The 60948-nt window shown below is 42.9% G+C and overlaps 1 protein-coding gene across 1 annotated transcript; it reads left to right on the plus strand.

Annotated features, from left to right (window-relative positions):
- The first annotated feature begins 3964 nt into the window (after positions 1–3964).
- FAM149A (family with sequence similarity 149 member A) lies at positions 3965–60402 on the plus strand. The gene is given in 15 exon segments (XM_058720003.1): positions 3965–5047; positions 38871–38981; positions 39238–39376; positions 42275–42417; positions 44001–44126; positions 45832–46002; positions 47100–47290; positions 48089–48240; positions 52159–52262; positions 52746–52955; positions 56003–56123; positions 57369–57497; positions 57831–57909; positions 60012–60154; positions 60157–60402. Coding segments are annotated over 15 exon segments (2595 nt in total). The 5' UTR covers positions 3965–4397; the 3' UTR covers positions 60283–60402.
- The last annotated feature ends 546 nt before the right edge of the window (positions 60403–60948 follow it).

Below are 60948 nucleotides of genomic sequence, written 5' to 3' on the forward strand. Positions count from 1 at the left end.
GAGCCGAAATCAAGAGCTTAAACGACTGAGCCACCCAGGTGCCCCATGGCAGTTTAAAATCTTAAACAGATTAATTACTCAATGTTATTTGCTTTAACTTTCAGGTTTCCAAAACATAACATTTCTTCATAGCAACACGGTCATAACTTCCTAATGTTTTTTTTCAGTGATGCAGACGGGCATTGTTACACACACCAGAAAACCACTGCGTCTAATTCTTAATTAGCCAATATAATCAGAAGAGTTTTAGCACGTAGAACACTGCTTTCACATAAAGTCTGCCTAAAAATCACCACTGCCACAGTTAGAAGCAATAATTTACTGCATTTCTTTTCATTACTGCACTTGAGCTCCATCCGGTGGTTCCTCACCTGGGGCTCATGTTATGAGAATGGTAATTAACAGAGAAGCCTAGTAGCATCTAACATCTGTCTGAAGGACTGTTGATGGATGAACAATGGGTGTAAAAGACCTAGCGTCTTCCTGAGAATCGTTTACCATGTTTCCAATGATAGGCCGTTTTCAAAGGACTTCAAACAAAAGGATCGGTGTTCATTCATAGTGCCTTCCTCACGCGGCTGGGTGGCCAGAATATTTTATCCCCTACTTTAACTGACACTCCCCGCCCCATCCTTTCTGTGATTCCTGTCATTCTCCTAGTAGATTTGTGAAAGTCATGATTTGCATCTGTGACCAGCTTTATTGAGCGAGCACCCCACCGAAGATGCTCATAAATATATCAGAAAGATACTGCGATCGTGAAGTACCCCACTAATTAATTAATACTCAAATAGCTTATTAGTTTCTTAGGGATGCCATAACAAAGTGCCCCAAACTGGGTGGCTTAAAACGACAGAAATTTATTCTGTCATTGTTGTGGAAACTTGAAGTTGACATTAGATGGGCAGGGCCATACCCTCTCTGAGACCTATGTAGGGAAGAATCTTCCTCGCCTCTTCCCAGCTTCTGGCGGTGGCTGTCAGTCCTTCACATTCTTTGGCTCGGCAGCTCCATCACCCCAGTCTCTGCCTCTGTCAGCACGTGACGTGTCCCCTGTGTGTTTGTGTTCAAATTTCTTCTTGAGAGCATGGCAGCCATATTGAATCAGGGCCCGTCCTGACAACCTCCTCTTAACTTGATTACATCTGTAAAGGCCCTGTTTCCAAATAAGGCCACTTTCACACAAACTGAGGGTTAGGACTTTTTTGGAGTGGATTCAACCGAGACAGGTAGGATGCATGTAAACACACCTTAGAAGCAGAATACTTTCAAGCCAGGTTCTGGAAGAGGATGAGCTTTTCTGCAGTCTTATTAACGGTATCTACATACTTAAAGAAAAGCATGTGCATGGAAAGGAAGTGGTTAGTAATGGAAGCATAGAAATATCTAAAGTTAGAGAGCTGAGACAGGTGGGTGAATGTCCCACTGTTTATATTAAGGCTGCTCCTCCAAGAGGGAGAAAAGTGTTGTCTCTAACGGTTTCTGCCCCCATGTATAAAATATTTATATACATAACATATGTATGAATTACTACCTTCTCTTTGGTTCTATGCCCACTTAACGATCTTTCCACTTAATTTGGTCTTAACAGGAATTCTTCTTGTCGAGAAAGAGCAGAGGACAAATCTGCAGTTGTGTAATTATTAGTTAACACGGTGGAACTCGGGCTTGTGCACCAGTATTTTCTGAGTCAGTCAGTGGGCTCCATCCTAAGAGGCTGGTCAGCGTGAAGGTCCTGGGCTGATCAGATTTCCGAGTCCGAGGAGTCAGGAACTCTGAGATGTGGCCAAAAGCAAGTACTGTGCCCCAGGAACTGGGTGGCTTGAATCAGGCTTCGCTCAGCACTGGCTGTCCTTTGCTGCCTGTCCCTTCAAGTTATAGTACATATGTTCAGCCTCAATCAGATGATTAGCAGCTTAAACACTGAGAGTGCATGCTCTAGAAATAATCTCTACCTGCATTGAAGATTTAATTGTTCTGTGAACCAGACTCAAGATCCTTATGAAATAAGCAAACAAAATCTTTTTATTTATCTTCCAAAAAAAATTTTTATGTTTATTTATGTGAGAGCGAGAGAGAGAATCCCAGGCAGGCTCCAAACTGTCAGCACAGAGCCCAACTTGGGACTCGAACTCACAAACTGTGCGATCATGACCTGAGCTGACACCAAGAGTCAGACGCTTGACCGACTGAGCCACCCAGGTGCCCCAACACACAGCAAATCTTTAGGACACAGATTTACGACTTTGAATGAGAGCTGAATGAAAACAGAAGCCGCTCAATGTTCTGATGGGCCTCCCACACCTCTGAGGCCACCTGATGAGTTGCTACAAAAGAACAATGAGAGTAGGAGAGATGTTGATGGTCCCAAACCATGACGCGTCTGCTGTCCTTGCATGACGACACAGGAGGTGCGGTTTGCTTGGTTTGACCCTGAGACCTCTGCCTCTAGTTTCCACTAGGTGTGTCTGCTGCTTTCCCCTCTTTCCTTCATTCTTCACCATGTGCTGGTGCTGTTCATGCTGACAACTGCATGCGCTTCCCTCTCCCAACATGCAAGGCCCTTTATACTCTGACCCGTATCTGCCTTGTCTCTTACTTCTCTCAGGCACACATGTGTTATTCTTGCCTTGAGCTACTGCTGACTACAGTGCCTGCCTTGTTTTCTGGGACACTCACCTTACACTTAGCGTGTGATGTGAAGCTGATCATTCCACATTGTGGGAAGAGAACACCTTTTTTTTTTTTTTTTTTTTTTTTACCTCTCCGTGCCTACCACAATCTTGAGTTAGGAAAGGGGCTCGTGTATGTTTGTCCAGGGTAGTTGGATGCAGAAAAGGGCTCATGACAGGATGTGAATATCGTAAGGAGAAGACTGGCCGGCTGTCTTGAAGACGATGAAAAGCTTGCATTACTATGGAAGTGTTTCATGGTTCAGAATCCAGTTTGTGGATTCTTGCGAAAGACTCATGTATAGAGTCACGAATGTCAGCTAACATATTCACTACCAGACTTACTCATCTCTTTTTGACACCTCTAATCAGAAAATATACCTCCTGAGATCCAAGCAGAAACTCTTCACTAAACATTAGTGGATAAACCATCAACATCTTATTTAAAAAATTTTTTTTAATGTTTATTTATTTTTGAGACAAAAAGAGACAGAGCATGAATGGGGGAGGGTCAGAGAGAGAGGGAGACACAGAATCGGAAACAGGCTCCAGGCTCCCAGCCGTCAGCCCAGAGCCTGATGCGGGGCTCGAACTCACGGACTGTGAGATCATGACCTGAGCCGAAGTCGGACACTTAACCGACTGAGCCACCCAGGCGCCCCAACATCTTATTTTTAAATCACGCTCAAAATCAACCCCACACTCCGTAGATACTCGTACTTACAACTCTACCATGCACACAGATTTCTTCCGACTTAGTAAAATGCAATGTATTCCACTTATCCAAGCAGTCTGATTATAGTTTGAGTGCCCAAACATTTTAGTTCTAAAATCTCTTGGTGTACCCAAACAGATGTTGTGAACGCACACATGGTGTATGGATTTTCCTCTCAGGGCCCGGTCTTTTTTCCAAGTTCTTGGGTGAGGCCCTTCCTTGCTGTTGTTCCCCTAAGTCCTCTTCACTGACCCACTTTGAACATGGCCCTGAGGCGGGAGGCTGGGCGCTGCTGTTTCAAGACCCCTCGCCTGAACACGCGTTTGTACTAAGCTTCCCTCAGATCAGAGAGCTGGCCGGCTCCCTGATCCTGGCACCTTCGGTCTTATCAGGCTGGACAAGCTCCAGATCTTTTGGAACCAGGATGATGGCGAGATTGCGGTGTTCCTTTAAGGCACGAATCAAGGAGGGCCGCCAGTGTGTCTATTGCGGCCGCGGCCCCAAGCTGCAGTCTGGGGCCCAATTAGCAGTGAGCTAAGCAGGGTTTTTGTTTAGCTTAGCAACCGCCAGCGCGGTCCCGGGGGCCCGTGGGGGTAGCTCCCGCGGGCGGAGCCCAAATCACCCTCCGGCCCGCGGTGGCGCTGGCGGCACTTCGTCTCCCTGGGCTTCCGGACCTTTGGCCCTCGGGGGTCTCGGAGTACTAGGCGGAGAAGGGGCTGCTCCCCGCAGACGGCGTCCTTGGCACCCCGCAGGCGGACCAGGCCGTCGGGGCAGGTCGGCCTAAAGCGCTGCGGAGCTGAGCGCCGGGAGGGGTTCCTGCTCCTGGAGAGAGTGCCAGGCGCCCCCCGGGCTCGGCGGCGTGCGGGGACCCCGGGACCCCCGCCCCCGCCCCCGCCCGGGGCAGCCGGAGCCGGATCGCCGAGCGCGGCGGTGGATGGAGCCCAGCAGCCCCGAGTCCCGTGCCCTGGAGGTTCAGGCTGCCGCGGGGACAGCGTTTCCAAGACTGGGGCATGAAGGTCGCTGTGTCGGACCTGGGGTCTCTCTTTGCCAAAATCTTCAAGACCCCGACGGCGCCCCCGGCGGTCCCCTCGCCGGTGGCCTCCTCCGGCCATTCGGGGGGCGCTGCCGCCGCAGGCCGGACGGGCTCCAGCGCCTCGCTCAGCGCGGCCCCGACCCCGGCCCTCTTGCCCGCCCTGGCCCCCGACTCCCCCTCCGCCGCGCGGGGAGCACCGCCCGCCTCGCTCCATCCTCTGCTCGCCGCCTCCTACCCCCGGGTCTCGGTCGCGAGCCGCGCGGCGGAAGCAGCAGGGACCCCCCTCTCGCTGCCCAGTAGCCCGGGAGCGGCCCGAGGGCAGCCCCCGCCCGCCGGCCACTCCAGCAGCGGCCGCAGCGCCGCAGGCTCCCCCGCCCACCTGGTGACCTGGGCGCGGCCCGCCCCGGACCCCGGCGGGGTCACCGCTGCGCTGCCGGCCATCGGGGGCGCCGGGGGCGGCGGCAGCCTAGCCGCGAGCCCACGGAGCACCCAACAGTCTGGCCCCGGAGAGCGAGAGCCCGGCGCTTGGATGCCCCCCGGGCCTGGCCCCAGGACCCTGTTCTTCACCCTGCCGGACATCGGCGAGGAGTGGGCCTCGGACAGCGACTCGGAGGACGGTGGAGAAGCGTGAGTAGCGGCGGGGTCCTTGTCTGTCGTGGTTAGGACGCCGACCTTCTCCTGCCACACCCACCTGGCCAGGCGCTAGTTGCAAATTTCACTTCTACTAACACCCTTGGGCACCCTCCTTGCACTTTTCCTGAGTCCTTATTGCTCGGCTTCCTGGTCTTTTCAAACCTACGCCGTGACAGGCTTGTTGTTCAGCTTTCTGGAAGGTAATCCTCTGCTGTTTGCTCTCAGAGAGGGAGGGGAGACCAAGCAGGGCTTGAAGGACAGGAGGACAGAATTTTGTTTCTCTTCTAGCTGAAGTGTTCCCCTCGATCGTTCGTTACTCTGGTTTCCTTAGGGACTTTGAAAGGAGGCTTCAAGTCCCTTTCTCTGATGCAGAATGTGACAGAGAGATGTGCAGTGTAACCGAATACACGCGTTGGCAGCGACAAGTTTAAGAAATGGTGAGACTTTGCGCTTTCCTAGTTTTCAAAGATCAGCCACAATTCTTATCCCAGGTGGGATGGGGTTTTCTTTGTGTGATATCTAGTTAATTTACATATGTATAACATCATCTGACATAAACAGAATTTGTAATACTCAGGACACTTCTGATCATATACCCTGGAGCTTGGGAGTTCTTGCCATAGCGCCCTGAGGTAGTTCAGAAACACTAACTGACTTCATGGGAATATTTCACTGGGGATTGGGGAACCCTGCCCTCAACACACACACACACACACACACACACACACACACACACACACAGTCCCTCCACCATCAAGAGCGGTGATGAAAACATTCCTCTTGCAAAATGTGCAGTTTAGAATTAAAGAGATTATTTTTCAATGAGCAGAACATATGGCTATTCTTAAGTGGGTATAGAAATGTTCAGCTTTCTGAATCCGGCAAAAGAATAGTGAAGTGGTCAAGGGCACACCAGAGGGTCCCCATGATGGATGGAGATTTCTGCCTACACAGAAGCTCTTCCTCACCTCTTGCCCCCCAAAACAGATTGGAGAACCATCGCATTAAAACGTATTCTAACCCATTCACAATTTAAATGACTGCATCTTTACGATTCTCTGTGATACTCATCTCCGTGTTAAAATAAGTTGTTAAATAACATTAAGATGATTCTTTTGATTTAAAACATCATGTTGGAAAGCATGTTAGAAAGTGCATTAATAAGTTGATCCCCGCCAGAAGGAAAATCAACTGCATTTGAATTCGAATAAGTGGCTAGAATACCTATGCCTTAGGAATGAGGCCTTTGTTTTTGGCTACTGGTCCTTTAACACTTACACACTTAATGTTTTATGAGCACACAGTTCCACATGCTGACTTTAACCTCTAGTCTTAGTGCTTTTTACGAACAGGCACATTGCTATGAGAAATAATACGCACAGATCTGCTCGTTCAAGGATCTTTCTGATGATGTGTGTTCATACTCTGCCATCAGACAGCCCTCGAGTGCACCAGGATCTGCTGTAGATACACAAACTCTCATATTCCCTTCCTTTCATACCTCATTCCTTTTGTCACTTAGAAAGTTTATGAAGGGGGAAAGGAAGAAAGTGTTGCGGTGAGTTTTCCTTCAATACTACAGACCTTTTGCAGCTTGAAGTGTATTTTTTTTCCCTCCCGGATTTCTCGGTTGGCAATTTATAACATTGACTAAAGAAACATCATTCAGTGATGGATTTAAATTATACAACTACAAGCCTTACCTGCCAGTTTGCAGAGAGCGACTATGAATTATTAGACTACTTGCTTAATATTAGAGTCTTTAGTTTTCCCAAGTCCAGGGAGGGACATGGGGAGAGGGAGGTGGTTAATGTAGGAGCAGGAAGACAAAAAGAGTAGGTAGAGAGAGTTTGGGACATGGAAACTACTGGACATAAACCCTTGAGAAACACGAATCCAATGGTAAGACCACTACACTCAGTGACAAGGGAAGATCCTAATTCACAGTTTCTATTTGCTTGATGAAAACCCATGCATTTTACATCCTGATTCTGTACTGTTCTCTGAAAACTGGAAACAGTGGAATTAATTTGAGTGGGGAAGTGTGCAGACTTTCTCTCAATTCTGAGCCTTTTCTTTTTCACCGAGGCGCTCCATAGCAGCCCAAGTTTTGATCTCTGAACCACGGATTGGATGAAGGAATGGCCCACAGAGGAGAGCCTTGCCTTTTTCATTCCACAGGGCGCATTGGCTGCCTCGCAGAGGCAGAGGGTATTGAGTTCCCTGCTTCACCTCGCCCTCTTGCACTCCCAGACATGTGATCCCCCCACTTTTTGTCTTCACCCTTACCTCCCCATGCATTTCATTTACACCATGTCCCTCATTTACGCTGGTTTCCGGTCTTGCCCACCCTCTGCACTACCTCTCTTTGGCACTTCTGGTATGAACTATGCAATTACCGCCCTGTAAAAGGTCTTATTCTATTTGTTCTGGAAATACAAGAATTTCTAACAGTAGGTAAGGTGGAAGGTATATAGATGGATAATAGCTATATAGGAATGTGGATAGACCGTAAACTTCATGTGGTCAGAAAAGTATGTCTCTTATAAGTTATAGCTGGTAGTATATAATGTTGCCTTTTTGAGTGATTGAGTTCCACTGTCGGAGTCACGTGAGTGTGGAAATATTGCAGTGACTGCCTTCAGGGCTTGTCAGCTTAGCTGGAAGTAAAATGAATGCAGGGACTTACCTCTCAGTCTATCGGGGCTGAGGGAGCCTGTGTACCTAGGAATCAGAAGAGCCGGATTCCAATCTCAAACCATCTGCCAGCTGTGTAATTCTGGGCAGTTTATGCAGTCTTCCAACCTGTGGGTTTTCCTCCTTGATAAAATGCAGATGATAATAATATTTGCCTCAGAGGAAGGTTCCAGAATTCAATTGCAGCAACATCTTAACGTGCCTAACACGCGGAGACCTGCTTTAAAAATGTTTTCCATGATTAGCATCTGCTTCTTGGATGAAGACGAAATGAAATCTGGGAATGTGTTTCCTGAAAGGATACATTCCAGGTGAAGAAAAGGGTGACAGAAAAAGAAAAAAAAAAAAAAAGAATTCTTTTACAGTTATCAAATGACTGTAAGAAATGGCACCGTTTGGTTCCACTATTTGGGGAAACCAATTAGAGTACTCTAATCTTTCATGACAACGTCCCGAAGGTAAAGATTATCCTAATTAGTATGACCACTGATTATGGTCGAATGGCTAGAAGAAATGTAGGTGTCACCCTGGGATCGAACGTTTCATGTTCAACTTTTAGAGACACTGCAGGAGAATCCGTAACATCACAGATCATTCACGGCCCACCCTCCATACAGCTCTTACCCGTTCCTACCCCCTAACCCTGTGGCCTCTATTCACATATTACATCCTTTTTGGATTATAAACTCTTCGTCCTGTGCCACTTAAGGCAACATGTACAATAAATAAAACAATAAATAAATATAAACTAAAATAGACAATTTTAGGAAAAAACATTTAATAAAATCTGTTAAATGAGTGAATGAAAATGTTAGCTTTGTCATATAAGCCACTTTTGTGGGTTCCTAATCTCAAGGCAATTTAAATGCCCTTTCTCAGGACATTTAGGTACAAAACTATATGTCACATAATGAGTTCAATTTGTTAGGAGTACAGCGTTTGTGAAAAGGCATTGGGAGAAAACCCGGCGAGCCTTGGATACCAGACTCTGTTTAGCAAACACTGGGGAGGCCACTAAATGTTTTTAGACAGAGAAGTGGTATGAACAGGCCTGAGCTTTAGAAGGAATAAGCTAATGCACAGAGAGTGTGAACCCAGAAACAGTGGAGAGGCTCTGGCAATGAACCCCATGAGAGATATGAAGGCCTGGGATGAGGATCATAAAAATAAAGATACTGGGATGATAAATATCACAGGACTTGGCAATGTGTTGGTGCAGTTGAAGGAAGCAAGAGGGAAAGTTAAAGATCATTTTACGTGACTGCAAGGAGAATGCCATCAATAAAGTATGAACACAGAAGGGAGTTTGTTGGGTAGATGAGGAATTCACTTTGGGATGCATATTGGGTTGAAATCTTGGAAAAACAACCAAAGAAGGTGCCAGGCGGAGAGCTGGACCTTCGTGAGTGGAACTTGGGAGAAAGATTAAGGACTAGAAATATAAATATGGCAACTTTCCATATGCAGCTGATTTAGAATATGTACAGCAATTACAAATTTATAACACAGCGCATTACAGACTCTGGAAGATACACAGTGTTCTTTATTTTTGCTGCTGGGTGTTTTAAGATCTTCTACACGTGGAGGTGTCTCTTCTCTGTGCTAACCTAGTATTTCTCAACATGTGCCCTGTCAGTTACCTGTCACCGGTCCGTGATAAGTACAGAAAGTGGGAATAAGCATTTAGAAACTCTTATAGCAATTGAAAGAATAACTTGACGCCTGCTGACTGATAACATTTGTATTTGTATTTTGTGCCTCTTTTTTTTTCCATTTTATTCTCTGGTTAATTTATTTTTATTAGACTTTAACAATTATTTATTCACAGTAAACTGGAAAAAAAATTTTAAATGGTCTGACACTACACAATAGTTTGAGAAGCATCGAGGCAGACTTTACTTAGATACCTTTAGACCATAAAGAGCAAAAAACCTTTGGGACACCAAGAGAGAAAAAACCAGCCAAGTGATCATACTACCTTTTTTACTCTCCCTGAAATACAGGGCTAAGCAACATTCAGAGTACCCTGTGATTTAAGAAGAGATTCTTTAAGTTGTTCAAATGATCTAGACTTCTCCCCAGCTGTGGCCCTGGGGAGAAACCTGTGGCCAAGAGTCCGCTGCTCAAAGGGGAAGGTTTCTCCTACTGTTACTCTTTGGTTTTTTTTGAAGTTTAAGCCAATGGCTATGTCCATCATGGTTCCCATAATTCATTCACAACCCTTGATGGCTAATTTGTCCCATAAACCATAACTTGCAAACACAGATAATTTCCAAACGAAAGGAACTTTGACAGGAAATATGCAACATGACCTGCTTTCTTGTTTCCAGTCTATTGTCTTTGAGAAGAGTCCTTTGCTTGTAATTAAGAGACGATCATAATGTATTAATCTCTTCTGAATCCTATAGAAAGGAAGCATGTCACAGTAAGGGCACTGATCTTTTGCCCCATGAGACTATTTTCCCATATTTTAAATTTAATTTCCATTTGAGGCTCACATCCCACCAAAGTGGTAGAAGCTAAAACTCAGTTATCTGGGATTTTCCCAATTTTATCTTAAGCTTGAGCCTCTTTCTGGGGTGGCGGGGAGGGGGGTGGTGGTTTGCCTACATGGGACCAGGATATTCAGTGGCAGGGAAGGAGCCCACTGGTTTTCTGATAACCTCTATCCTTGCTGCATCCACTGAAATGTCCATAATCTCATCTTATCCTTCTTTCTAACCCAGGGCTCATGCACATATCTACCAAGGCTCTTCAAGTTAGGGCTCTCTTCCTTATTTCTGTGGTCCTCATGGGAGCCCCTCATACCAACATTCTCCATTATAGGACTTCCAGGAGGATGTCAGTCTGCTCCAGACAGCCTTTCTTTTCTCAGGGATCCTTACCTAAGTCCTATTGAAGGATCAGGACACAGGTCCCCTCTGATCCGTTACCACACAAACATACCTTAGGCCAGGTTCCACCGAGTACTCCAGCTCACTGGAGGTCTGCATTTTGTGCCTCGGAACCACAATTTCTTAGAGAAAACCTGGTTCCTAGATTCAGGGACCCACCAGTTCACGGGAATGAGAAAAGACACTCCTTCCCCCAGTAGGCCCATTACTGACACCAAGAGGGAAATCAAGTGGAGGGCTGGCTAGATTTCAATCTACCTCCTGACTTTGTGCCTTCTCTAGGGTACAGTGTCCCTAATGGACTGTTTTGCTTTGTAATGGCCACTCAAGACACATCCTCACTTCCTAAGACTGTCCCTAAGATTCCCTTCTCGGATGCAGAAAATCTCTCTCACAGAATCTCCCTATTCTGGGGAATCTGTTTCTCTTCTGAGGGTGGGGAAGAATCTCCCTAATGTATGTGTTTTTCCCTAAATCTTTTCCTAAGCTAAAAGTCCATACCAATCTTGTAAATTCAGTTCAGGCTTAAAACACACACACACACACACACACACACACACACACACACACACATTAAGGGGAAAAACCCCTGCTTCATTCTCTGTTTTCTGAAGCATTAAGCAAAGAAGCTTTGGATTATTCACTATGGGAGGGGACAAAGGAACATGAAAACACTAATTGAATACATTTATCTTTTTTTAATGTTTATTTATTTTTGCAACAGAAACAGAGCATGAGCAGGGGAGGGGAAGAGAGAGAGAGGGAGACACAGAATCCAAAGCAGGCTCCAGGCATGTCAGCACAGAGACTGACATAGGGCTTGAACTCAAGAACCACGAGATCACGACCTGAGCCGAAGTTGGATGCTTAACCAACTGAGCCACCCAAGTGCCCTGAAATACATTTAAAAATACTCTGCTACATATCCCTACATATAGAGAACACTTTTCCCCTCACCAGAGCAGTGTGAATATTTGTTTAATTCAACAACACCCAAATCATATACCTCTTTAGATATAATTTTATAATCTACAGGCAAAACTTTTGCTTTACCCCCAAAATTATCTGAATATTCAATGGTCTTAAGAATGCTAGGCATAGGGGCGCCTGGGTGGTGCAGTCGGTTAAGCGTCCGACTTCAGCCAGGTCACGATCTCGCGGTCTGTGAGTTCGAGCCCCGCGTCAGGCTCTGGGCTGACGGCTCGGAGCCTGGAGCCTGTTTCCGATTCTGTGTCTCCCTCTCTCTCTGCCCCTCCCCTGTTCATGCTCTGTCTCTCTCTGTCCCAAAAATAAATAAAAAACGTTGAAAAAAAATTAAAAAAAAAAAAGAATGCTAGGCATAATATATATTATATTATATTATATTATATTATATTATATTATATTATATATTATATCATGTCATATCATATATCAATCATATATGTTATATATTATATATAATATATGACATATTATATATAATATATATAAAATAGGACATGACTCATTAAATGAATAAATACCATTCTTTAAATATATGTTGAAAAAATTCAAATATTGTCCTTTTATTCTTGAGAGGTAGAAATAGTCAATGAATATACCATGTTTCATACAGCACAGAAATTAAATAAAGCCTTTGAAATGATTAAATATCCAGTTGTGAACTTGGAAAAGAAATGAAGGTCTTTGACAAAGACAAGAAAAACAGTCAAGCCAAGCCTTACCCTACTTTTGTTTAATAAACAGATTATTAAGGTTAAGTTGAACGAAGTAAAATGTTCTCTTCCTATGCACATATGCATGTATATTCTTCTCAGGATCATTGTCACCTTAAATGTTTTATAATGCCAGTAATAAGGATGAGGAAAAACCCCACCTTGGAAGCTCACGACTTACATTAGGATTTTAATGCTAATAGTTAAATTTCAGAGAATGTCACTAGATACATAGAAGGTTAAAATGGACACTTCTTTTCAAATGAAACTAATTCAGATTTCTAACACTGAACAGTGAAGTCTTAGAAACCATTCATGTATATCCAAGATTCTTTATAATCTAGTTGAATTAAGAGTCTACACTGGGGGCACTTGGGTGGCAGTGGTTAAGTGTCGACTTCAGCTCAGGTCATGATCCCCGCGTCGGGCTCTGTGCTGACAGCTCTGAGCCTGGAACCTGCTTCAGATCCTCTGTCTCCCTCTCTCTGCCCCTCCCTGCTCGCTCTTTCTCTCTCTCTCAAAAATAAATAACCATTTTTTTTTAAAGAGCCGACATTGAATAAAGTGAACACCTCCTGCTTAAAAACCAGTAATTTCATTGCTAAATTAATGCATAATGATAAATTCTGGGGAACTTTAATTTTATATATAAAATATATTTTAAGGAAGCAGGTGATATATTCTCAAGAGAGTCTACCTCAGTTAGACTTTTGTTTTACTCACTAGTTTTAACATTTTTATAAGCATGTTGATTGAGCATTGCTCAAATATGTATTATTCTACAAAGCCAAGATTCTTAGCATTAGACACAACAGGTAGTATTTCCATGTCTACTGGGAACCAAATGTTACATGCATGTTTTTATAGCCATTATCATGAATCACCAAAACAAACATAGTGGGTAGGAATTTTGTTACCATTTTACAGATGAAGAAATTGAGGCTCCGAAGGGAAAAGAAATTATTTATTTCCACCTGGCTAATAGGTAGAAAATATAACATTCAAATCCAAGCAATCAATCTATATTGTGCTCACATATATATATGTATATATATAACCAAATGTTTTTTTAATAACTTGTTTAACATGGTAAGGAGGATAAAAATCTGTTTCTAAAGTAATTGGTAGTGTTTGTCCTGGAACAAACTGACTCTAAGAAATTTTACTCTTTCAAGAAAGATAAATTTGAAAAATAAAAAGCATGTTAACGAATAATCAAAAAGTATCTTTCTTGGAATAATACTCCCTAGTAATACTGATAAGGGGACCAAATTTAACGCTTAGTTTTGTCCATTTTGAAGTGCAACTTAAAAAAATGACTTTTATTCTAAAGCCGTAATTTCTTTTTTTTTAATTTTTTATAAAACTTTTTTAATGTTCATTTATTTATTTAAAATTTTTTTTTAACGTTTATTTATTTTTGAGACAGAGAGAGACAGAGCATGAACGGGGGAGGGGCAGAGAGAGAGGGAGACACAGAATCGGAAACAGGCTCCAGGCTCTGAGCCATCAGCACAGAGCCTGACGCGGGGCTCGAACTCACCGACCGCAAGATCATGACCTGAGCCGAAGTCGGATGCTTAACAGACTGAGCCACCCAGGCGCCCCAATGTTTATTTATTTTTGAGAGAGAGAGAGTGAGCATGAGTGAGGCGGGTGGGGCTGCTGGTGCAGAGAGAGAGGGAGACATAGAATCTGAAGCAGGCTCCAGGCTCTGAGCTGTCAGCACAGAGCCCAATGTGGGGCTTGAACTCGTGAGCTGCGAGATCATGACCTGAGCTGAAGTCGGACGCTTAATCGACGGAGCCAGCCAGGTGCCCCTAAAGCCGTGACTTCTTTAAAATAAAACATTAGTTTTATTAACCTTCTTCTCGTTTATTTTATGTGTTATTCTTATAAATTATTTCATGTATATTTGAGAGCAAGTCAAATACTTTATCCATATAGTAAGACAGATAATTGGTAAGCATTGTCTTACAAGAAAAATTGGAGAAGCAGATATTAGATACGGCCCTTGCTAGGGGAAAGGGTATACCCACACATTAGCATTTTCTTAATTAGACATTTCACTTAAGGGTTTAGAAGAAGCCTTATAATTAAATACTGACCGCTATAATCCTTGCCAGGCACTTATATTCACGTTTCTCTAATGAATTTCCTTTTTTCACATAGCATTTAACATTTTAGATCTTACTGATTTCTAACATAATGATATCATTTTGAGTATCTTAAAAAAAATGAACAGTGAGTTATTTGTTCTTTTCAAGATTCACTAAAGTGACAATTTTTAAATTAATCATTAACTTCAATTCCTTACAATGAAATTTCTTTCAATGGAGCACATGGCAATTATACTGAAGAAAACCACGGGCCCCTATTTGAGACGCGCTAGAAATATTAATGACATTTGCTGAGTTCCAGTGTATGAAAACATACGTGGTGCCTGTCCTAACACATTGCCTCCCACTTACCCCCTAGTCTGAGGCCAAGAAACTGAACCTTTTAGGGGTTGTTGTCTCGCTGTCTCCCTTCTGCCTTCAGTAAAGTTCTGCCTCTCACCCTTTGTCTTAACTTGGTGGTAGAGTTTAACTTTGGACTTGAGTAAGTTTGGCTAAATTTGGCCAATTTAATTTAAAATTGGCTAAGTTAGGGGCGCCTGGGTGGCTCAGCCGGTTGGGCGTCCGACTTCAGCTCGGGTCACGATCTCGAGGTCCGTGAGTTCGAGCCCCGCATCGGGCTCTGGGCTGATGGCTCGGAGCCTGGAGCCTGCTTCCGGTTCTGTGTCTCCCTCTCTCTCTGCCCCTCCCCCGTTCATGCTCTGTCTCTCTCTGTCTCAAAAATAACTAAACGTTAAAAACTAAAATAAAATTGGCTAAGTTAAATTAAATTATATTGGCTAACGTCTGCTTAAATTCATGTAACCCTCAGAACTCCTGAAAACCCGGCTTAAGCTTGCTCTTTACAAATGAGCAAAGTGTCACAGTTCTGAGGTGATCTGGGGCCTTTTCCCTTCGGAAAAGGCTGGCTGAAGAGTAGGAGGGAATTCTGCAGTGAAGTTGTCTCGCGAGCCCGTTACAGATATTGTGGTGATCAGAGGTGTTTCAGGGGCAAAAGTGGTAGTTTGTGTGATTCTCTGAGAGTCCCTCCGTCCCCACGAAGCAATAGTGTGCCGAGTGGATAGAACTGGCTGGCGGGAGACAATCACCTGCAGCTATTTCCTGTTCCACACTTAGTGGCATCACGGTGGTGGCTGGAGGCTGGCCAAGGAGGGAGCTTTGCTTCACATCAGGACTTTTTTTTTTTTTTTTTTTTTTTCAGATTGCTGGTTTCTCAGCACACCAGTGCTAGTAAGTGTTAGAAGTATGTTTACTTCCAAAGCCGTCCTGGATATGACGGGTACATTGGAACAAAGGGATATGTTTAGCAATAGCTTATGAAACTCCTGAAAATGTTTCTGTCACCTGAACACTCCAAAGAGATGAGGGGATCTCTGCCTTCCAGAAGTCACAGAGCTGGAGAGGAGATAGGGGGTCCCCGTCGGGTGAGTGGCTCCTGACCTTGGTTCCCTCTCCATTAGAGCACGGCGTTTGTATGCGCAAGACACGTTTTCACGCACAACTGTTCATGTAGTCCCTCACTGTGCACGTGAACAAGAATATGAAAATGCAAATGCAAATGATAGCCTCAAAAGCGCTCTGTTTCGCAACGCACGTTGTTGCTACAAGTAGTCTCAGAACTGAGACTGAGGTTAAGGACCATGATTTTGGATGATACATGGATGGATAAGAAAGAATTGTGTCCAGCAGGAGGACTCAGTAGTTTTCTGTCTTGAAGAGCCATCCAGATAAATGTTCTAAAACAAAACAAAACAAAACAAAAACAAACAATAGAACTTTTCGCGAAGCACCTTAGCACACAATACATTTTCCTCATTATAAGAAGGAAAATCTGTGTTGATTATAGCCAAGGCTTGAGCTGGGCTTACTGGAGATATGCCTTAATGGAAATATGCCTGTGTTGAATTTTTGTGAATTCAAGGTCTATATTAAATTCAGTTTATGATGAACATGTTTATTTTTGTTATTTAATGCACTCAGCGGCTCATTTGTTTAATACTGAGACTTCCGATTTAGCATCGTGTGTGTGTGTGTGTGTGTGTGTACTCTAAATGTACTTCTAATCCATATACGGGTCCCTGCTGGAAACCTTTGGTTTTGCCTCAAGTTGACCATGAAGCAGGATGCACTCCAGTTTTCACCATAAAGCATTTGTAAATTCTTCCTCAGTAAAGCATTAGGGGACAATGTACATTTTACTGAGGACTCTCCTGGGACATGAATGGTGATTTGTGGGACACACGGTACAAGATTTTGCTACAGAAATTCCCTTAATTCAACTCCCAGCAATGGCACACTAACCTGAGTGCAAGTAGGAAAGCTGGGCAATAAATACAAACCCCTCAGCAGTTCAGCTGAACTGGAAAGAGACCAGCCCCACAAGGACTGAAACCCAGATTTAAATCTTCTTAATTACTGACTGGATTAGTGATTTGAGATTGCTAGGCCCCCCAGTCTGCCACAGGACGCAAATTTAATCCCATCTGAATTTAGCTGTAAGCAACAACTTTATATTATAGTTGATCAAAGAAGCAAGTTTAAATATTAGAATACAGAAATACCAGAGATAAATGTGTGGATGGAATGTTTGTACATGTAAACTGTAATCAAAAGAAAGCTGGTGTAGCTTTTATGAGACCAAGTAACGTTTAAAACAAGAAGCATTATGAAAACTTTTCTAAAAAAAGAAAAAAGAAAATGCGCTGACAGCATGGAACCTGCTTGGGATTCTCTCTCCTCTCTCTCTATGCCCCTCCCCCACTCATGTTATGTCTGTCTCTCTTAAATAGATAAAAACTTTAAAAAGACACACAAGCGTTAGCGGAGGTAACAAGGGCCGTTTTATAAATAGAAAAGGTCCGCTTTGTCAGAAGATGTGAAAATCCTAAATGTACAGGCACCAATAACATAATTTCAAAAATATATGAAGATGTGTCTATTTTTGACAGACCTACAGTATCTGCTGCTAAGTTCTCCCTACCAGAGCAAGAAGAAAGTGTTCTCATGCTCTCTCTGATTGTGGCAGGCAAAACTGAATGGAGAACTGAATGAAGAATACAAGAATTATTGCTCATGGGGAAGAGATCATTTTTACAACTCAGAAATAACCTTGTAGATAGTGAAGAGTGAATTTTACAGCAAAAAAAAAAAAAAAGGGAGCCTAAATTTTGAGTTTGCAAAAACAAAAACCTATCTACAGTTATAGCAGCAATTGACTAAAAGAAGAAATAAGCAAATCCAAAATCATAAGGAAAAATTTTAACGTACCTTTCACAGAAATTGATAGAAAATATACAGAAAAAATAACAGTAATTACTATACAACAATATTTATAATAATATACAATAATTATTCTAAAAACTTTTTTAAAGTTTTTTTTTTTTTTTTGAAAGACAGCGCAAGTGGGGAGGGGCAGAGAGAGAGGGAGACACAGAATCTGAAGCAGGCTCCAGGCTCCGAGCTGTCAGCACAGAGCCCGACGCGGAGCTTGAACTCACGAACCATGAGATCATGACCTAAGCCGAAGTCAGATGCTTAACCGGCTGAGCCACCAAGGGGCCCCAGCAATAATTACTCTAAAGGACACCAAATTTATTATAAAGCCACATTAATACATCGAGTGTATTACTGATGCAAAGGCAGACAAATAGGCCAGTGGAACATAATAGAGAACCCAGATTCCAGATTCAGTCTTCTAAGTTTATGAATGTTTGTTGGTGAAAAGACCGTCTTTTCAATAAATGGTGCAAAGTCAGTTGTTCATCCTTAAAGAAGCAAAAGAAACTTGATCACCTGTGCGAAACTCATGCGAAAAAATCAGTTTTAAGTGAATTGTAGGTCTCAATGTGAAAGAAAACACAATGAAGCGTCTAGAAGAAAACATAGGAGATGATCTTTATGTCTTACGGTAGGCAAAGATCTCTTTGGACCAAAGAGATAGGACCAAAAAAGTGCTAACCAGAAAGAAAAGATTGGTAAGTTATACTAAATTAAAAGTAAGAGCTTCCAAAGAATCAATAAAATTGAGAAGTTCATCAAAAGAGGCCACTAACTGGAAGGTTTTAACTACCCCCAAGAGAGCTTTGTCAGGCCAGCTGGCTCTGTAACTACAATTAATCATTGGACAGGAGGCCTTTTGGATTTTATGAGTTGAGTTTAGCTTCTGTTTTGCTTTATCATCTCTGTTAAAGGTTGGAAGACAAAAACCTAAATAGTTTGAAATTAAGAATTAGAAACACAGATAAACTTAGAATTTCCACAGCAGAGAATTATTTGACAGATTACCCTGGTACAATATCATCTTCTAGTTCATGCTGCTTTTTAATGAAGGGCAAATCTGTACAGGCCTATTGTCCATTTCAGCGAATTAAGCCATTGAATGTAGGTAAAATCCCTGTCTCAAAATCAGGAATTACTGAACTTCATTTAATTTATAATGTTACCGATTGTTAAACACATTAATATTTTATATTCCACTAAAAAGAAAAATGTTGCCGATTAAACTATGATACAATGCTTTCCCATCAGTTAGAATTATAATTTTATTCTTATTGTAGTACTTCTTTGAGATTTAACCAGACAGATTTTTTAAGTGATAAATTGCTTTTGTCCCAGTGTAAGAAGGAAAATACAGGCTAAATAAATTCCTAGAAGTTCTTAACATTCAAAGATGACTCTTCTCAATTCATTTTCTACTCATCATTGTCAAGGCCTTGGTTTTTCGACACAATGATTTCTATGCCATTAAAACATAGATGAAACAGTATTTTTACTATGAATCCAGTAAAGTATTAAAAGATATTGGTGCTGGGCTCTTAAGCTGGCTTTGCAGTTAGTAACATAGAGCCAGCCTACACTTGACCCTACTTAAGGAACGTGAATCCGATTCGACCCCTCTCCCATATCCTCCTAGGGCTTTGGTGGTTAAACTTTAGATAAGTGCTTTTATGTTGTGGAAAAGATTCATGTATGGAAAGATTCCTTTCCAAGTCACTAATACTTATTCTGCCCATTGGAAGGTGAGCTTTCTTTTTAAATGTGCTAAAACGTATATAACTTAAGATGTATCATTTTAACCATTTTTAAGTGTATAATTCAATAGCATTAAATGCATTCACAATCATTCCTCTCCATAACTTCCTCATCATCCCAAATAGAAACTCTGTACCTATGAAACAATAGCTCCCCACTCCTCTGTTCCCCTCAGCCCGTGGCAACCACCATGGTCCTTTCTGTCTCTGAAATGAAATGCCGTTGAAATCTCATGTAAGTGGAGTCGTATAATATTTGACCTCTTGTGTCTGGCTTATTTCACTTAGCATGTCTTTAAGGTGCATCCATGTTGTAACATGTATCAAGAGCTCACTCTTTTTTAAGGATGAATCATATTTAATTGTAAGTATAGACCACACTCTCTTTATCTGTTCACATGCTGGTGAATATGTGGGCTGTTTCCTTCTTTTGGCTAGAGCAAATAATGCCGTTATGAACAATGGTGCACAAATACCTGCTCAAGTCCCTGCTTTCAGTCCTTTGGGAGTACTTACTGAGGAGCGGAATTGCCGCATCATACGGTAATTCTGTGTTTAATTTTGTAAGGAACCGCCAGACTGTTTTCCATAGTAGCTGCACCATTTCACATTCCGACCAGCAATGCAATGGTTCCAGGGCACCTGGGTGGCTCAGCTGGTTAAGCCTCGGACTCTTGGTTTTGGTTCAGGTCATGATCTCACAGTTTGTGATTGAGCCCCGCGTAGGGCTCCCATGCTGATGGTGCAGATCTTGCTTGGGATTCTCTCTCTCCCTCTCTCTCTCCCCCTCCCCCACTCATGCATGCGTGCATGTGTGCCTGTGCTCTCTCTCTCTCTCAATATAAATAAATAAACATTTTTTTTTTAATCTTAAAAAAAGAACAATGCAAAGGTTCCAGTTCCTCCACATCCTCACCAACACAGGTTATGTTTTGTTTTTTTGGATAATAGTCATCCTAATGAGTGTGAGCGGGAAGCTAATCTTTTTTATGGTTTATGACAAGTACTTCCCTATTGATGCTCTCCTGGCCACTATTGTAAGATACTATTGGTGATAGACATCCTCACCTCAGAGATAAAAATGTGAGAGATTATGGGTTTTTTTTTTTTAATTTTGCAAATTCTAGGCTGACATTTTTTAAAGACTTTAATTTTTGAGCAGTGTGAGGTTCACAACAAAAGGTTGTGAGTGAAAGGAAAAGATTTTTCACAAAGATATTTCATAAAGATTGTACCCCCCTGTCCGACACAGGCATTACTTTCCCCATTATCAACATCTCCCACGAGAGTCAGATATTTGTTATAAATGATAAACCAACAGGGGTGCCTGGGTGGTTCGGTCAGTTAAGCTTCAGACTTCGGCTCAGGTCATGATCTCATGCTTCATAAGTTCAAGCCCCTCATTGGGCTCTGTGCTGAGAGCTGGGAGCCTGGAGCGTGCTTTGGATTCTCTCCCTCTCTCTCCGCCTCTTCCCTGCTTGTGCTCTCTCTCTCTCTCTCTCTCTCTCTCTCTCTCTCAAAAATAAATAAATAAACATTTCAAAAAAATGAAGAAACCTACATTGACAGATCATTAGCATCCCAAAATCATGGTTTACATTAGGGTTCAGCCTTGGCCTTATACATCATATGCATTTGGACGAATGTATGACATGTATCTATCATTGCGGTCTCACACAGTATTTTCACTGCCCTAAAGAATTCTCTGTGCCCTATTCATCCCTCCCTTTCCCTTGGCATACACTGATCTTTTTACTCTCTCCGTATTTTGCCATTTTCAGAATGTCTTATAGTTGGAATCAGACAGTACGTAACCCTTTCAGATTGCCTTCTTCCACTTAGTAACACATACTTGAGTTTCCTCTCTGTATTTTCATGGCTTGATAGCTCATTTCCTTTTAGAGCTGAATAAGATTTTACTGTCTGGATATACCACAGTTTATCCACTCACCTACTGAAGGATATCTTGGTTGCTTCCTAGTTTGGGCAAGTATAAATAAAGCTGCTATAAACATCTACGTGCAAGTTTTGTGTAGACATAAATTTTTACTCTTTTGGGTAAATACCAAGAAGTGTGATTGCGGGGCTGTAGTGTAAGGGTACATTTAATTTGGTAAGAAACCACCAAACTGTCTTCTAAAATGGATGTACCATTTTGCATTCCCACCAGCAATGGAAGAGTTCTCCTTGTCCTACCACCTTCCCGTCATCTGGTGTTGTCAGTGTTCTGCATTTTGGCCATTATAACAGGTGTGTAGTGACATCTCATTGTTGTTTTAATTTGCACTTCTCTGCTGCGTATGGTCTGGAGTATCTTTTCATTTGCTTGTTTGCTGTCGATCCATCTTCTTTGGTGGGGTGTCCGTTAAGGTCTTTGGCTTATTTTTAAACCGGGTTGTTTGTTTTCTTACTGTTGGTCTTTAAGAGTTCTTTGTATATTTTGGATAACAGTTCTTTAGCAAATGTGCCTTTTGCAAATATTTTCTCCCTGTCTTGTTTCCCGGGCTTGTCTTTTCATTCTCATGACATTATCCTTCGCGTAGTAGAATTTTTTTAGTTTATTTTAATGAAGGCTCACTTGTCAATTCTTTCTTTCATGGGGCATGCCTTTGGTGTTGTATCTAAAAAGTCATTGTCTTGGGACGCCTGGCTGGCTCAGTCAGTTAAGCGTCCAACTTCGGCTCAGATCACGATCTTGTGGTCTGTGAGCCCCACGTTGGGCTCTGTGCTGACAACTCAGAGCCTGGAGCCTGCTTCAGATTCTGTGTCTCCCTCTCTCTCTGCCCCTTCCCCGTTCATGCTCTGTCTCTCTCTGTCCCAAAAATAAATAAAAAACGTTGAAAAAAAAATTTAAAAAAAAAAAAAAAAAAAAAAAGTAAATAATAAAATTAAAAGGCTAAAAAAATTAAAAATAAATAAATAAAAAGTCATTGTCTTGATGATCTAGGTCATCAAGATTTTCTCCTATGTTATCTTCTAGAAGTTTTATAGTTTTTTATTTTTTTATTTTTTTAATTTTTTTTCAACGTTTTTTGTTTATTTTTGGGACAGAGAGAGACAGCATGAACGGGGAAGGGGCAGAGAGAGAGGGAGACACACAGAATTGGAAACAGGCTCCAGGCTCCGAGCCATCAGCCCAGAGCCTGACGCGGGGCTCGAACTCACAGACCGCGAGATCGTGACCTGGCTGAAGTCGGACGCTTAACCGACTGCGCCACCCAGGCGCCCCAAGAAGTTTTATAGTTTTTTAAATTTTACATTTAGGTTTATGATCCATTTCAAGATAATTTTTGGAGAGGATGTTACATCTGTATCTAGGTTTATTTTTTTACATGTGGATATCCAGTTGTTTTCACATCATTTGTTGAAGAGATTTTCTCTGTTCCATTGTATTGCATTCACTCCTTTGTCCAAGATCAGCTGAATATATTTACATACATATATCTCCAGGGCTTTCTATTCTGTTCCATTGGTCTATTGTGTACTTTTTTACCAATACCAGCCTTGATTATGGTAGCTTTATAGTAGGTCTTAAAGTCAGGTAGAGTCATTTCTCCAACTTAGTTCCTCTCCTTCAATAGTGTGTTGGTAATTCTGAGTCTTCTGTCTCTCCATATAAACTTTAGAATCAGTTCTAGATATCTGTTTGGTGATAGCCACAAAATAGTTTGCTGAGATTTTGACTGAGATCACATTAAGTCTATAGATCAGTTTGGAAAGAACTGATACCGGACAATATTGAGTCTTCCTATCCATGAACATGGATTATCTCTCCCTTTATTTAGTTTTGCCTTGATTTCTTTCATCAGAGTTCTGTAGTTTTCCTTATATAGATTTTGAACACATTTTGTTAGATATATATCTAAATAATTAATTTTGGGGTGGGCAAATGTAAATAGTATTGTATTGTTATTTTTAAATTCCACTTGTTTATTGCCTATATAAGGAAAGCAATTAGCTTTTTTATATAATCTTGAATCCTGCAACTTTGCTGTAATCACTTACTAGTTCCAGGAGTTTTTTTCTTGATTCTTTGGATTTTCTACATAGACAATTAGATCATCTGTGAACAAAGGTAATTTTCTTTCTTTCAAATCAGTATACCTTTTCTTTCATTTTTGTGTCTTATTGAATTTGGTAAGACTTCCAGTATAATGTTGAAAAGTGAGTGGTGAGAGAGGACATCCTGACATACTCCTGACCTTAGTGGGAAAGCTTCTAGTCTCTCATCACTGAGTAAGATGTTAGCCGTAGACTTTTTGTAGATGCTCTTTATCAAGTTTTAAAAATTCCCCTTTATTCCTACTTTACTGAGAGGTTTTATTTTTTTTTTGTTTTTGCATGAATGGATGTTGGATTTTGTCAAATGCATTTTATGCATCTATTGATATAATCATGTAATTTTTCTTTAGCCTGTTGATATGATTGATTACATTAATTGATTAGGTAGTGTTAAGTCAGCCTTACATACCCAGGACAAATCCTATTTGGTGATGCTGTATAACTCTCTTTATAATTGTTGGATTCAATTTACTAATATTTTGTTGAGGATTTTTTGCATTTATCTTCATGGGAGATGTATATCTGTAGTTTTCTTACAAATGTCTCTGTCTGGTTTTGGTATTATAGTGATGCTAGCCACATAGAAGGAGTTAGGAAGTATTCCCTCTGTTTTTATCCTCTGAAAGAGATTAGGAGAATTGGTATAATTTCTTCCTTAAATGTTTGATAGAATTCACCGGTGAACCCATTTGGCCTGGTGCTTTCTGTTTTATTAATTGTTGATTTAATTTCTTTAATAAATTTAGGTGGCCTATTCAGATTGTCTATTTCTTTTTGTGTGAGTTTTGGGCAGATTATGTCTTTCAAGGAATTGGTCCGTTTCATCTAGTTTATCAAATTTGTGCTCACTGAGTTATTCAGAGTATTCCTTTATTATACTTTCAGTGTCCATGGGATTTGTAGTGATGTTCCCTCTTTCATTTCTTTTTTTTTTTTTAAGATTTTATTTTTAATTAATCTCTACACCCAACACAGAGCTCAAACTCACAACCCTGAGATCAAGAGTTGCATGCTCCACCGATTGAGACAGCCAAGCACCCCTCGTTTCTGATTTCAGTAATTTGTGCCCCCTCTCAATCTCTCTCTTTTTGGCTAGAGGCTTATTGGTCTTTCTTAAGCTTTATAAAGAACCGTCTTTTGGTTTCATTGATTTTCTCTATTTAATTTCTTGTTTTCGATTTTTTTTTAAAATTTCTGCTCTAATTTTATTATTTCTTCTCTTCTGCTTACGTTGGATTTCATTTGCTCTTCCTTTTCCAGTTGCCTAAGGTGGAAACTTGGATGATTGATTTTAGGTCTTCTTTTCTAATATATGCCTTCAATGCTATGATTTCCATCTAAGCACCACAAATTTCGACAGCAAAATCACCAACTAAAAACACAAGAATGCAAACAATCATGGCACTAAACAGACTACAAAAAGGCACTTGTTTATAGTGTTAGAGCAAAACTAAGAAGGCAGAGTGCTGTCTTGCTCCATCTCGGGGGAGAACACGCAATTCAGGCAACTCGAGCTTTTTGCCCCACTACACGTGTCCATGAATAAGCATGAAAGCACCCGGAGTGTTGATTTTGGAATTATAAATAAATTTTAGCAACTAGGTGAATTCACAAATATGGGATCCGCAAATAACAAGGATCAACTGTATCCTAAGATTTTAATGACATCAAATGAAATATCAAATGAAACCTTATAAGTAGTGATCTAGCAATTATTACCAAGTCTTTACTTTTTGCTCTATTATTAAAAGAATAGGTGAGATTAAACATGAAAATACACTTCTTGGGGGAAAATTTGACTATATTGATGCTGTAGTGGGGGAAATTCAACTCTTCCTAGAATATGCTTAGGTGGTTGTTTTTACTTTGAAAGTCTGATGAATTCTTTATAAAAGTATTCATAAAAACATTTTCAAATTGTTTTTTTTTCTTTCACTTTCTACTATAATAGCATGGTAAAGTTAATGCTTAAAAGTAAGAAAAAATACTGGATATTAAAGAATGTTATTGGGGCACCTGGGTGTCTCAGTCTCAAGATCTCAAGATCTCAAGATCAGTTGAGACCTTGATCTCAGCCCAGATCTTGATTTCAGGGTCATGAGTTCAAGCCCCACGTTGGGCTCCATGCATGAAGCCTGCTTAAAAAAAAAAATGTTATTGAATCCATTCATCCAGTGTATTGGGTTGATATATAAAATTTCTGTTTTTCTGGTTCAAAACAGTACACTATTGGCAATTTCGTATGGTCTTACCTAATAATTATTGTCTTTAATAATTTTCAGCACTAATTTAGAAATCAGTGGATTTCTAAATTCCCAATTTAGGTGGGTTTTTTTTTAAATAAAATACAAATTCTGTATCTGTCTGTAATTTTATATAAGCTGTTAACCTCATAGATTACTTAGGGCTTTCTAAGTTTTTTACACCCTTCATATTAAAAGTCTAATAATTTTCCTCTGTTACCCTTTCCAGTTACAACATTCTTCTACATGTAAAAACTTTTCTGTATTCTTTGTTAAAACTAGTGAGCTCGAACATCTCCGGATATGTTGTAGAGGGCTTCTGAGGTGTCTGCCCTGCATAAAAGACTGAGAGTATGGTGTTGAATAAGCTTTATCTCCAGTAGCTGAAGTTAGAATGTGGGCTCTGTCATGTCATCGACTTCTCTGTGCCTCAGTTTACTACTCTGCATAATGATACTAATACTATCCCCCTTTCAAAGAATTATTGTGAAACTTAAATGTTAAACTCACTTGTATCAAGTCCATTAAAGGAGGGACTGGAACGTGGTTAGTATTCGAGAAACGTTAGTGAATATTATTATAGAACGTATTTGGTATATCCACAAGTGATGTCCAAAGAACATCTTTATCAGAGAAGGGACTTCAACAGAGATCTGCAGGTTAGATCAGAGATGAATCTTAGAAAGGGCAAACTTTTAAACTCAGACTGGACCGATCTGGATAAAACTGCTTACCCTCAGGAATTTACTTACGTTGCTCACCCTCGATTTTCTTTTCTGTACTGAAAAGCAGCGAGCGTCAGGATGGTTGTTAGGTTCAGAAGTAAGGTCCCTGAGCCTGTTTGCCTGCCAAAGGGTTAGCATTCCAGCCATAGGGGATGTTAGTATCTTTACACTTTCTGTCAGCTGTGCATACTGTGCATATTGTTCACTGCAATAGTGATTTCTGATCTAAACAGGATTCCACATCTGGAAATAAAATTCACTAAAGCCTAAGTCTTGCAAAAAATATATATACATATAGCATATAAATATATATATATGTATATACGTATATATAAAATCCACCTGGGCACGTTTTTCAGTTTTAACAGATGGGAAAGATTGCCATCTAGTGGCTCTCTGGCGGGACTGCATGCAAACATTTTGATTGCAAAAGGAGTCAAATAATGCACTTGTAGTTTGCTTTACATAGACTGCTCTTAGAAAAGAATTATATAAAGCACATTTCTGTTATTAATTATTAGTATCTGTCATTATAAAATCAGATATAACTTCCTGTATTTTGTTATAATTCTTTAAAAATAATGTCCTTATAAATTTTCCCACCTAGTAAAATTTTTTTTCGTTTTCCTGTTAAATAATATATTAATTCTACATTTTTCTATAGTTTCATATAAGCTGTGGACTTCACAGTTTACCTAGAACGTTATAAAATTATTATATTCTTCACATTATAGTAATAAAATATGATTGTTTTATTGGTCTTCTAGGAAGGTGTTATTAACTTGGGCAATATATTTAAATGCGGCGAAGAGTTTTTTTTTTTTTTTAATTTTTTTTCCCAACGTTTTTTATTTATTTTTGGGACAGAGAGAGACAGAGCATGAACGGGGGAGGGTCAGAGAGAGAGGGAGACACAGAATCGGAAACAGGCTCCAGGCTCCGAGCCATCAGCCCAGAGCCTGACGCGGGGCTCGAACTCACGGACCGCGAGATCGTGACCTGGCTGAAGTGGGACGCTTAACCGACTGCGCCACCCAGGCGCCCCATAAATGCGGCGAAGAGTTTAATGAAAGCATTTTTAAATTGACTTTACTTTAGAACAGTTTTAAATGTACATAAAAGTTGCTCCCTATTATTAATATCTTATATGAGATGGTACGTTTGTCACAGATAACGAACTGGCATTGATGTATTATTATTAACTAAAATTTCACATTTCATTCCATCTTCATTCCATCACCAGTGTATTCAGCCAGGGTTCCCCAGAGAAACGGGATCATTAGGATGTATCTCTATGTATGTCTACACCTGCATCTATATTTATAGATTTATATAAGAAGGTATATATTTATGGATAGACAGATAAAGAGCTAGAGAGAGAGAGATTTACATTAAGGAATTGGCCCACATGATAATGGAGTCTTGGTAAGTCTAATCTCTGCGGGATAGGTGGGCAGGCTGGAGACCCAGGGCAGAGTTACAGTTTGAGTCCAAAGGCAGTCTGTTTGCAGGATTCCTTCCTGCTTGGGAGAAGTCAGTCTTTGTTCTATTAAGGGCTGCAACTGATTGGATGAGGCCCACCCACATTATGGAGGATAATCTGCTTTATTCAGAGTCCCCGGATTTAAGATTAGCTGTTACAACCAGGTTTTCCCCACTGTCCTTCTTCTGTTCCAAGGTCCTATCCAGGATGCCATACTGCATTTAACCATCACGACTCCTTAGTATTCTCTGGTTTGAGACAGTTTCTCAGACTTGCCTTGTTTTGATGACGTTGACAATTTGAAAAGCACAGGTCACATATTTGGTAGAGTGTCTCTCAGTTAGAATTTGTCCTATGATTAGACTGTGATTATGGGTTTCGGGGAGGAAGACCACAGAGATGAAGCGGCATTCTCCTCATATCTTGTTAAGGGTGTCGGCTTCCATCGTGACTCATCACTGATGATGTTGACCTTGATCGCCTGGCTGACAGAGTGCCGGTCAGGTTTTTCCCCTGTAAAGTTACCCGCCTCCCTTTCATACTGTACTCTTTGGAATCAAGCCCACACTCAAGGCTGAGGGTCGGAGATACTAAGCTCTGTTTCCTGAAAGGAGAAGCAGTGACCTGATTCATTTATAATTTTTCTGTACGAGATTCACCACTTTCCTCCTCCCCCTTTATTTATTTATTTATTTATTTATTCATTCATTTATTTATATCACTATGTACTCATAGATATTTATTTTGTTCCTTGGTTTGTAACTCAATACCACAGTATTTATTTTGGTACTCAAGTCGTTTCAGCTTTCGCCATTCAGGGCTCTTTCAGGCTGGCCCCTGACATGCCCCCACTCTTTTGTAGTTTTTTGAGTACGTCCTTATTTTCTGGCACTGCGCATGCTCCAGGATCTTATATTTTCCCTGCCCCAGCCCTGGAATCATATATTTCTCCACGGAAACTTAGTTCCTCCTATTGGAGGATTGTACTAGAAACCAAGATCTAGGTGCTGGGTGGGTGTGCTCACTGGTGAACAGCTCCAGGGTGGAGATAGAAAATACGTGTGTGTGTGTGTGTGTGTGTGTGTACATTTGCAAAGCAAGGACATGGTTTTGATGCATACAGTTTCAGTTTACGTGATACTGGTGCAAAGGAAAGACTGCCTGAACTGGATAAATATAAAAGGCTATATGCAACATTTGCATATTATAACTGCATAAGAATAATATGGACACAAGTGAGCTCTCTACTCAATCTTCTTTTTCTTTTTTTAATTAAAAATTCTTTTTAATATTTATTTTTGAGAGAAAGAGAGAAACAGAACACGAGTGGGGAGGGGCAGAGAGAGAGGGAGACCCAGAATCTGAAGCAAGCTCCAGGCTCTGAGCTGTCAGCACAGAGCCTGATGTGGGGCTGAAACTCACCAGCCGTGAGATCATGACCTGAGCCGAAGTCAGACGCTTAACCAACTGAGCCACCCAGGCGCCCCTCAATTTTCTTTTTAAACTCTCAATGTAATTAACTCAATGTTTCAAGAGCTGGAGTAATGTAAGTTACAATGTATTAGGCATCTACGTGCACTTTTTAAAAATCATCTCTAATTCATAGGACTCTACAAGGAAGAGAATAATATTAGATTTGCTTTCGACAATTTATGCTCAGGGAATTGTTACCAGTTCGGGATTGCCTGGCTAGAGCAAGGCAGAGCCAGTATTTGAAATCAGGTCGGTTTTTGACAACTGAAACGTTGCTTGTGACTAGTGATAGATCTTTCCACTTCTAATAGATTTTTCAGAGGATGGTCACATGCACAATTTCATTTCATCCAAATGAATTCTCCAAAATAGGTTAAGGCAGATCCTAATATCCTTATTTTAGGAATTGAGGTCTTCTATTTAATTACTGTGATTATTGACCTCAAGCCCCACCCCCCTTAGAATGTAAAACACTCCATCAAGAATGCGGAAATAGGTATTTACTTTTGGTTCCCAAATCCAGTTTAAGTAACCAGTGAAGGATGAAAAATGATATGCTCTAAGTACAAATAACATTGAGGAAAATGTTTTTCTTTTATAAATCATATTCAAATGTGGAACATTTTTAATCCTTTTTATTTGAAATGAATTTTTGTCTGCTTATAAAAATTTCAATGTGCCTTTAAGAATAAACTGACAGGATCAGTAGCTTTGGTTGTGATAATGCAGTTAAGCATTTAACTGCATATTGATGAAGTTTATGACTAATACTTTGGAAACGTGCATATTTATAAGAGACTATATACATATTCTCATATATACTTATGCATATGCATATATATCTTGTAGATATAAATAACGCACAACTTTAGGCTTGGCTAAGAATGATGAAGTCTTAAAATGTTTAAGCCATATTAAAAATAAAAGTCAAGGGATTTTAGGGGCGCCTGGGTGGCTCAGTCAGTTGAACGTGTGACTCTTGATTTGTCCTCAGGTCCTGACCATAGGGTTGTGGGATCGAGCCCTGCGTCAGTCTCCACAGAGGGCTCCCTATCGGGCTCTGCGCTGAGCATGAGCCGGCTTGAGATTCTCCCTCTCCTTTGCCCTCTGACCTTCCCCTGTTCTCTCTCTCTCTCTCTCTCTCTCTCTCTCTCTCAAAACAACAACAACAAAAGTCAAAGGATTTTATAGTCTAGACCACTGTCCAGTACAGAAGCCACAAGCCACATGTAGTGAATGAGCACTTGAAACATCACTAGTTCTGAGATGTGCGCTAAGTGGGAAGTATACATTGGATTTCAAAGACAGCACCGGAAAAAAAAAAGGATTTAAAATATCTCAATAATTTTTATATTGATTACATGTTGAGATACAGTTGATTTTAGATATAGTGGATTAAATAAAATATATTATTAAAAACAATTTCAACTGTTCCTTTTAACTTTATTAATGCAGATACTAGAAAATTTAAAATTATGTGTGTCGCTTCCATTATATTTCTGCTGGGGCATACTGCTCTCTAGACCAGTCCAGAGGGAAGATTTTATGACTTCTGTCTCTAAATCAGTAGTGCTTTGGGTTTGGAAATTTGAGAGAAGAGAGAGATGAACTAAAGAAGGAGCTGTTCAGTTATTGAGCAGAATTCGTATGAAATGTGAGAGTCAGGACTTGTTGGGTTTGAAGAGTGGGTTGTTTCAACATCAGAGTCTCTGAACAGAATTAAGAAATGACCTCCATGCACAGATCAGCTCCCGGGCGGTGGTAGAGGGGGAACCACAGGTTCGGCTAACTAAAGCCTCGGGAAGATTTAGGGGCTTAAGAGCATTGTCCCGTAGCAGCCTCAAAGGTGCCCCAATGACCCGTCCCAGAAAGAAGGGTCAGAGTGGCTTATGGCTAGTGGAGGGAACTTGAATGAAATTGAAAGGACAGGACAGAATTTATATAAGAGAATTATATTGGTGGAGTGTTAGAAGCACTATCAGCTTGGGCTCGAAGCAACTCTGACTTTGGTTCCTCCCCCGTGAAGCTTCTCTGGAAGGGAGCAGGCTGCCCTGGGCCATTTCTTCCTCATGAGGACAACTCAGAGGGTGGAACCAGAAGCCCAGAAGGCAGAGCGAAGAGCCGGGAGGGAGCCAGGGAGCAGAAGTGGGTCCCGATCAAGGATTTGGAAACATGAGCCTGCTTGGATTCAGATAGCCGTGGGCCAGAGGCTGCTGTGTCTCCCACTGCCCCTCCTTTGCGACACGAGTGTCCGCTGTGGTTCTCCAGTCTCCGTCTCCCCATTGTTGGTGGGGCAGAGGGCGCTGGCTTGTCTCTTTAGTTCACAGGTCTTCAGATGCAGAGGAAATGCCCCCGAGGAGCCGCCTCCTCCTCCTCCTCACTTGAATATGACTGAAATGATCAGATTTAGGGAATTTTGAGAAGCTTGAGTATGTTGTGCATGTCGGGGAGGCGTGTAAATAACATCTGGACGGAAGTGGATAGTGGCAGAGTAAAAGTGCAGATTCTTTGACGCACTTCCCATAGAGGGATGGGTTCTCTTTCCCAACGCTTTGAATCTGTGACCACTTTGACGATGGAGTACAATGGGAGTGACGCTATGCCCGTTCCAAGCCGGCCTTTCATAGAGCTGACAGCTTCAGCCTTGGTTTCTCAGAGCCCCGAGCTGCCATGTGGGAATTCTGATTGCCCCGCTGGAGAGGTTCCCCGGGGAGGTCTTGAGACTGCAATGAGAGAAGGGCCCAGCTGTGCCCAGCCTTCCAGCCATTCCCCCACCCCAAAGTGCTAGATACCATGCGGGTGAAGCTTTCTTGGACTCTCCAGACCAGTCCAGAGGCCCGCCGAATACCGCTGAATAATGGTATACCAGCCGAATAATGCCAGTGAGCCACAATGCCAGCCAAAGCAGAATAATCACCCAGGCAAGTCTTGCCCAAATTTCTGAATTCTGTGGTTTGTGAGCAGAACAGAATGACTCCCGTGTTAATCCACTAAATTTGGGGTGGTTTGTTGTGCGATAATCGATAGCTGGGACACACACACACACACACACACACACACACACAAACCACAGCCTCGTGGAGTGACCTGGAACATTTTGCTTCTGGTTTTTCTGCCTTTGGTATTTTCATCAGTGAAACTGGATAATGGTATCTACCAAGCATGGGTGTTAAAAAAGTAAACAAGATGGCCTATCTTTGGATCATAATATTCTTCTTTCTTTTGTTTCCCTGTCATGCCTCCCTTTACATATCAATAGTGTTAGCAGGTGTGTGTTTACTTCAGACACCATCAGTTTTCCTGATAGACACACACACACACATACCCACACACACACACACATACCCCCCACATATATACACGTATGTACATATCAGGATTTAAAATCCCATTAATTTTAGGATTTGTAACCATTTACCACTTCAAAACCGATTTTTGTGGCGGTACCTGTGGTGAGCATTCTCGTATACTTCGTTCAAGAAGTGGTTTGTTTTGCTGTTGGCAGCAGTTTCTTATCATCTTGGGGTTGTTCATTAAAAGTCAGATTAGGGGCGCCTGGGTGGCTCAGTCGGTTAAGCGTCCGACTTCAGCTCAGGTCACGATCTCACGGTCCGTGAGTTCGAGCCCCACGTCGGGCTCTGGACGGATGGCTCAGAGCCTGGAGCCTGGTTCCGATTCTGTGTCTCCCTCTCTCTCTGCCCCTCCCCCATTCATGCTCTGTCTCTGTCTCAAAAATAAATAAATGTTAAAAAAAAATTAAAAAAAAGAAAAGATTAAAAATAAATAAACTGGAGCTTTCACTAATACACGGAAGAGGCAAGGTGTACCTCTGCAAAAGCAGGAGGAATCGGTGGGCTTCTTTGTCCCCGATCAGACTCAGAAGGCCTCAGATCAAAGGAGGGTGGGTGGATACACAGGGCAGGCTGCGAAGTCCACCAGCATCCACCCTCGTAATTGTAATTATGGAAAATCTCTTAGTGGGGCAAGGCATTCCATGTGTAGTGCCCACCCTTTCCCACGTTGCTTTGAAAATGTACATTATTTAAGCTAAATCACTCCTGTTTCTCTCAATGGTGGCTTGGATATTTTCCTAGCTCCCAACAAAAGGGTCCTGGTATAATTGTATGACTTCAAGATTGACACAAGCGCATATTAAAAAACCTAAACACAGGCATGCTCGCTGGCTTGTAGCAAAGTTATTGGGTGGGATGAGATAAAGCATCCATTTGAATGAAGCTGGAGAGACGGAACATGAATAGAGACAAATCTGTGGTGCACAACTAGGCCTGGAGTTCCTGTTAATCGGTTTAGCATCTTGCATTTACCAGGTCTGAGGCTTCCATATTTTTTAACCTCCCTTCCACCTACCTCCCACCTAGGAATCCTTTGATGGGAGGACGGGGATAGGTGAAATCTTTCTCCTGTTAATTCAAGTTCTCGGTCTTTCTCCTGTTAATTAAAATCCTACTTAAAAGAATTAAGTATAGCAAACACCTGTCCGGACAGACCCCCTTCCTGCTCCCCCTCCCCCCGCCCGGACAGGCCCCGGGCGCACGGGGTGGGGCGGAGAGGGAGCCCGACCGTGCGCACTGGAGGCGCAGGGAGGGCGGCGAGGCGAGGGCCAAGAGGCCGAGTGGCTTGCGGCCCAAGCTTAGGTCACTGGAGTATGAAATCGGGCCTCTGGCAGCAGGACTTTTCCAAGGTCAGGTTCCTGGGAACGCGGGCCGCGGACGCAGGGCGGGGAGGCAGCGTGTGGGGGCGGGGAGCGCGGGCCAGGCTTGGAAACCGGGAGCGCCCGAGACCCGCCGCCTGGCCCAGACCGCCCTCGGCGAAGGGCGCGGCGGCGGGGGAGGAGGAGGGAAGGGCGTGCGCGGAGGGGACGGGAGGCGTCGCCCCGCCGCGCCGGAATCTGGCCCGTGCGGGGCCGTAGCATCGGGACGGGAAGCGGTGCGGGGCGCCCCGCGAGCAGCCGCGCCCATGGGCCGCGCAGACCCGGCCGGGAGCGCCCCTGGCCGCGCCGCTCGAGGCTCGCGGTTCCCGGCTGCGAAGCGGCTGCGTGTGCGGGGCTAGCGGTCTGGGGGCGCAGGGCTGGGCGGGCGGGGAGTCGAGGCCCCGGGGGCGCGGGGGCGCACGGCCGCCCGCCGCCTGCGGGGGGCCCGCGCGGGATGTCAGCGCCCGGAGGCGCCCAGGCCTCGGGGCGCGGGGCCGGGCCCGGGCCCGGGGGACGCCAGCCGAGGCCTGGGGCTGATTGTGATTGGGTAAGTGTTGATCTGGGAAGGGAGGTGGGATGATGAACTTTTGATCGTGTCACATCTCCGTGCAATGTGCGTGCTTTTTTTTTTTTTTTTCCTGGCTGCAAAGCTGGGATCCATCGGGTCTATTTCCCTGCACCCATTCATGAAATCTCTAGTGCTGACATCATCCAGCTTTCCCAGGCGAAGTTGCTCTCTTGCACTGAGAAGCATGCGTCGCGTCTGAGATGACAGATTCTCCATCGGCCCCGCCAGCTGTGGTTGCTTCCAGGCTGTGCTTGTATGAAGCGGGGCGGCGTTGGGTGTTTTAGGGCAAGAGCCTCTTCGTGAGAGACAGTCCATCCAGAAAACCATCTTGCATTTCGACCCACTCAGTGCTCATTTCAGACAGTCCTTTTAAGCAGGCATGCAAACTTTTGAAAGCTCTGATCACTGTTTAATATTGAATTTCTATTAAGGCAAAGAGGCAGAGATTTGTGGGCCATCAAGAGGTGAGTTTTAGAAAGTAAAATTAAGTAATAGAGTCATTACCTCGTCCACTGGAAGAGTGACTCATGGAGATTGGGACTCAGCCTTAAATTTGATGCACTGACAAATTAGGGCCATCTAGTTCAGTGGGTGCACTTCAGTCGGCCCTAAAACCCACTCCCTCTTTCCAAGTGAACAGCCTTAAATATACCCATTAGCAGTTTTTTTTTAACATCTCTAAAATCTAAGCAGTATAGACAGAAACTTGTGTAAAACTGTTATGTGTCTATGTATTATGTAATAAACTGTTATGTGTCTGTGTATTTAATAAAGCTTGATAGACATTCCACCATTTTCAAGTTTTAAGGTACTTATAGGACACATCCTGTAAATCCTGTACACTTTTTTATTTTTTTTATTTTTGAGAGAGAGAGAGAGGGAAAGGGCACAACTGAGCAAGGAACAGAGAGAGAGAGAAAAGCAGGGCTTACCTGAAGTGGGGCTTGTGCTCACCCAGAGCAGGGCTCAAACTCATGAACTGTAAGCTCATGACCTGAGCCAAAGTCAGATGCTTAACCCAGGTGCCCTGTACCCTTTTTTAGACTGCAGAGTTTACAAGGGAATTGATAGTTTACAGGGAATTAAAGATGTTCAGTGTTAATGTATAATGGTTGGTTAGAGGAGGGAAATCAGAGATTGAAAACAAGACATAAAAAGAAAAAACAAAAGGCAAATTGTATCGGTTCTGGTTTTACTGAACCACGTCGGTAGTTTGGGGTCCCCGGAGACACACGCAGGTCAGATGGCCTGGGTCCAGGGGGCAGCTCCATCCCTAGCTTTTTGGTGACTTTGGGTATTCATTGCGTTAATAGGTTCAAATTCCTCTTCAGAATTTCTGAACTCTGTGGTCAGACGTATCTGTTACCACACTGAACTCTGAAGTTCAAGAAGTTCCACAGAAATACAGAGGCTTTTGAAGGAAAGGAAGCTCAGAGAAAAAAAAAAAAAATGGAGAACTAGTGTAGACCTAGATGGTGGTTGAGGGCATCTTAGAGTAAGTAGTCCTCTACCCCCAGCCCCGACCTGCTACACACACCTAGTCCCCGCATCTTGAAGATCTGTCAGCTACCCTTTGAAGTCAGTAGGAATGCTGTCTGGGGAAAGGATATGGTGCTAGGAGAAGAGAAGCATCAGTGCTTTCATTTTGTAAAGCATTTTCTTGGATTGGAAAGACCCCCTCCTCCCCTGGCCCCTGAAAAAGGGTGAACTTCCTGGAGGAAGAAGGTATTGTTCACTGGGGACAAAACAAACAGGCATACCTCCGATTAGCGAATTCAGTCTTCCAGCGCTGACAGCAAGAAACCATTTTATGCAACCGATTCGTTGTAAAAGGCACTTCTGTGGCCATCAGCTATTCCCAGAGCTGTGAATTTTCTTTCTTCACGAAGGATGACACATTCTGCAGAAATGTCTTGAGTTTGAAGAGTATGTTTGTGTCTGGTCGCAATGCAGTCCTTTGTAGTAAGCATGGACTTTTAGAGTAAAACCATGTTCGTTGTTTGAGTCGCTAATTTAATCTTTGCGTGTTGATTCTTTCAGCAAACCTAGAGCATCTCTGTGTGAGAGGCATGTGTTTGATATGAAAACAATAAAGTGTCAGAATGATCTAAATAAAAAGCTGAGGGATGGGGAGAGGTCTGTACGATACAAAATGCTGCGGGAGGTGCAAAGAAACAGCTCGGTGTTTTCAGAGAGGAATGTGTGATAGCCGTGGTAGCAGTGAGCAGGAACCACCCGATAGAGCCGGCACTGATGACGTGGGCACTGTACACACTTGATCTAATTGAGATCTCACAACAACCGTATTGAAACCGTTGACAGTATTTGCACTGTTTTGCAGGTGGGTCCAGGAGACAGAAGCAACTTGCTGGGAACACAGAGCCTGTCAGGGGCAGAGCGGGATTCTAATGGCTCTGTGTTCTTCTTTTATAGATATTATGAAGGAGCACATTTCATTTAATTCAGATGAGCTCGTAGGCTAGCATTTCTTTCTTAATGCTCGAAGCAGTTCTCTCTGATGTAACGTTTGGTTGATTGTCTCCTTTCCATCATAAGTGTTTTTATGTTTCTCTAAAGAGTTAAGGAGGCGCATGAAATTGATAAGTAATTGATGGTTTTGAAACACCACTGAGTAAGGCCAGAGGTAAAGGTGTTTATTACCATAAAAGCTTGTCCTGTATTCTTTTCTCTTAGCACCTTTGTTCTCCGAATCGCCTGATTGTACCTAAGACACATAAGCAGTAAGGAGGGGGAAAAATACATGATTCTATTCTTCTCTCATACAAGATGTATGTATGGAAGGCAGAGGTTCTTACTAACCTGTTTGTGCTAATTGACTTGTTTTTCAAATTCCCTTTGTTGTAGAGTACTGCAGGTATATAACTAAGGGCAGAATTTATTCTCTGTATTAATATTTTTAATTATTTTAATGTTTATTTATGAGAGAGAGAGAGACAAACAGCATGAGTGGGGGCAGTGGTGGTTTGCAGAGAGAGAGGGAGACACAGAATCCGAAGCAGGCTCCAGGCTCAAAGCTGTCAGCACAGAGTCCTATGCGGGGCTCAAACTCACAAACCGACCTGAGCTGAAATCGGACGCTTAACTGACTGAACCACCCGGGTGCCCCAATCTGTATTAATATTTTTTAAAACTCCATTTACATTCACTAATATAAATGCTGTATATTAGGCACCATTTTAATTGATGACACAGCAAACTTTTTTTTTAAATGAGTATTACTGTGGTATCCCTGTTAAAAAGACTGAAAGTTGACTTGTTCCCCCCAAATCACTGCCATATCTTCAGTTGATATAGAATATGAGTTATTTGTATGGGAAACTATTATTTCTATAAAAGAATGAAAGTTGTTTACTGTTAAATGTTAGGAAGCTGCTTTGACTAAGAGGGAAGTAAATGTTTTAAGAGGTTCATTGAAAGGGCATTTTAATGATTAACTCTCCTACACCAGTCAGGTTTAGTACCTTATTTAAAATTTAGAGATTTCTTCCTTTGCTGTTGTTTTTCATTAACTTTAATGTTTTAAAACTCGCCACATGTCAGGCAGACAACGGTGCCATGCTAAAATGAGCTATTGTCTGTGGGTTTCGATCATTTCTTCTGTTCATTCATGTGTTTAGTGATTCAACAGAATTTAATACATTTCAGAGTTAATACAGAACTATCAAGTTTTTCCCGAAAGGCTGGTTGGCTTTTGTAATCACAAGGGCACCCAGTCAAGGGACAAGTTGGAAGTGAAATCTAGCTCATGGTCCACTTGCCTTGGAGTGAGGCCGTGTCTGCGCAGAGTTGGGGGCAACGTTTACCGGTCTGGCTAAGTCACAAAAAGTTGTGTTTTCTCCCCCCCAGTTTACATAAAGGGGCATATAGGTTAATGTCAACCTTGTTCTAAGAAAAATAGAGATGGTAAGATCCTAGACCTTCAGTTTCTTGAGGAAATATGGTGTGTGTGAGCACGTGTGTAAGCATGCATGCTTTGTGTGTTTGGGGGATGCAGCAGGAGGAAAGAAGCAACTTTATGCCAAAGGACATTTTAAAAGTCTCAATGAATAAAATTCGATTATTACATCAGAGATGGTTTTCCTATTTTATTTTTCAGAAGAGGACTGGCAGAAGGATCTGGAAAGCACAGTTCCGTTGTGAAAAGCGAAGATCCTTTACCTACACATTTTACAAGAAATGTGCAGAAAGCCATTGATAAATATGCCTGGTAAGAATTAACTTGTTCAATGCTTCTGATTGCAAAATCAAAACGTTCCCATAATGAATACAGGAAACAGAATCAGTGATTGGCCATGCATTTCTAAAAGTAAAAAACAAAACAAAACAAAAAAGCAGTTTTGTTTGTAGTGTCGGGAGATGCGACACTGCATGAATGTTTTAGAATCAGTTTTAAAAGCAGCTCAGAGAAGGAGAACCACGTCCCGTATAACCTCTTCCCACTTTGCTTGCATGTGTCTCTGCAGTGGATCCGTATCATCGTTGCCATCCAGTGGAAGGCCCACGCCTGCAGGTGCCCACAACTCTTGGTCTGGGTCTGGCACACAGACTTCCACCACTGGCTTATCAACGGAGAGGAGCTCCATTTACTCCTGGAGAGATGACGTAGGTTTCAGAATCTTCTGTGCAATTCTGTGCTTATAATTTATAATGAAGAATTGCTTTCTTGACTTTGGAAAAAATTTTTTTAATGTTTATTTATTCTTGAGAGACAGAGAGCACGAGCAGGGGAGGGGCAGAGAGAGAGAGGGAGACACAGAATCCGAAGCAGGCTCCGAGCTCTGAACTGTCAGCACAGAGCCTGACGCGGGGCCCGAACCCACAAACCATGAGATCGTGACCTGAGCCGAAGTCGGATGCTTAAGCGACTGAACCATCCAGGTGCCCCAAGAGTTGTTTTTTTTTTTTTTTTAAGTTATTTTGAGAGAGAGAGACAGAGCAGGGGAGGGGCAGAGAGAGGAGGAGACCCAGAATCCAAAGCAGGCTCCAGTGTCCGAGTTGTCAGCACAGAGCCTGACGTGGGGCTTGAACCCACAAACTGTGAGATCACGACCTGAGCCAAAGTCAGACGCTCAACTGAATGAGCCACCCAGGTGCCTCATTTTCTTACTTTTAAATAAACTTTTTACCAACTTTGAAAGATACACATACATCCATATGAACCTATTTACATGTCACATGGAAAAACTTAAAAATACAGAAAATATTAGGAAAAATAAAAATCACTCATAATCTCATAACCCAGAATCTTAGCTGTTGAGAATTTTGGTTTTGTTTTCCACTTCCCAACCCTCCCCCTCCATGTTATAAATGATCTCTTGTATCCTGTCTATGGCTGGAAATTCAGGACAGGCTTTGACAATCAGGAACTTAAATACTAGAAAAATGTGGAGAAGTAAAGACTGTACAAAATCATCGATGATGAGGGAATTTCCCACCGGCATTCTAAATTTTTATTTTTAACATAGACTTATTTTTGAGAGAGAGAGAGAGAGAGAGAGACAGAGACAGAGCACGAGTGGAGGAGGGGCAGAGAGAGAGGGAGACACAGAATCCGAAGCAGGCTCCAGGCTCTGAGCTGTCAGCACAGAGCCTGATGTGGGGCTTGAACTCACGGACTGTGAGATCATGACCTGAGCTGAAGTCAGACGCTCAACCCACTGAGCTACCCAGGCACCCCCCGACCCCCACCAGTATTCTAAACCACATCTTTTACTCTCACCTCCAATCCTGGCAGAAGCTGGTAACTTTAACCCTATTTTGGCTCTCTTCGGGAGTGGGATTCTTAGCTGTGTGAACGTGAGTCTCCAGCTCTGGCTTTCGTTGGGGGCTCTGTCCACCACGGTCTCCCACCCCTTTCTCCCCTCCAGGACCCCGAGAATAGGGGACGGGGGTAATGGCTGCAGAAGAGCCTCCAGTGCTGGCTCCTGGTCTTTTTTTTGGTTTGCGTTCCGGCTTCCTTTGCTTTTTTTCGAAGCATTTGGCCACTCGACAGGCACACGTGGGTCCACTTCCTTGGCCAGGGGCATAGCTGGGCCTCCCACAGTGGTGAGAGGGACACGGAAAAGAGTCAGCTCCCAATCACTCAGGACTTTTCAGACAAGGTGGGACTCCTGCACCTGCGATGAACAGCCCCTGCCCTCACTCTTGTGCCTCTGCAGGTGGGAAGAAGGCTGAGGACCCTTGCTTCATAGTGTCCAAGTTCTGCAATTCTTTCGGCACATGTTTTCGTGTAATTATCCAGAGAGATTCTTGGGGCTTCCGTTTCAAGAGTTGAAATTACATCAGGCCCTACAGTTGCTCTTTGTTTAAATTTTTTTTTTTTTAACGTTTATTTATTTTTGAGACAGAGAGAGACAGAGCATGAACAGGGGAGGATCAGAGAGAGAGGGAGACACAGAATCTGAAACAGGCTCCAGGCTCTGAGCGGTCAGCACAGAGCCCGACGCGGGGCTCGAACTCACGGTCCGTGAGATCATGACCTGAGCCACCCAGGCGCCCCCGGTTGCTCTTTGTTTAAAAACTTTAACGTACCGGGGCACCTGCGTGGCCCGGTTGGTCGAGCGTCCAACTTCGGCTCAGATCATTATCTCAATCCCCACGCTGGTTCAAGCCCCACGCTGGGCTGTGTGCTGACAGCTTGGAGCCTTCAGGTTCTGTGTGTGTGTGGCTCTCTCTCCGCCCCTCCCCGCTTACACTCTGTCTCTCTCTCTCTCAGAAATAAATAAACATTAAAAAAAAGAATAATGAAACAAATTTTAACTTACTTTTTTGGTAGGTAATATTTGCAATAAGCAACAAAAGCCAAAAGAGAAAATTGAAAGTAAGCCTTTCTCCGTACCTCGGTCCCCCAGTCCCCTCCTGGGAGGGGAATATTAGTCGTTTTTTACCCTATTTGCATTTTAAAAGAATTCAGCTCCCCTGCTGTAGCGGGAATGTAGTTTGTTATGAGTTTAAGGGAGGAAGCACAACAGAAAACACTGAACAGCGTTCTGTGAAAATCAACCAGACCTGACCATCTTGGGTCAGGTGAATCAAAGTGAATGTGCACCTGCTGCTGAGTTGTGGGTTCGATTTCAGGTTCCATCACCCCTAGAGGGTACATGGCCCTTTCTATAATGACTGCAAAGTCCACGTTCTTGTTTTCATGTTGTACTCCTTCTAAATAAGGAGCACTTTAAATGTGTGTTACTGATTATGAAGGCCTCACGTCTGCAACTTTTATTTTTTATTTTTAGTTTCATTTTTATTTTTTAAAACTTATTTTTGAGAGCGCGCGAGAGAGACAGAGTGCAATCAGAGGAGGGGCAGAGAGAGAGGGAGACACAGAATCTGAAGCAGGCTCCAGGCTCTCAGCACAGAGCCCGATGCGGGGTTTGAACTCATGAACTGCGAGAACACGGCCTGAGCCAAAGTCATTCACTTAACCGGCTGAGCCACCCGGGCTCCCGTCGTAGTTCTGCAACTTTTAGTCTTGCTCCTGAATGTGCATTTCTGTTCTAGGAGTTTGACAAAGCCAATGCGCAGAAAGTACAGCAGCTATTCTGGGAGGTGGAAGAAATGTTGTTCGAAGGGAAAGTGAGCCCTCAGACTCAGAATCTAGTGGCCGAGTGCAGCGAGTGGGCAAGAAGATCCCTCCATCTGAGGTAGGGAAGTTGTTCCACAGTAATCCTCTGGAATGGGTTTTGGATCCACCTGCTTACTCCTGACCTGTTTAATACAGTTCGTATATTTTGACTGAAAGCAATTGCCTGATCAAAATATGTATCCAGAACACATGTCTTTACTGAGAAAGCATAGTCTTTGCAATGGTGTCTGAGGGAATGTTGGGACATTCCAATGCCTAATTTGCGAGAAGCAAACCTCGCTCGTTTTCAGAAAGGCCTTGCATACGTGACAAATACAGGAATGGGTCGAAACGAGCCTTTACCTTTCACCTTCACTAGTTTGTGAGCAACACGTCAGTCTTCAGAGCTGAGAACAGTCTTTGGGGTCGGGGTGGGGGAGGAACAGAGTAATTATTTGCCAAGTGATTGAATAGCTGAATTTTACTAACTCATCCAGATTCCTTATGAGAGAGGATAGCTTATTTTTTTTTAATTTGTTTTAATGTTTATTTATTTTTGAGAGACAGAGAGAGTACAGGTTGGGGAGGAACAGAGAGAGAGGGAGACACAGAATCCGAAGCGGGCTCCAGGCTCTGAGCCGTCAGCACAGAACCCAACGTGGGGCTCAAACCCATGAACCGTGAGATCATGACCTGAGCCGAAGTCAGATGCTCAACTGACTGAGCCACCCAGGTGCCCCAAGGATAGCTTAGTTTGTAATAGCAAAGCTGGAGAATATAGATTGGGTATGGAGAAAAGCTTTTCTTCCTTCAATTATTCAGCCAGATGCACTTAGGAGAATAATCCATCTCAGTTATCTGAAGTTCCTTTGTATTACATCTGGAGAGAATAGATTAGATAGAACACCCCTACAAATGTTGAGGGATTTTCTGGTTACCTCAAGTAGGTAACTTAAAAGAAATCTTGACTCAGTAGTTTTTAAATCTTCTCTATTCCGTCCTTCATCAGCCTTCTGTCTTGAAGGGCATAGTATGCCCACCGGTACTCATTGTGGGTGCTGACTTTTCTAGCACAGGGCAGTCACCCAAGAGCCAGGAGCTCAGACCTGCCCCCACCACTCCTGTCTTAAATAGTTCAAATGAAAACGAAGGAGGGGAGGGTGGAAAAAGGAAAGACTGCAAGGAATATAAGCCTGGTATGTATATTTATACAGGTTTATTCATTACGTGGATATTAGTTAACATGCATAGAGAGCCCCTGTGTGCCCAGCCTTACCCTAGATGTCTGGCTCTGGCATCTCTAAGCCACCCCTCAGCCCTAGAGGTAACTATTAGTATCGCTTTCATACAAAAAACAAAGCAGTGAAATCAGTGGCTCAGAGAGCCCGAGAACTTTGCCTCCGATCTTTGCGTCAGTGGCGAGAACAGCCCGTCCTGCTCCCTCGAAGCCTGTGCTTTTTCCGTGACACCATCGTGCTTCTTGTGGACCAGCATGTGCCTCGTCACTTCATACACACGCCTTCAAAGCATCATTTCATCTGACTTGGAACACTGCAAAATGTGTTTGCCTTTTTCCGAATCAAAAGTGTTAGTAATTTACCATCTTTTTTCTTTTTTCTAACTTTCTTTCTCCCCCCCCCCCCCCCCCCCGCCACCGCGCAGAGTATTAGGAAGACAGCTCATAGTGCCGACTGATGAAGGATTCCAACATTTCCAGGGCGATGAGCCTAGTTCCACGGTCCACACACCCTTCCTGGATGCCTGCGGACACAAGCACAACAGCAGAGAGTAGGTTCCTATGAGTTACTTTCGAAAGTATTTTTAATTTCATTTTAGTGATACTTTTTTCTTATTTACTTATTTATTTTTTAGGTCTATTTATTTTGAGAGAGAGCGAGCTGGGGAGGGGCAGAGAGAGAGGATTAGAGGGAGAGAACCCCAAGCAGGCTCTGCACTGACTGCCAGCATGAAGCCCCAGGCAGGGCTCAAACTCACACACCTTGGGATCACGACCTGAGCCGAAACCATGAGTCAGAAGTTTAACCGACTGAGCCACCCAGGCGCCCCCTTTTGTTTTCATTTTTAATTTCCTGTTCGTTATACTCTTCCCATGTCTGTCTTAGCCGTGAGCCTTGGCCCCACTGATTTTGGAAGCTTAGATTTCAGGGAAGGGCAGGGGCAGAGCATTTTTTCACAGGATGCTTCTCATTCTAAATTGATGGTGATGCACCAGTCAGAGTGGCTAAAATTAACTCAGGAAACAACAGATGTTGGCGAACGTGTGGAGAAATGGAACCCTCTTACGCTGCTGGTGGGAATGCAAACTGGTGCAGCCGCTCTGGAAAACAATGTGGAGGTTCCTCAAAAAATTAAAATAGACCTACCCTATGACCCAGCAGTAGCACTGCTAGGAATTTACCCAAGGGATACAGGAGTACTGATGCATAGGGGCACTTGTACCCCAATGTTTATAGCAGCACTTTCAACAAGAGCCGAATTATGGAAAGAGCCTAAATGTCCATCAACTGACGAATGGATAAAGAAGATGTGGTTTATATATCCAATGGAATACTACTTGGTAATGAGAAAGAATGAAATCCTGCCATTTGCAACAACATGGATGGAACTGGAGGGTATTATGCTAAGTGAAATAAGTCAGTCAGAGAGAGACGGATGTCATATGTTTTCACTCATATGTGGAACTTGAGAAACTTAACAGAAGACCATGAGGGAAGGGAAGGGGAAAAAATAGTTTACAACAGTGAGGGAGGCAAACCGTAAGAGACTCTTAAATACAGAGAACAAACTGAGGTTGATGGGGTGGGAGGGGGAGAGGGGAAAATGGGTGATGGGCATCGAGGAGGGCACCTGTTGGGATGAGCACTGGGTGTATGTAAGTGATGAATCGTGGGAATCTACCCCCCAAACCAAGAGCACACTGTATACACTGTTATGTTAGCTACCTTGACAATAAATTATAGTTAGAAAAGTAAATAAATTGATGGTGATGAGGAGGATGACGATATCAAGGGAGTTAACTTTTGAAGGTTAGATGGGAAACCTTTTGCTAAATGCCAAACCCAAAACTGACCCCTTGTGATGGATCCCAAGCTCCATCACAACAGCAGAAGGAATAAAGCTCTATCCCGTCTTCTCTGGCTCACCAACAGATTTTGATAAATCTCTCCATGCCAGTCACACATAGTTGGGACTGTGCCAGGATGTCCTTTCACTACAGCAAAAGGGATGCAAACTCATAGAGTAAGATAAGCTTTTAAGAGGCCCTTAAATGTTGACTGATGCCCATGTTAAAATGTTGCTTTTAAGGATACGACTTTTATCGAATGTGATAATCAATGATTTTGTTTGTTTGTTTGTTTGTTTGTTTGTTTGGGATTCTGTACTTTATGGATAAAGACTCGCCCAGATCCTGCAAGCATCGTTTTCTTGACGCTCTACACGCCCTCACGGAGGCTCTGCTCTTTCCCCACAGGCTGTGCATCTCTGGCTCTCAGATACTCCCAGGGGTGTGCTCTTCGCCTGCACTGCCAGGCCCCACTTGCACGCGGCCTGCTGCCTGTTCAGCAGGTTCACCCCTGGAAGAAGAGGTTTACGATGCGGATGGAAAGATGGAAGAATATTTTGCTTTTGACAGAAAAGAAGAGTAAATAGAATTTATTTGACATTGACTTAGTATAATGTTAACTTTTTTGGCATTTATTTTGATTATCTGCTCATTTGGTGTTTTGCGTAGTTTTTACTTGTCCAAACGATTTTCCATTCTTTTGAGAGTGATATACTCCCCAAAGTGTTTAGATTCCTTTTTTTTTTAAATTTAAAAAAAACTTTAACGTTTACTCATTTTTGAGAGACAGAGAGAGAGAGAGAGAGAGCATGAGCGGGGGAGGGGCAGAGAGAGAGGGAGACACAGAATCCAAAGCAGGCTCCAGGCTCTGAGCTGCCAGCACAGAGCCCGACATGGGGCTCGAACTCATGGACTGTGAGGTCATGACCTGAGCTGAAGTCGGACGCTTAACCGACTGAGCCACCCAGGTGCCCGAAAAGTTTTTAGATTCCTAACAGGATGTGTCTGTGCTAGATCAGTGCTCCCCTTTGTGTTTTGACCATATGGCACAGATAGGAAACAAGAAGTGTGTTTGGCATTCTGGCGAAAGTGGACAAGGCCGCCTGAGGACTCCAGGCTGCCCAGAAGGGCACAAGGGAAGGCCCCGTCTCTGCACTAGATACAGAGGCTTAAATTGGTTCCTAGCTAAAAGCTACGAAGATGGAATAATAAAAATTGGCCTAGGGGCGCCTGGGTGGCGCAGTCGGTTAAGCGTCCGACTTCAGCCAGGTCACGATCTCGCGGTCCGTGAGTTCGAGCCCCGCGTCGGGCTCTGGGCTGATGGCTCGGAGCCTGGAGCCTGTTTCCGATTCTATGTCTCCCTCTCTCTCTGCCACTCCCCCGTTCATGCTCTGTCTCTCTCTGTCCCAAAAATAAATAAAACACGTTGAAAAAAAAAAAAATTAAAAAAAAAAAATAAATAAAAATAAAAATTGGCCTTGTGATTGAAAATTGGTAGCATTAAAAAGTAACAGTGTACTGTTTAAAACAGGATGTTATGTTTATTTATACATGCATAATATATGCATGCATGCATAGTAGATGGATGGATGGATAGATGGATAGATAGATAGATAGCACTGTTTTAACTTGAACCACTGATACTTTTAGTAATTAGAGTGGGTTTTTGTTCTTAGGGGTGATGAGTGTCTTGAACAGAAATCAGTTCATCGTCATAGAATGCGGCATAAACACGGACTTCCTCCCATTTCTCCTCACGACTGTATCAAAGATTCGGTGGCTGCGGAAGTGTTTGATCATGTCTGGACAAGTGTGGTAGAACTATTGGAAGAGCTGGTTAGAAAAAATTGGGAAGTTACACTCCCAGGTACTTATCTGCAGCATGTGTCCCCAGTGAAAAGAAAAATGACCCCTGGTGCCCAGCTTGGTGGCCCCACCCAGCGTGGCCACACCTGGGATATGGTTGGGTGAGAAGAGAAGTGAGTTTTCCACCCTCGTTCACACGTGATCTTTAATCCCTTCAAAGGGGACATCATCATTTTTTGAGTTCTAAAAATAATATGTGTGCACTTTTGGAACGGTAACCTAGAAATACACAAGAAAGGAGCTAAAAGTCCCTTTAAAAATCTCTAATAATAGGATAACCTCTCTAATACTGGGATGTTGGTTTTTAAGTGTTTATGGCATGTTTTTGTAAAGTAAAATGGAAACACAGATAATTGTACAGTTACTTCATTTAACCTAGTAAAATGTTCTAGAAGCTACTTGAGATCGAGAAGAAATAAATCCTAGAAATGCCAGTGATGGACAACACTGGCTAATGTTATGTGATCAGTAGGGTAGTGGTCATGTTAATTTAAATATATTCTTTTCCAACCAAAAGATTAGTTGGGATATTATACAATACCAAGAATTTTTCTTGCCCCAGCGTATAATCCCTAGTTTTCTACCTACCACCGAAATGATAGAACGTGTGTGTGGGAAGCATCACATCAGGCAATTGCCTTGTGGGATCTCCGTGTTATACAAGGTTCAGTGGCCATCGTAGACTCACGGTAACTCCAGAACAAATATTCTCTTAGAACAGAGAATTTTAAGTACCTATGTTAGATAATATGTTTCCTAATAATACTGGTGTTTTTTTTTTTTGTCGTTGACTTGGAAGGAAAGAAACAGAAAGAAAAATCGAAAGTAGCTGAGAATAAATCTCCACTTACGCTCATATCTCGTACGAACACTGATGTGTCGAGTGTTCCCCCATCCAGAAGCTCTGAAGCCCGAAGTATATCCCTGGCTTCTCATCTTAATCCACCTCAGGTAGGTGTTTTTCTACCAGTCTCTCTCTTTCCTTCAGTATTTTATGGCCTTTACGTCAGAGTGCCTGCCTTTCTATATCGAGTATTTGGGTCTGTCAATTGGACTACTTTAAAAATAATTTGTGGAAAAAAAATAAAATAAAAATAAAAATAATTTGTGTATAGAGTTTAGTAGCATCACCATATTCTTGAATAGAGACACTCAGATTTGAGACTTCCCACCTGTATTGAGCTGTAGAACTGTTTACATATTTTTATTTTTATTTAAAAAAATTTTTTTAATGTTTATTTATTTTTGAGAGAGAGAGAGAGACAGAGAGAGAGCAGGGAAGGGCAGAGAGAGGGAGACACAGAATCTGATTCAGGCTCTAGGCTCTGAGCTGTCAGCCCAGAGCCCGACGCAGGGTTTGAACTCACGAACCACGAGATCATGACCCGAGCTGAAGTCAGAGGCTTAACCGACTGAGCCACCCAGGTGCCCATCCATATTTTGAAGGAGAAAAAATGCTTTTCCCCAGCATTTCTAGCCAATATGAAGAATCCAGATGTTCTCCTGTCTTCCCTCCAAAATGATAAAAAAAAAAAAAAGTCAATAAGAATATGTTGGATCCATTCAACATTTATTGAGTTTACATTAAGTGCACTGTATTAGGTGTATTCAGTTGTATCAATCATATACATGAACGAAGCATAGTCCCTGATCAAGTAGAAAGAAAAGCATAATGCAAGTCAGATGCAATACATTGGGTCAGTTCTGTGCAAAACAAGGCCTCAGGAGAATAAAGGAGAGAATGATTCATCCTGACCTGAGCTCGAGCCTTGATGTTTTAGGTTGGAGGTGAAATTTGAACAGAACCACGTAGAAACAAGTAGGGCTTGCACGGGCAGGAGGTCTGTGTGGGTCATTTCAGGCCAAGCAGAGGCATGGGGGAGTGGGAGGGTGTGTTTGGAGAACAGTGATTGGACGGGGCAGGGTTAAAGGTGGGGATGCTTGGACCACCGGGGGCATTGGGTCAAGACCAGGGTAGTGAGAGTCAAGAAACTATGGAGGAACTATTTGGGACGTGTCACTTAACTGTTCCAAAGTTGAGTTTCCTTTACCTAGGGAATGATGATAAGACGTTGTCCAAGGTATTGCTGTGAGGATAAAATTCTGTAAACAGGTGAGAGTTCCTAATGCAAAGCCTAGTGCGTTCTAGGCATTCAGGACATTTTTCTTGAATTGCTTCCTTAATCAAAGATCTAGTGGCGGGTGGGGCTGGAAAGGCTGATCTTGCCCATGGGAGACCTTCAGTAACACTAAAGAGTTTGGACTTTATGTTTTGCACAGCTTATCTTGTGCGGGTGGGGAGCAGAGAAAAAGGACAGGAGGGGTTTCCTGGTCTTGAGGTACATGCAGTTTAGCTGGAGGAAGTCGAGCCAGGCCAAACAAGACTGCACACACGCACACAGGCACACAGGCAAGGTGAGGCGGCCAGTAGACAGTAGGGTGGATGAGCGTTTGAGCTACAGAACTACAAGTGTCGGGCCCGATGGCACAATTTACGAGCTCTGTGATCTTGAATCAGTCCCTCAAAGCCTCAGTCTCATAATCGATGGGATCTGTGGGTCAGGAGGCTGTGAGAAGCAAAAGAGATAAGATGCTGAGTGCAACGTGTAGGGTAGAGTAGGCACTCGATCAGCGTTAGCTTTCATTGTAGCCAGATGCGAATTGTGTATCGTATCATATCATATCACATCACATTGTATATTGTAATTTGATATCCTTTAGCTCATAAATGCCCTGGAGAAAAAAATAGCATACCCTCCATAAAGTAGAGCAATACCTGAATTAAATCCTAAATGATACATTAGATTTGGTCAGGCTGAAAGGAAAAGGGAAGATACTCAAGGCAGAGGCAAAACTATGCATCTAGCATAGGAGCACATAAACAGACTACCTTTGCAAAGTGTAGAAGAACACAGGTCTGAATAGGATGTACCGTCAGGGAGTGGTAGTTTAAAATAGAAATATCTAGGGGCGCCTGGGTGGCGCAGTCGGTTAAGCGTCCGACTTCAGCCAGGTCACGATCTCGCGGTCCGTGAGTTCGAGCCCCGCGTCAGGCTCTGGGCTGATGGCTCGGAGCCTGGAGCCTGTTTCCGATTCTGTGTCTCCCTCTCTCTCTGCCCCTCCCCCGTTCATGCTCTGTCTCTCTCTGTCCCAAAAATAAAAATAAAAAATGTTGAAAAAAAAAATAAATTAAAAAAAAAAAAAAAATAGAAATATCTAGGTTGGTTAAGTGTCCAACTTCAGCTCAGGTCATGATCTCACTGTTCGTGGGCTCGAGCCCCGTGTGGGGCTCTGTGCTGACAGCTCAGAGCCTTCAGATTCTGTGCCTCCCTCTCGTTCTCTGCCCCTCCCCTGCTCACACTCTGTCTCTCTCTCTCTCAAAAATAAATAAACATTAAAAAAAAAAACCAAATAAAATAGAAATATCTAATAGGGTTGTTTTACTCTGTAGCGTAAGGGCTTTGCAGTAAGACTTCTTTGCTTTTGCTGTTCAAAATACACTTTCAGAATGCTTCCGCTAATTGTATTTTTCTCTGGGGTTTTTAAACTGCTCTGGCAGGATCAGCATTGGTTCCCACTTTGCATGTTCACATACGCAGTATGAATCGCATAAAAATGGGTGGCTGATGACAACATAGAAAAGAATCTGTAAGTATTAGGCAAAACATAACTAAGCTCGAAAAATATGAAAAGTTTTCAATCTAAGGAGTTTTTTTTACAAGTATTTTCTTTTTGTGGCTTTTATTTTTTTATTTTTGAGAAGGACAGAGAGGGTGCAAGCAGGAGAGGGGCGGGCAGTGAGAGAGGGAGAATCTTGATCAGGCTCCGGCTGTCAACATAGAGCCCGATGTGGGGCTTGAACTCACAAACCATGAGATCATGACCTGAGCTGAAATCAAGAGTTGGACACTTAACTGACTGAGTCATCCAGGCCACCCTCTTTTTATAGCTTTAATGGGCTTCAAAAAAATTTTTTTTACAGCTGATTCATTGTTTTCATTTGGATCAATGTTAAAAGGAAATGAATGGATGACAAAGTTGAAAATAAAATATTATTAGAGCCTGTTTTGAAATAGTCAAAGTGTTCTAGCAGTAATGACAATAGGTCTTAATTTATTCCGCTAACATTTTTTTGTTTTTACATGTTCAGCATGGGGGAAAATGTGCTTGTGCTTGCTACATCTATTCTCGAACTAGAATATGATTCCAGTTCAGAAATCCTGTTTGCCTGAATCAAATGTTGTTTTACATCCTAGCTGGTCATATTGCGGGACCAAATAGGGAATTCGCGATTATTTAGCTCTTCGTGCTTTCCCAGTGTTATTCAACTTAATTCTCATACAAAGTATGTATCAGTATTCTGGACTTAAAGATTAGGGAATTAAACCTTCAGGAATCAAGTAAGCTTCCCAAGACCACCAGTCAGGAAGCGGTTAGAATTGGGATTCAAATTTAAGGGTCTGACGTTTCGTGTTCGGGTTTCTTCCTAGGCTCTTGTGCCCTTCCTGGCAGCTACCTTCCTCGAGCTGTGAAGGACTTCCTCTGGGAGCAGGCCAGTTAGGAGCTGGGGTGCCCTATCTTTGCTTCTCCAGATTCTCTGTCTACGTTCTTCACCCTGGTATGCCCTGGCCGCTGGTACATTCTGGCTGTCTGGAGGTCTCCTTCGCCCCAAGTAGCTCTCGGAGCTCAACATGGGAGCAGAATGTGGGACGTTGTTCACTCCTGGCCTCTCTGCCAGGTCGCAGTGGTTGGTGGCGTTTCTCCCTGCAGCTCCCCTTGCCGGATTCCAGAAACGTCTCCCTCCCTTCTTGCCACTTCTTGCATTGGCACTGGCTGCCTTTTAACTTTCACTGTTTTTACTCTTCTCAGGTTCATCGCTTCTCCAACAACTTTTATAGTGATTTGAGTTGTGTGATGACAATTCAAGCAAAACCACTTCAGCAGAGACCTACCTGTTTTGCGGATAGAACGCAGTACGTATGCGAAATAACGATGCAGCCTGCTCTCTAGGCTGCATGCACCTGAGCATGAGGCCTGCAGAAGTCCGCGTGCTAGGCGTGTCTGAGCACACTCAGGGAAGGATACAGCCATGTGTGAGAATGAAAACGCACTGCTCCAATAGCAGCCACAAAAGTGACTTACCGTTAGGTGAGGGTCAATAGATAAGGGGAAGATAGCTGTGAATTCTTAATCTTCTGGGCTATACTGTGTGATTGCAGTCAGGGAGGACCTTAGACCTTATGTTCCTGTGGACGATTCTTCAGTGGGATGGAAGTTGAATTGGAAATGATAGTCTGTCCATTCGTTCAGCCAATATTCAGAAGTATCTGCTTGAGGCGGGCACTCTTCTAGACAGTGCCTCGTAATGGGCACATCTATCTATGCCCTGTTCACCTAATGCTTACAAGCTGAGTAATTAATTTGGCTTTCCCCCCCCCCACCCCTCCCGCCCCCAGGAATGAACAAGAAGGCAAATCACTGGGTGTGGGGGCCAGTGCTCCGTCTTTGGCCCGGCACCGTCTGGGACGAATCTCAGATGCTCGCGGACTCCACGCTTCCGCAAGGAAGACGCCTGCACATCTGAGGCTGCCTTCTCTCACTTCAGACTCCCAGAGGATGAAAACCCCCGGTGTGTGCAGCGATGAAGTTCTAAGGGGAACAAAGCCGTAAGTCTCGTTTCTCTCCTGGGGAACCAGAAGCCACACATGATGGAGGATAGAAACAGGTGGACACCTTCTAAATAGTTCATTCATTTGAATATTTCCCACGAAATGTGTTTCGGTAGTGTAGTTAAGCTGCGTGCTGGAAAGTAAAGTCAGGCAGAGAACCTGCGTTTGTGTCTTTCCAGTTTTTATTTAAATTCTAGTCAGTTAACATGTAGTGTAACGTTGGTTTCAGGAGTAGTATGACTGTTCGTTCTTTTTTATCTCTAAGGCTGTGTTTCACTCTGTGTGGGGGACTTTCAGAAAAGCTTTTGACCTTAGGGTTCGACATCAAATCATTGCCCTGTTAGAAAGGAACTTGTCTTTTCCTTTATTACAGAGGTACTGGGGAGCAGCCCAGCTTTATCACTTACTCAAGTGTCCAGCAGTCTTTACATTAATAACAGCTAGTGTTTGTCGACAGCTTTCTGTTACCAGCACCAGCGGGACGAGTCACATTTATTATTTGACTTATTCCCTGCCACAAATCTTTTGAGTTAGTACTCATGGGATCCCAGATCCAAGAGGAGGAGACAGAGGCTGAGAGAAGTTGCATAACTCGCCAAAGCTCCCAGGAAGGAGAGGCAGAGCCTGGGGCTCCCCCGCGGTGCTATGCAGCTTCCGAGACCTCCACCCCCTACCCCCCCCCCCCCCCCCCCCCGACCACTGGCCCCAGGCTTCCTGCAGCAAGGGAGGGAGTCATTAAGGGGGCTGCCTTAGGCTCCCCCTGCAGGGATGGGGTGCATTATCAGCTGCCAGTGCTTAACCAGCAACTGGACTTTTCTGGATGTATTACACAGAGCCATGTTCGGCTTTGTGATGGATTACTGTGTCTTTCACCCTCTGGAACTGATATTTCTGGTGTTTGGGTTATCTGGGGTTATTTGCTCTGGTAGTTCTTTTCAAGAGCTCTTCCCCTCCTCCAGTCCCACTGTGGTCACTTGGGACCCCTGACCCCATGCCCCAGTCACTGGCACGTTGCTGGCCCTCTCCTCCTCCTCCCAGCCCCCCTGGGCTCCACAAACAGGCTTTCACCCGAAACCTTTTGTATTTTCTGTTGAAATCTGTGCCTCCAACTATACCTTCCCTTCATGTTCTGCCCCTTCCTATCCATACACCATAGACCCGTGTTTTTCAACTGTTTTTTTTTTTATATTACTGCCGTACTAAGAAGCCCTTTTAGACGATCTTTCCTAATTCCTCCCTCACCTGTGGAATTTTAATGCCACAAATATACCGTACAGTCTATGTACTGTTCTGTATGTCTGTGTTTTATACATAAAAAAAAGTAAGGGTTGGTTTGTCGGTCCCACCAATAACCAGTGTTTGCCCCTTGGGGGGCAGTGTCGCCCTCATTGATATGCATACCTGTTTCCATTACTTCTGATCACCCGCCTTGACTGGGTTCAGCCTTTTTTTCTGTCTGACCCTCAACCATGCCAGCTGTGCTGGTCCTTCCCTCGTGGGGATTTTGTTCGTGCCCTTTCACTTTTAGCAAAGTAACCTGCTTTTTTCTATCAAAGTACTACAAGTTCACAGTGGAACATTAGAATAGTACCAAAACTACAAGTAGGTGTCAAAGGTCACCTGTATGCCTAATACCTAGAAATGTAAAAATGATACCTGTTGATAAATTCACTACCAAGTTTATCCATGGTTACGTTTCTTCTTTTCTTTCCTTTATCTTTTTTCTAATACTACGTTTTCCTACTAATATAGCTTTTTTCATATTTTTTTCATTTAACATTATTCCTATTTTCCACATTGTTAAATATTTGTGAAACCATGATTTTAATGACTAGAAATAACGTATGGGTATGCGATAATTTGTGAAATATTTTGCTATTACTGGAACTTTTCCTTCTATATTTTCACTATTATAATGTACAGGGGACATCATTTTATGTAAATCTTTTAAGTTTTTATTTAAATTCCAGTTAGTTAACAGTGTAATATTAGTTTCAGGTGTAGAGTATCATTTCATATCAATCCCAATAAGGATGTCTTTAAATTGTTTTTCCTGTTGGTACAATCCTAGAAGTAAAGCTACCGGGTCAAAGATTATGGATATTTTTACGACTCTTCACATATTTTTCCAAGGCTCTTCCCAGAATGGTTCTAACAATCTATAGTCCCACTGGCAGGACGTGAAACTCTTTCCTTGCAGCCTCTAAACTATGGGTAGTATGTGTATTTTAAAACTTGATAGGCAGTATGGTCATATTTTAATTTTCATAACTTGATTATTAACGAATCAATGAATTGGAATCTTATTGTAGAATATCCATTTCTATTCTTGTGCATGAACCAGACAGTCTTTCCATGTTAGTATCTGGTGGGGAATGTCTATCATCTGAACCTTTCCTCACCCTGCTGACAAAGTCTATGATCTGGTGGTCAAATTCAAAAACGAAAAGTATCACATTGAATCTGATGGCATTAAATCTATTACAAATGTAGGGATGACCGACGCTTTCACAATATTTAGTTTTCTCATCAGAGAACGTACCTTGCCTCTCCTTTTAATGCTCTCACATAAAGTTTTATAGTTTTCCTCATTAATTACACCTTGGTAATTAATTTTATCCTTCATTGATCGCCCCGTTCTCTCAATTTCTACAGCACTTCTATTTAGAATCGTTTACCATAGCCCTTCATTACATCAACTGATTACATTGTTCTCTAATAACTTCATGGGTTTTCAGTAACTTACAAGCTCCTTAAGAGGGGGAACCAGACCTTCAATTATTTCCGTATCCTGTACAGGGACTAGCATCGCAGAGCAGTCAGTAAATACAGTTCGACAGTCACTGCCGAGCAAGGAGAAGGTGACCGGAGCTGGTGGTCAGTCCCCCTCTTTACATTTGTCTTTCCCACACTCTGCTCATTCTCCTCGAACATTTCTTTTGAAAGGCAGCTGTGATTACCAGTTCCGATGAGGAGCTTTGTGGTGAGGTCTGTCCCCCTGTCTCTGCACCTGGGTGCTCAGTTACATGTTGTTGTGTTTACAGGCAAACTGGCATAGACCGGGGGTCCTCCCCACCGGCTCAGGCCTCAAGGAGCAGGTTACCCCCCATAGGCTCAGAGACTGGTGGGCAGAATGTGGCAGTTCCTGGATCTCGACCTGTTCCTGTAAGACACATTTCATTATATTTAAGTGCACCATTTAGATCGTCTACTGCAAAACAAACAACCACAATATAATTTTGGCCCTTCCGGGGCCAAGTACGAACTCAAGTAACGTAAAATGTCTCCATAATCTGCTTCCTGAAAGTAACTGGCATGCGAGAACTGACGGGAGGTGGGAGGGTTAATTCACTGTCGTGCGAAATGGAAACCTGATTTGAACCGAATCAGAAAGTCCAGGTGTCAAAGAAAATCTGACAGGATGGTATAGCAAAGAAAACAGCATGAAGGTTAGGTCAGGAGACAGGGAGATCTGTGTTTGAACCCGGCCACCCAAATGTAGTGTAGAAATTAACGTAGTAGAAATTAATCTCCCTGCGCCTTTGTTTTCTGACCCGTAGAAGGGCCACAGTGATTCCTTCCTCAAAGGACTGATACAAGGATGACATGAATTTATAGATGGGAAATAACACCTGCATAAAGTAAGAGCTCTGTAGAACGCCCCTGCCATTTTTATCAGCTCTCATGTTTACGGCTCAGGGGCACCATGTCTGTCGCAATGCGGAGGGAATGTCTTCTTCACCCAGGCTCAACGCAGCCACGTGATGGCAAAAGGTGTGGGGCAGGTGTGGGGCTGCTGGTGTGCATCACCAGATGTCCCCCCCACAGTTACAATGACTCGCCACTTCGCTCTCATACGAGTTACTAACTCATCTCTATTTCATAAAACACAGAAGGGCCCCAGTCGTGGGAACCTAAAAAGCCTAAGGAGAAAAACCGATGGAATGTTTTCTCTTGCATTCCTTTGCTTCCCTGAGTGCAGCGGCAGAATCCATTCCTAGAAAGGCAAGAATTGCACAGCTTTCGTGTGTAACCTTAGAATGTCGTGGCTTTGAGTAAAATCATAAAGGAAGGCGGACATCACATCAAAAAAATAAAAATAAACGCAAAATTACATTTCTATTATAATTTAATATTGAGTACTTTATGCGGTTCGGGTTTTTAGTCCGTATGTATCTATTAGGACACTTGCTTTATCGGGTTAAATAATAAAATGACATAATCAACTTGTGTTTTGACATTTATGCTTGATAGATGTTATACTTCCCAGTATCTAAATAAAAGTTTCAAATAAGGGAGTGAATGGATGAAAAAATGAGTGAATGGTTGAAACACAAAGAAAGGAATCTTCTTTTGTCTTTTTTAAGGATTGCGTTTACCTGAAACCGAAACATATTATCCTTTATTTAGTACAGAGGGAGGCATCCACAGAACCGTGTGTTCAGTGCAGTACCTGACAGTTTGGAACGCTCGCCTCTTCGAGAAAGATCTGTGACTGTGGAACAGTTTTCAAGACCCAGCACAACCCATGCATTTCGGGTAGGTTGTCTGTTAACCACAAAGTTGACTTTTAAAAATGTCTGAAACAATACGGGGAGCCTGGGTGGCCCAGGTGGTTAAGTGTCTGACTTCAGCTCAGGTGGAGATCTCACAGCGCGTGGGTTCGAGCCCCACGTCGGGCTCTGTGCTGACAGCTCAGAGCCTGGAGTCTGCTTCTGATTCTGTGTCTCCCTCTCTCTCTCTGCCCCTTCTCACAGTCTTTCTCTCTCTTTCCCTCTCAAAAATAAACATTAAAAAAAAAAAGAATCTTGTTTAAAAAAAAAATATGTGTAACAATAAAGCTCACCCCTCATTTTATTTTTCTTCTGACAGTTAGATACTCCTCGAAAAGGTTCACTGACCCTGATGGAATTTGCTGGCCACACATGGACAAGTCAGAGTCTGTTGACAGGTCAGTTTTCTCCACATGTAAATAAATGAGGTGTGATGTGAAGTTTCAAGTTTTGGAAAGAGAAATGGAAGATCATCTACCTAAGTAGGACTCTTTTGACCATGTAAGAGCAAATTACAAGTGTTTGTCACCCATGGCCAGACACAGAAGTCTCTAGAAAGAGCCAAACTTCAAAGATAAGCCCTTGCCTGCTGTTAGTCATAAAGGGGAAAATGCCCAGATGCTCTGCATTAAACTGGGGCCTCACTCTCAGAAAAAGGAAAATGCTGTCTTAGGAGTCTCATGACAAATCAGTGTCTCTCTCCACAATAACAGTTTTCATGTTTTCTCATCACACCCTCCTCTTAATTCCCTTTAAAGATCTAATTTATAAAAATGCTCCATAAAATTAATACAAATATTCTAAGTATTTTAGAATGGAGAGTTTCACAGATAAATACTTATTTTCAGCCCAGTAGCTATTTTTAGAGTAAAGTTTCTAGTCCGAACGCGGGCCAGTGATGTTTTAATTCTCAAAACTGTTACCAGTATTTTTGTTTAAGGAGGCAACATAGTATTATCATGAACTGTGCCACTCTGGAACCCAATGCCAGGTTTCCATCCCACTCACGGAGCTATCTTAGGAGAGCCTCAACCTTCTTGGGCCTCAGTTTCTTCTTTTTATAATAGTCTGGGTTGATCAAGCCATCACTGGAAAAATGTACGGAGAGGACCTCGCTAGATTCTAGGCATATGTTGTTTGTTCAAGAATTAGGAGTCATTGGGATTATAGGTCATGTGAAATGCACAGGCTAACTTGCTGTGTTAAGGCAAATGCTACAGTTTAAACATAAATCTAGTAAAATTGAAGCATTGTGACAACACGCTAATTTTATCACTGTTTACGTCAGCCCTTCTGTAGTTCTGTGGCATAGTGATGTCACAGATGCTTCAGCCTTTTACAAATTCTCTCGAGGAACACTCAGTGTAGTGGGGAAGATGAGGGGACTGTGAGAGAGGTGAGCAGGACCACCGGCTGGCTGTGCAGATGGGTAAAGGGTCGAGGGGCGGCCCGGAGGGGCCCTGAGCCACGTAAATCGGGATGAGCATCACGTGGTACACGAGACCAATCCCCTGGATGGTCAGTAGACAGTGGTGCCGGCAGAGGGGACGCAGAGAATTTCGATGAGTTTCGTTTTGGAGATCTTGACCGCAGGACACTAGTTTACTGGGCACCAGGATTAGAGGTTCCGAGAGGGAACTGGGTTCTGAATTCGTTTGAAATCTGCACATTTAATTTACCCCCCATACTAAGTCAGTATATTCTCTTATCAGGAGTCTTGTGACTATTATTACCGACCGTCAGGAGCTTTTCTCATGGCTGTAGAAATAACTGAGGTACATAAGAGGTATTTCTGTAATTCTAAGAACTTATTTTCTTTCTTTTTGACAAGCAGGCATGTCATCTCTTAACCTTTGCTTCCAGGTCAAAAAGCACCAGGAACTATTAATTTATCGACATTTGTTCTGTGGCAGAAGAAAAAGAGAAAGGGAGAAGCTGAAGGGAATCCCCAACAGTGGCAAGGGTCTCTTAAGGCAGCTGACATTCCTTCTGCCCCCATGAAGCCAGTAGGCCACCAGAACTCACTACTCGGCTTCCTGGGATCCACCTCAGGGTAGAAGGTGCTAGCAAAGCCACCAGCTCTTGGAGGACACAGGGCCAGAACTTAGGCTTAGTGGAGAAGGGGAACAACATCCATCCTTCCTTCCTTCCTTCCTTCCTTCCTTCCTTCCTTCCTTCCTTCCTTCCTTCCTTCCTTCCTTCCTTCCTTCTTCGCTTCCTCCCTCCCTCCCTCCCCCCTCCCCCCCCTTCCTTCCTTCCTCCCTCCCTCCCTCCCTCCCTTCCTTCCTTCCTCTCAGGACCCTCGGTGGCAGTTTTTGCATATTTCCCGGTTTATGGAAAAGCAACATCAAAGTATTTTGGTTTTCTTTTTTAAAAAAAATATCATCTGCATTGAATATACAAAGCCATCCTTTTGAGAGCTGGAAGTTTGAAGCAGTTTAATGGGAGTTACTTTGTGGTTGGTGTTTCAGGTTCACAGTATCCACCTAAATCTTTTCAGAGGACGACTCTGACTTCAAGGAAGAGATTCCAAGTGGCATCTTGATGGAACTGGGAGCAGCCAGTCTCAGCATGCCATTTATCACACGAATAATGGAAGAACAAGTATTCTACTACGCATCAGTTTGTCTGACAGTGGGACCTGAGCCCGTCGGAGAGAAACGCAAGCACATAAACAGCTTAGTTTTGAATCCTTGCATTGTAAAGAGACTACAAGTCAAATTCACCGACCTTCTTCACTGGAAGCATTCGGATCTAATAGGTGTTTATAATCCATCATCTTATCAATCACACATACACATACACACACATAAGCAGTGCATGTATTTACACACTCAACAGATGAGAGGATATTGCCTAGGAATGGGCCATTTTGTAACTTTGTGTCTTGACGTGCGTTTTGTGTCTCATTCTGTGACTAATCCACCGAAGTCCTGGTTACTAATTGATGTGATGTCACTCCCTTCTTTAGAAAATAGCAAAGCAATCTTTGGTACAGTATGTCAGTTTATCTAAGATTCAGATTGTTCTGGTCGTTGTGCTGACTTTCTTACACCTTTTTAAAAAATTTTTTAATGTTTATTTTTGAGAGACAGAGTGTGAGTGGGGGAGGGGCAGACACAGCATCGGAAGCAGGCCCCGCGCTCTGAGCTGTCAGCACAGAGCCTGACACGGGGCTCGAACCCATGAACCGCGAGATCATGACCTGAGCCGAAGTCGGACGCTTAACAGACTGAGCCACCCAGGCGCCCCCTTACACCTTTTTTTAAAAAGTACTTGAGTCACGAGCCTCTTTGAGAAATGACAGCGACTGTCTCCTGAGCCAATTTCATTTTGCTAGTTTTCATGCTCAGCCTCAGGCAGTCTATCCAAAAGTGTTCCAAATTTATTGACTTTTAAAGCTGACTAGAAACCTAATTTCCACATACTGTGTATGG

Source organism: Neofelis nebulosa, chromosome 3 (assembly GCF_028018385.1).
Source record: "Neofelis nebulosa isolate mNeoNeb1 chromosome 3, mNeoNeb1.pri, whole genome shotgun sequence".
NCBI lineage: Eukaryota > Metazoa > Chordata > Mammalia > Carnivora > Felidae > Neofelis > Neofelis nebulosa.